Source organism: Brachypodium distachyon, chromosome 2, assembly GCF_000005505.3.
Source record: "Brachypodium distachyon strain Bd21 chromosome 2, Brachypodium_distachyon_v3.0, whole genome shotgun sequence".
Taxonomy (NCBI): Eukaryota; Viridiplantae; Streptophyta; class Magnoliopsida; order Poales; family Poaceae; genus Brachypodium; species Brachypodium distachyon.
Genome location: NC_016132.3, coordinates 36,868,337 through 36,929,284, shown reverse-complemented (window position 1 = coordinate 36,929,284; position 60,948 = coordinate 36,868,337). Strand labels below are relative to the sequence as shown.

General features: G+C 47.5%; 4 protein-coding genes across 4 annotated transcripts; 2 read left to right on the top strand and 2 right to left on the bottom strand.

The window, feature by feature from the left end:
* Positions 1–8,256: 8,256 nt before the first annotated feature.
* LOC104583239 (agamous-like MADS-box protein AGL80) lies at positions 8,257–9,075 on the bottom strand. Its single transcript, XM_010235054.1, has one exon. The coding sequence runs from the start codon at positions 9,073–9,075 to the stop codon at positions 8,257–8,259; it is 819 nt and encodes a 272-aa protein (XP_010233356.1).
* An 11,619-nt stretch (positions 9,076–20,694) lies between these two features.
* LOC100824794 (chitinase 10) lies at positions 20,695–21,986 on the bottom strand. The gene has a single exon (XM_003566547.2). The coding sequence runs from the start codon at positions 21,858–21,860 to the stop codon at positions 20,979–20,981; it is 882 nt and encodes a 293-aa protein (XP_003566595.1). The 5' UTR covers positions 21,861–21,986; the 3' UTR covers positions 20,695–20,978.
* A 7,068-nt stretch (positions 21,987–29,054) lies between these two features.
* On the top strand, positions 29,055–29,825 carry LOC104583238 (agamous-like MADS-box protein AGL80). Its single transcript, XM_010235053.1, has one exon. It carries the CDS (start codon positions 29,055–29,057, stop codon positions 29,823–29,825), a length of 771 nt encoding a protein of 256 aa, XP_010233355.1.
* Positions 29,826–59,172: 29,347 nt separating this feature from the next.
* On the top strand, positions 59,173–60,066 carry LOC104583237 (agamous-like MADS-box protein AGL80). The gene has a single exon (XM_010235052.1). It carries the CDS (start codon positions 59,173–59,175, stop codon positions 60,064–60,066), a length of 894 nt encoding a protein of 297 aa, XP_010233354.1.
* The last annotated feature ends 882 nt before the right edge of the window (positions 60,067–60,948 follow it).

Genomic DNA, 60,948 nt, shown 5'->3' with positions numbered 1-60,948 from the left:
CTCTTTTCGGTTATAAATGTGTGTTCTTTTTGTAAACAGCGAACATTGGGTGGTGGTGGCCTTCTCTTTCGAAGAAGAGTCGGTGACGTATCTTGATCCACTCCGACGGAAGAAAGGCTATGAGCAGCGCGACTTCAAAGCCGTCGGAACACTCTTCGAAGAGGCGTGGAAAAAGGCGGTGACTGAATATGAGTTGCCTAGCTACGGCAGGAGGAAAATAACCCATCATAGAAACTTCCCATGCATACAACAGCCGCAAGGTACGGTCTTTTGTGGATACTACTGCGCGTACATCATCCGTAATTGGATCACCAATTTCCAGCCCAAGACGAAGATGACCTACCAGCAGATGGTGGATTACTTCAAGAGGGAATCAGAATATGGACACAACCCAGCTATTCTTGTGTTCGATATTCAGAGGGAGATAGCCACCATTCTCAATAAAGAGGTCCTGAAGGAAAACGGTGATTTTTATGAAGGCGGGGTTGTGCCGATGTATTGAAACTTTGATGTACAATGTTAAATATTGAATATCTGTGTTTTTGTAATAAGTTTTGTGAACGGATGCTGTTATCTATCATGTATGTGTGATTTTCTCATATCTATTGTTGTGCTGTGATATATTGATGTTACAGGAATATTCTAATATAAAAAAATATTTTTTTAAACTGGAAAAGAACAGTGGCGGTTCCTGTTCACCGCCAACTGGTAGAGTATAGTGGCGGTTGCGTCCCACCGCCACTGGTGCAGTACCAGTGGCGGTGACAGAGAACCGCCACTGGTAGCCACTGGTGTAATGTACCAGTGGCTACCAGTGGCCATGATGCCTCCCCGCCACAGTATGTAACAGTGGCTGTCCTTCCCACGGCCACCGGTGCACTTTCTGAAACTTCCTACGGATTACCAGCAGCGGTTGTGCAAACCGCCACCACCGGTGCTCGTTAGCACCAGTGGCGCAGGCTTAGTGGCAGTCCGAGTTACCGCCACCAGTGTGTAATTCGGACCGCCGCTGCTAACCTTTTCCTGAGCAGTGAAACACCACAAGGCAGACACGAACATTGTAGAGAACTGCAAGCTCGCTGAGCTTCCTACGCAGAACTCTAAGGCGCCTCTTCAGCGTCGTCTATCTCTTGTTCTTGTTCATGATCCATTGGATCCTCAACCTACCATAGTAAATGGCATGTATATGAATAAAAACATTCCAACGATCTCAGGATATTTTCAACCAGGCAGATGCATAGAATCGCTATGTTTGCTTTACTTCGCTGGCTTATTCTTGTATCCACGATCGCTGATCGGTGAATTTGATGATTTGTTTCTTTTAAACTTTGCAATAAAAATGGCTGTGTGCATCTATTGATGCAAAGGCCGGGCATTTCTCTCCCCTTTTCGAAAAAAATATATATGTGAAAATGAGCTCATCAAATTGCATGTGCCAGAATTTAAACCACTTCGGACATCTGGTAAAAAATGGTCTTTCTCATGTGACGAGGAAATCTTGGAAAGGCACACAATATGAGACAACGTTTCCAGCTGGACATTAGGAACAAGAACGTACAGCTTCACCTAGCTAGCTATCGATCACAAATTAAGCAGATGAATCATCCAATAAGTAAATTTATTGGGTTGGTGCAATTATGGTCGGTCGATCTTCGCAATAATCCCACTTGTCAAACTATCTGAATGCATACAAATTCGGATGTAATTTGCTTTGTTTATTTTCCCGATTATGTCAAATTATGAGGTATTACCATCTAAATCTGCAGTAGCCAGCAAATAATTACTCCCTCCATTCCTTAAAAAGAGTCATGTTAGCAATAAGAACCCATACGGAGTACCAAGAAAAAAAGTCTGGACGTTTTTACCCCTAGTACAATTAAATTCTTAAGCACTAATCTAATCATTCTACCGCATCCACCGGCCTGGAGCTAATGCTCCATCGCATGCACAGGGTAAACCGCTGCCTGGGGACTCCGTCGCATGCGCTGGCAGCTGACTGCTGGCCTCCCGTGCGGCCGCGCATCGTTCCAAGAACGCCTCTAATTAATTTGTGTGACCTCTGCAGGGGCAATTGAAGTCAAATTAGAGCCAAAACATGACCAGCGCCACATAAAGTGAAACAACGAAGAAAAACTAAAATGCCCTGTTTAAAGGAACGGATGGAGTATCAATGTTTATGAATAAATTAGGTACCAACAACAGCCAATTAAGAAGCTTGAATTTGAACTAAAGAAATCATTCGTTAATATTGCATATAGGTATATACTCTTTTTTTTACAAACTAGCACTGCGGCCATCGCAAATGCGAGGGCTTCACCTGAAAGTGTTTGGAAAATAAATCTGTTTTTATACATATACATATTATATATGTGTTAGAAATATTGTTTCGTAACAAATTGTATAGCTAGACATTGCCTAGGTGGAAACATCTTTAATCATTATTAATTTTTGGGCAAACAATAAAAGGCCATACCTATCAGATTGTACTTGGTGATACTAAATCGGTACACATGATTGAAGATGTAAAGCTATATCAGTACTGAAGATGTCTAAATTCATATTAATTATTGGTCTATATAATAGTAAAAGGGATTCCAAACAATCAAGAAAATTCAGTTTTCTTCACCAAAGTGGATGCAAATAATCCTTTGTGCTATGGTTTATGTATCTATACGGACTATTGTTTGTCATATAAGAATAGGATATAGCGAACATGTGGTTATCATATTGTGAAATTAAAGACACTAACACATTGTATTTGGTCCAATGTAGATCAATCTAATATCAGATCAAAATCTTTTAGCTATAATTTTTGTCATAAAAGAAAAGGATATAGCGAACATGAATTTTGATGTTTTTGTCTGCATCAGTTGACCTTTTTCTTTCCGAAAAGGAGGGCATTCCCCCAGCCTCACAGCAGCAATTTTTCTGGCCCATATCCTTAATAGAACATGTGTTTTCGTCTCTGCATATACAAAGTGTTGATCTTGTTCCAACATGAGATTTGTAACATATCTTTATTTAAAGGTGTTACTCCTTCTGATCCTAAATTCTTGACTCAAATTTGTCTAAATATGGATGTATCTATTTTTAAAAAGAGTCTAGATACATGTAATATTTCGACAACAATTTAGAATCGGAGGGAGTAGCATGCTACAGAAACTTGTAACTCAAATCTGTAGTTCTATATATGACAATAAACAGTTATGAGAACACAACTAGCTGGGCATAGTGGTTATCATCGATATTATAAGCAAAACAGAATGGTGGCAAAGGTTTACAGCCGCCAACAAATTGTCACATTGTACCTAATGTTGAATAGCAGATATTGGGAAACTTAATTAAGAAGACAACGTCTGACATATATCTTCAGTTGCCGACTTAGAGTCGGGCGGTGGAACGAAGGAACTCCTGGACTCCTGGTGCTCATTTAATTCCGCGGCTGCAGCTTCTGAATGAGCTTTGATCAGCAAAACTTTCACGTGGGTGGGTTTCGCCCGGGTGGCGAGCTCCGTTCATGGATCTGCACCCTGCAGGTTAATTAGGAGAATAGGAGATCACGTTGCCATTGTGTGGAGAGGCGGCTCGTCAACATGCCGTCGGCGGGGGCGCACGATCTGACAGTTGGATCAATGTGTATTGGAGTGGCATAGCACAGTGGCGCATCACGCATGAGTATATCTTGATGGCTTGAAGGATGGCCATCGGTGACTTGCTGGCTTGGAACATAGCCATGACGTACGCAGTACCTCACCAGAACACGAAGAGGAAGCACGAAGGAAGGTCCAAAAAGGATCGGAGTTGTCGGGGCACAGTCGAGCAGTTGGAGTCTTTGGCGGCGTGGATGGATAGCTGGACACTCCGAGAGGACGTTTTGGAGGAGACGGGAGGCGGCTAGGTTAAGGCCTCAAGGGCCAAGGGCTAGATGGAGGCTGCGAATCTGCGAGTCCGCACGGGAGGATCGAGAGGCTGCGAGTCAGATGGGGCAGATTGGGCCATAGGGGATTTTACGTGGGAAAAGCATCGGACGGCCGTGGTTGTTAGTTTTACGAATCCACTAAGAAATCAAAGGTCAGATGTTTTGCTTTTTTGTGTGATTTTCTAGCAAGTCTATTTTTTTTAATTGCTCCGTGATGTACTTTTAGTATATAATACACAAACCGATTTCCCATGGAGTACCTGCCTATTTGAAGTTTGTTGAACTATATTAACTGCTTTGAAGTTGTTCTACACCTATTTTGCCTGGAGGCTTTCCCTATCGATCTACTTCAGATGTGCCTCCCCCCTAAGATTGTTGAAAACCCGGTTTGTTTTCTTTATATTGCTTTCTTTTTTACAATAGTGATCCAATGATTAGAATAACACGAGACGTGTTTAACTTTATGCTATGGTGCGATCGAGTGGCTTCATTTGTGACTGAGCATAGTGGCCTAGAGAGTAGGTACCCACTACTAATATCTGAATGAATGAATTTATGATATGATACTCCAATGCCCGTATTTCTTCGTTATCAATCTTGACTTCATAATTAAATTTAAGGTCATGTGTGTCAAACTCAGTTTTTGCTTGGGGACAACCAAAGGTCCAAGCATGTGGCACCTGATACATGCATTTTGCGTCATAATAATGATATGGGGATTCTTGCCAAGAAATTAAAATCTCCTTCAGGTGAATGTAAAAAATGTTCTTAAGAGGAGTATAGCTCAATCCGGTTTGCAGCTGCCAGATCTCGCCAAATTTCTTGAACATTAGGGCCACATTCAGCCTCCATTGAGCATAGTACGTAGCACGCCAAGAAACGCCATCGAGGAGCCTGTTCTTTAATATCAAACATCAGATAAATCGATTGCCGAAAGCATCGATCCTCCTCCATGTCTACATCTTCACCGATTTTTGCTTCTGGAACAACAATCCCTCCGCGCCGCCACATCGCCTTCCCAATTGCCGTCTTCTCCAATCAGCAGGGTGAAAGAGACTTGCATTGCCAATCATTCGCCCTTCACTTGCTCCACTCCGACGGCAACACACCACGTCGTTGCTGTCAGCAAAGTCCTGCATGGCTTTGTAGTGTTCCCAGGAGTGGGATACCTCGGCCTCATATTTTTCGGGCATTCTAACCATGCAAGGAAGTGCTCCCTAATGAGGGCCCCAATGACAGGAGGCCTGTGGGACCACACAGGTAATTAAACTCTGTCTGTTGTAGAGCTGGAGAGGTAACCCCTTCGAGGCTCCGCCGGAGTGAGCCCGTTGTGATCAAACGGTTGTCATACACTATTTCTCCCACCTAACGACATATGTAGCTACAGCCCGGTTGTCGAGCTGTAGCTACACATGGAACACACGTTTGAGTCAAAAGTAGGGATTAATTAAAATGGATGACAGAAATGAATTTACTAGCTGGACATTGTATTGTTCTCCATTAATGACATTGCAAGATTCATAGAACCATTCTGGCATACAATGGACACATTTATAAGAAAAGAAACAGACCAAATAACAATTTATTCCTGAAATTATTTGCTAGCTCATGTAGAGAAAGTAACAGGTGTACACCAGCTCGACACGAGGAACACAGAATCAACCTAAGACTCCAATAGAAAAACAAAGTAAACACCGAACGACCGCCGTGCATATGCAGCAGCGTCTAGACATGACACTGTTGATCTACTAGGGATCGGAGGGTGGCTGCGGCTGCAGGACAAGTATCCCAGCCTTGATGAAAACTTCACGAAGTTCTGATGGAGTAGGAAGACCGCTACTGTCACCGGCAACGTCCATCGCCTCAACCACTTCGAAGAGGAAACTTCCATATCGGAGCTCGCCATCCAAGGTCATGGGCGGAGGAGCTTGTGGTTGCTGCACTTCCACCACAGGAAGAGCTTCAGGCACCGGAGGTCGCTCTACCATCACTGGAGGAGCAACCGTTAGCAAAGGAACAACTTCATGTGGCGTCTTAGACAAGTGCCCCGTTGAGGCTTCTAGCCCTCTCCCCTTAAGTTTCTTCATAGTGAGAGTGAATTACACATGACCTCTTTGGAGGATTTATATAGACTTGCGGTACATGACAAAAGACCATGGCAACCGTTAAGGAAGAGAGAAAGTGAGGGCAAAATGGTAACTATTAGTCTATGATTATGTTGGACTAGGTCATGAGGGGATGGTACATGGTCCATGGTGGACCATATGACTTATTCTCACATGCCTTGGGTTCTTGCTCCTAGCCCCTCCTCATTATGTTTATCTTATTTACGTCCTTCCACCAATTTGAATATGGCATGAAGGTTTCATTAAGTTGACTTCCTTTCACCGATGTCATGTGTACACGTGTGCAATCTTTGTTGGCATGTTGAGCGAAGTCCACAAATGTTTACTTGATTTTCGCCACGCAGGATTCGTGCCCTAGCCCATATCAGGGATTTTAATTTACTACTCCCTCCTACCCATATTACTTGTTGAAATAGTACATGTATCGAAACGCTTTTTAAACATAGATACATCCATATTTTGGCAAATTTGGAAGTACAACAAGTTTGAACTTGAAATTTTCCATATATATAAAACATCGATAGCAAGTCTATCAAATGATGGCGATTGAGCCACCGCGATTTTTGTGTCCCGTAACTTTATTATTTATTGAATTAATAATACTCGGCTACCTCATTATGGAATCACATGCTCGTGGTTATATGACGCATGGAATGTATACTTGTTGGAAGGACTTAAATACACTTATGTCTTTTAAGAAAGCTGGTGCTTATCAATGAAATACAATATATCTTGTATGAATATTGGAATGACTGCTCAGGCACATTGATAATCGGAAGGAGCTAGGTCATTGATTAGATTACAGCCCTAATGTCGACCTACATGATTATTGGAATTTAAACATGATTATGACACATTGCTCACAAGTGCGTGTTCCAGGGACCCACAGTTAGAGTACCTAACGGATGAACTACATTGTTGTTAGTAGTTTAATCTGGACCCTATCTGAAAACTAGTTGAAATCCAAGGAATATTAAAAATTAGGACTCTTATTTGTAGATGCAGTATAAGAAGGTCCTTACCCATTAGCCTCAGATTGCGTAATTGTGAACTACACCACAGAAAAAAGCACAGAGGAATAGGGAGTAAAGCACCAAAATTTCCAACACGCAATGGCTGATTAAGCGAATTGATATATGGTCTTTTCTCTGGGCTGCTGCCGATCAAACAGCAGGAGGTAAATGCCTAGTCCGCTGGACCGACGTTAGCAAGGCGAAGACCTATGGCATCCCCTGCTTGTTGCGGCAGGGTATAGAGCGCCGAGGGCTCGATAGCTGTGGCTGACGCTGGACTGATCACTCAAAGGCATGGCGAACGCTTCCGCTGCCGGCTGACCTCTTCAACGCGGCAACAAACTCTGGTGCTAGGAGATGGAAGCACTGCCTTATTCTGGGATTCAGCCTGAACAACAACCAGCCAATGGCTCCGATCTGTCACGTACCTGGTCCTAGCTAAATGTACCCATGACGTCCTGTGTGACCTATAGGCCAGATGACCCATGAGTACTTACTTGTCACGTGGTTATAGGATATTTCCTTATGTCTTCTCTTGGATTGACACGATTCTGATTTTTCTTTAGATGGTACTTAATTCTGAAGATCTAAGGGTCGATCGTATATATTTTGGATACAATTATATATGGAAATCTAGCTAACGGTTGTGGTATACACTAAAAAAAAGTGGGTCCAGCAATTTTTTTAGAAATACAGGATCCAGGAAATTAATGGAGAAGTATTTTGCTTACTGTGAGATTTCTTTAGCTGTCTATCTTTTTTCTGGTTGACTCACTTTTAGAATGTAATAAGTTCATGCCTATTTCTCCTGCCTACACACGGAACAGGTACACGATTGAATCAAAAGTAGGAAGTTAATTAAAATGGTCGACAGCACTGAAATTACCAGGTGGACAACAATATGTATTATTCTCCGGGATTCTCCACTAATAACACATAGCAAGATTCATAGAACCATTCTGGCGTACATTAGTGGACACACATATATGGAAAGAAACACACCAAATAACAATTTATTATTGAAATCTTATGCTAGCTCACGTAGAGAAAGCACACCAACTCGACTCGATCGACCAACACAGAATCAACCTAAGACGACTCTGATAGAAACAAAATGTCTGACGATTAAACGGCGAAAACAAAATAAACTAAAGCATGTAATAACTGATAACTTGATGCCAAGCCGTTGATGTAGCTACTAGGCATCGGAGGGTGGCGGCTGCGGGGCAAGTAACCCGGCCCTGGCGAAAACTTCACGAAGTTCCTCTGGAGTAGGAAGACCGCCACCGTCGCCGGCAACGTCCATCGCATCGAACATTTCGAAGAGGAAGCTTCCATGGCGGGGCTGGCCATCCAAGGTCATGGGTGGAGGAGCTTCAAGATCATGTGGCTGTTGCGGTTCCACCACAGGAACAGCTGTAGGAGGTGGCTCCAACATCAGTGGAGGAGCAACCATTGTCAGGGGAGCAGCAGCTGGAGGAGCTTGCACCACCTCCTCAGGGACATCAGCAATCGCAGGAGGAGCTGCGGAACGCTTCTCCTCTATGCGTTTGCCCACATCCTTGAGGATCCCCTCCATCAACCGGCCGAGCTCGCTCCGAACTCCCGGCGTTAGGTCCTCGGCGCTCCTTGGCCGGCCGACGAACAAGTCGTTCAGCTTGCGTCTCAGAATGGCCTTGAGTTCACGCTCGCCGTTAGCCCGGCTACCGTTAAACACCTTCACCTTGTGCTTCTCAACTTGCTTCGTCCAGATGGTCAGGATGTCGATCTCCTTCACCTTGCCCAACGCCGACAGCTCCTTGTACTTCTCCACGAGAGCAGGAGCCTCCTCCGGCGACGGCCACACCACCGGCTGCTCCTCGCCGGGGACGTGCGAAACGAGGAAGGCCTTCACGTCGCAGAGGACGGTTAGCTCGAACACCATTTTAATAAGACTAGCAAGGCGCTTCTTGAGGGTTCTCTTCCTCTGGAGATCTTTCACGATCCATTTGAGCTTCAGAGCCCCACGAGTAGCCATTGGGCTCAATGGATGTGTGGAGGACAGTGGAGATGGGAGAAAGCAGGTGTGAGGAGAAGGGGAGGGGCAAGGCACACATTTATAGAGAAAAATTATGCTTCCTTGGGAAAGTCATAAATGCGCCAGAAATTAGTTGTGTTTAATGCCTTTCCTTCTATACGTGTATAGCGGAAAGATTTTGTTTGAATTTCATATAATGTGCGCGCGCCCTCCAATAAGGACGTGAAATTAACAACATATATTTTGTTCCCAAAATTTCAGAATCAATTAATTAATAACTTATATTTTCTTCCCAGGAGATCACATCTATCGGAATCAAAAAAGGTTCTTCACATCCATGTGTATATATGTAGATAAACATATATAGGTCATCACATGTATGTAAATAAATAATTGATGGGTCTCATTTTTGTAAGTAAATAGTAAAATACCGGTGCGTTGCCACGGGCTCTTAACGTATGCACCAAAAATTCATGTTTATAAAAAACAACAACATAATTTGACATTCAATTGAAATAAACGAAACAATATTCATCATTGATCCGTCAACACACCAAGCTCTATTATAAATACTTGTTGTTGTATCAAGCCGCTACATTCAAAGGAGGACCGATCCAAAGGGGTTCGTGCGGTTGCTCGAGATATGGGAAAACGAACGGTTGAGCTTGTCACTCTTCGCTCTTCTTCTTACTCCTTAGGATTTAAGCTTGAAGCTTTTTGGAGGTTGAGAAAAGAAAAGAAATGGAGAAAGGAAGCAAACGGTCCACCCAACCCACGAACGAGATGCCCCGATTTCCATAGCCGGCCACGGCGGTGGCAAACTGATCCTGTTGCTCCAGGCCTGGCCCTGATCTCTGCCCAGCTCCGCCTGCGCGATCTCCTGGCGCTCTCTACCGCCTCGCACCGTCGACAAGCCATGGCTGGCGCAGTGCCACCGCCTCCTCCCCTCGGCGCTCCTCCCTTTCTGTCTGCTGCTTCGTCTGCTCCGCGGCCCCGCTTGGCAGCCTCTGGGTGCTCCAGAACTCGGAGCTCGGCAATCTCATGGCCGCGCTCTCGTGGTTCATCTGATCTCCCTCGTCGCCGTCCGCACCGCCATCCAGGCGAGGACTTAGGACGTTGTGTTTCGTGTGTACCCGGATTTAGGCATGTGTTGTACATGCAAAGTCCATGCACTGGTGCGGCTCATCCAGGCGTACGAGGACGCCAAACCCCTGTGTGACGCTCCAGCTGCTGGGCAGCTCGACCCGCCCGTCGTCGCCTTCGTCCGCGCTGCTCCTACCGGGTCTGCGCTTGCCTCCACAGTGGGCCGCCGCTCCTTCTGTGGGCAGCTGTGCCGTGTCTGCCTGGACCTCCGCATGCCATCGATCCGGTTCGGGAGAAATTGCGGCTGGAGTCGGGTTGGGGAACGTCCTAGGGGCTAATTTGTCTCGCAGGGAACTCGCCGGAGGAGGAGACAACGGTGGAGGGGGTGCTCGACGCAGCGGCTCCGGGGCAGAAGGGGCGGCCGCTGAGTACCGAGGAGAGCCGTGACGGCGGCTGCGGGCGAGAGAGTTGGTGTTTGCGCTGGAGGGATGGGGGAATTGCGGACAGGGCCGCGGGGGCGGTGGTGTTGGGAGGGGGCAAGCGCACGACGGCTGTGTTCTGTGGAGATGAAAAATCGGGGAATGGGGGAAATCGAGTAGGGAGGGAAGGGAGGCAGGCTTGCCCAACATACAAAGGCGCCCATACTAAACCGCGTTCCGTTACTCCTCGCCAGATGTATTGGCGATTGAATTAACGAAAACCTAAAGGGGTAAATTGCAAAATTCATGAACGGACGACGATGAAGGAAGTGTTCATCCCTTTATTATTTGGGTACATGAGCAACGTACCTGATCACATTACATTACATGTATGAAATCAAAACTAATTTTCCACATCTAGTTAAAAAAAAAGTCAAGTTTTTCATCCATCTTTCAAGATCTGCCAGCTCAATCTCTCGGAGGTGTTCATAAGAGAAGGTTGTGCATGTGTGCATTCATAATTAAGAGTTAGCGCACGCGTGTGTTTGTGAGCGTCCGCGTTTGTGTTGTGTTTCTCCAAAGTATTATCAAGTCATGAAGAAATCTTCGAAATATATATAAACGCACATGAATATACCGATGTAAATCACAAAAAACTTTTGCCCCTTGTAGGAAGGCACCAGCGGCGAGCAACCAACCCACCCAAAGTCACCAGGCGGTAGTGGCATGGCAACTTTGCGCTCGTCACGGCGCTTACCGGAGGGGACAGCAATTGGGAAGGCGCTGCGGCAGAGAGGAGAAATGTTGGTTCAGAAGCGCAAATCAGTGAAGATGTAGACATGGAGCTGGAGGAGGGTCGATGCTTTCGGCGAGCTTTATCCCATGTTTGATATGAAAGAACAGGCTCCTCGATGGCGCTTGTTTTGCGTGCTACGTACTATGCTCATTGGAAGCCGAATGTGGCCCTCATGGTCAAGAAATTTGGCAGCTGCGAACCGGATTGAGTTTGCTGGAGCTGAATCGTCTAGATCCCTTCTTTCCCCTAGCTTGGTTGCTTCACGCACATAGAAGAACACAGGGAACACACAAGCTTTGGCAATGTCTGCCTCGATCGCATAGCCCTCTCCATTTTCAATTCCTCTTCTCACCAACTCATCTCGATTACAAGGCTTAAATAGCCAGCTAGTAGCACACATGTAGGCAACGACCTGCCCGCGGCTCCTGCGTGCGCACACACAAGCTAACGACATGACTAATTCTAATGCATGCATGCACCGGATCTGTCCACAAAGCCTCGGCCAAGCAGCTACATACCTACAACTAACTACCGGCCAGATCACATGCCACACATGCGCACACTCTACATGCAGCTAATAACCTCAGCAAATCACCTGGCTTGCTAACTCTCATGCGGAAGCCCGTTGTGTTCAGCAGCTTCACGCGGTCGGCCGCATCGCACGGCACGACGGCATCTCGCCTCGGTTCGCACACCTCCTCTCGGCATCTCATCTTCACGTTCTTCTAGCTGAAACTTCGCCGGATTCGTACTCATCGCACACACCCTCGCCGGACGCCTAACTACACGCTAACAAAAACTAAACATCTAGATATACAAGAATCAAGATTAAGCTAACAGAGCTATATATACTCCATCTGAAGAACTTTTTTTACATTCACCTGAAGGAGATTTTAATTTCTTGGGAAGAATCCACATATTATTATTATGACGCAAAATGCATTTATCATATCCTGCATGCTTGGACCTTTACTTGTCCCCAAGCAAAAACTGAGTTTGACAAACATGACCTTTAAATTTAGAAGTGAAGATCGATAACGAAGAAATACAGGGCATTCGAGTATCATATCATAGATCATTCATTGACGTATTAGCAGTGGCCACTCTATAGACCACTAAGCTCAGTCAAATGAAGACACTCACACACTCTATTGAAGCCGTAGGTGTGCACATTGGCCAACATATTTGTGGTGTCACTGCAATTCGGTTGCTTTTAGTAATAATCCTGCTTGTAAAACTATGTATGTCTGTATTCAAAGTCAGATGAAAACAAGTTAAATTTTGATGATTAGAACAAACTATAAGCAAGTAAGATGTAAATTCTGCGAACAGTTTATGCCTCGATTATAAAATATCATATTACCCAACAGCTAAGAAGAACCGTGTTGATGAACTATTATGCTAGCTACTAGCAACACAGAGTGGAAAAGAAAATACAAATGTAATCACTATGAGTTTGTTTCACCATGCTATGAATAAATTATGACAGCTTTAAAAATACACAAGCCTATACCGTTTTGATAAAATAAGGCGATTTACCATGCATGCAGCTGCACTCCAATTTTGAGTTGGTTGAACTATACCATACGACATGATTGTTGAGAAAACTAGGCCTGATTTTGTTTTTCTGAAACGAGCTTGTGCATGGCTTCCATATTAAGTAGAACGATTTCTTATTAATGATTGTCCAAGTGTACCGACACATCCGCCCCTAGCATGTGGCTATATTTTTTATACGTTCGTGTGTGATATCACTGTATCGTCACGTGCTAACGTTAAGTTACTAACATTTGATGATCAGTATATACACTCTTCTTTTTCAGTGGTTAATTACTTCTATGCCCAACTTTACAATCTGTAATCATATAATTATATGTACGTGTAGATCAAATTGTAAGCTCGCACATCGAACTCTAATTAAAATGAATTTATGTCTACATATGTTTTGTACATGGTTTGTTTTCTTTACATTGCCTTTTTACAATAATAGTGATCCGAATGCTTATAATAACAAGAGAGGTGCTTAACTTTATGCTACGGTGCGAGTGGCTTCATTTGTGACTGAGCTTAGTGGCCTAGAGAGTACGTACCCACTCGTAATACGTGAATAAATGAATTACGATACGATAGATGCCTGTATTTCCTTGTTATCGATCTTCACTTCATAAAATTAAGGTCATGTGTGTCAAACTCAGTTTTTGCTTGCGGACAAGCAAAGGTCCAAGCACGCAGGACCTGATATGTATGCACTTTGTGTCATAATAATAATATGGGCATTCTTTCCAAGAAATTAAAATCGCCATCAGGTGAATGTAAAAAATGTTTTTCAAATGAGTATAGCTTGAGCTCAACCCGGTTCGCACCTGCCAGATCTCGCCAAATTTCTTGAACATGAGGGCCACATTCAGCCTCCATTGAGCATAGTACGTAGCTCGCCAAGAAGCGCCATCGAGGAGCCTGTTCTTTGATATCAAACATCAGATAAATCGATTGCCGAAAGCATCGATCCTCCTCCATGTCTACATCTTCACCGATTTTTGCTTCTGGACCAACAATCCCTCCGCTCCGCCACATCGCCTTCCCAATTGCCGTCTTCTCCAATCAGCGGGGTGAAAGAGACTTGCATTGCCAATCATTCGCCCTTCACTTGCTCCACTCCGATGGCAAACACCACGTCGGTGCTGTCAGCAAAGTTCTGCACTGCTTTGTAGTGTTCCCAGGAGTGGGATACCTCGGCCTCATATTTTTTGGGTATTCCAACCATGCAAGGAAGTGCTCCCTAACGAAGGCCCCAATGACAGGAGGGCCTACAGGCCCAACAGATAATTAAACTCTGCCTGTTGTAGAGCTGGAGGTAACCCTTTCGAGGCTCCACCAGAGCGAGCCTGGTTGTGATCAAACGGCTGTCATACACTATTTCTCCCACCTATCATGACAAGTGTAGCTACAGCCCGGTTGTCGAGCTGTAGCTACACACGGAACACACGTTTGAGTCAAAAGTAGGGAGTTAATTAAAATGGATGACAGAAATGAATTTACTAGCTGGACATTGTATTGTTCTCCATTAATGACATTTCAAGATTCATAGAACCATTCTGGCATACAATGGACACATTTATAAGAAAAGAAACAGACCAAATAACAATTTATTGCTGAAATTATTTGCTAGCTCATGTAGAGAAAGTAACAGGTGTACACCAACTCGACACGAGGAACACCGAATCAACCAAAAACTCCAATAGAAAAAAAGTAAACCAAAGCATGTAATAACTCGATCGACCGCCGTGCATATGCAGCAGCGTCTAGACATGACACTGTGGATCTACTAGGGATCGGAGGGTGGCTGCGGCTGCGGGACAGCTATCCCAGCCTTGACGAAAACTTCACGAAGTTCCGCTGGAGTAGGAAGGCCGCTACTGTCGCCGGCAACGTCCATCACATCAACCACTTCGAGAGGAAACTTCCATAGCGGGGCTCGTCATCCAAGGTCATGAGCGGAGGAGCTTGTGGTTGCTGCACTTCCACCACAGGAAGAGCTTCAGGCACCGGAGGTCGCTCTACCATCACTGGAGGAGCAACCGTTAGCAAAGGAACAACTTCATGTGGCGTCTTAGACAAGTGCCCCGTTGAGGCTTCTAGCCCTCTCCCCTTAAGTTTCTTCATAGTGAGAGTGAATTACACATGACCTCTTTGGAGGATTTATATAGACTTGCGGTACATGACAAAAGACCATGGCAACCGTTAAGGAAGAGAGAAAGTGAGGGCAAAATGGTAACTATTAGTCTATGATTATGTTGGACTAGGTCATGAGGGGATGGTACATGGTCCACGGTGGACAATATGACTTATCCTCACATGCTTTGGGTTCTTGCTCCCAGCCCCCTCTCATTATGTTTATCTTATTTACGTCCTTCCAACAATTTGACTATGGCATGAAGGTTTCATTTGTTGACTTCCTTTGACGGATGTCATGTGTACATGTGTGCAAACTTTGTTGGCATGTTGAGCAAAGTTGACATATGTTTACTTGATCTTTGCCACGCATGATTCGTGCCGTGGCCCTTATCAGGGATTTTAATTTACTACTCCCTCGGACCCATATTACTTGTCGAAATAGTACATGTATCGAAATGCTTTTTAAACATAGATACATCCATATTTGGGAAAATTAGTTATGAAAGAACGGGTAATTTATTATGAAAAAACGGTCGAAAAGAATTTGACCGCGGAAGAAGTGGCCCCGTTTATACGGAAAACTGGAGGCCCTCCGCCTTTGCTCCTCTCATCCAGAAATTTGACGAATACCTCTCAGGGTGGCGCGCCCTCCTCCTCTCTTCCGGGGGCCGCCTTGTCCTCACCAACACGGTGCTCAACAGTCTCCCTACCTACTTCGCTCTTGACAAGAGAAGACGAGCTTTTTTTTGGACGGGTGCGGACACTTGCTCCGGTGCCCGCTGTCTAATGTCGCGGGTTCGGGCTATTGTGTCTAAACACGATGGCGGCTTCGGCATTAAAGATCTTTGGCGGCAAAACGCATGCCTCCTCCCGGCGTTCATACACAAGCTTCACCAGCGGGACGCTTTGCCCTAGAAGACTTGGTATGCGAGACAAAGAAGAGGCGACTTCGGTGACACCCAGTCGGCCCCTTCCTTCCTTGACAAAATTCTTGCGGATGGACAGTCTCTCTATCGGAAGATCACCAAAGTCGCCCAGGGTGACGGCGAATTCACCTCTCTTTCTGGTTCGACGAATGGCAACAAGACGGCTTGAGACTGTGCAACTCGAAGATGGCGCTCTTTACCCACTGCACTCGACCAAACATCTCGGTGGCGGACAAGCCAAGATCCAAGCACGCAGGACCTGATACGTATCCATTTTGCGTCATAATGGTTGTCATACACTATTTCTCCTGCTTACACATGGAACACAAGTTTGAATCAAAAGTAGGGAGAGTTAATTAAAATGGACGACAACAATAAATTTACTAGCTGAACATTGTATTGTTCTCCATTAATGACATTGCAAGATTCATAGAACCATTCTGGCATACAATGGACACATTTATAAGGAAAGAAACAGACCAAATAACAATTTATTGCTGAAATTATTTGCTAGCTCATGTAGAGAAAGCAACAGATGTACACCAACTCGACACGAGGAACGCAGAATCAACCTAAGACTCCCATAGTAACAAATGTTTGATTAAAGGGAAAGAAAATAAACTAAAGCATGTAATAACTCGATCGACCGCCGTGCATATGCAGCAGCATCTAGACATGACGCCGTTGATCTACTAGGGATTGGAGGGTGGCTGCGGCGTCGGGGCAAGTATCCTAGCCTTGACGAAAACTTCACGAAGTTCCGCTGGAGTAGGAAGACCGCTACGGTCACCGGCAACGTCCACCGTGTCCAGCACTTCGAAGAGGAAACTTCCATTGCAGGGCTCGCTATGCAAGGTCATGGGCGGAGCTCCAACAGCTTTTGGCTGTTGCACCTCCACCACAGGAAGAGCTTCATGCACAGGAGGTCGCTGTGCCATCACTGGAGGAGCAACCTTTAGCAAAGGAACAACTTCATGTGGCTTCTTAGAAAAGAGCCCCTTCAAGGCTTCTAGTCCTCTTCCCTCGAGTTTCTTCATATTGAGAGTGAATTATATATTACCCCTTCGGAGGGTTTATATAGGCTAAGAGTACATGACAAAAGACCACGACGAAGGAGAGAGAAAGTGAGGGCAAAATGGTAAATTATTAGTCTATGATCATGTTGGACTAGGGCATGAGCGATGGTCCATGGTCCATGGTGGACCATATATATGACTTATCCTCACATGCCTTGGGTTCTTGCTCCTAGCCCCCTCTTCTTCTTTTTTAGGTCCTTTCACCAATTTGATTATAAAATTAAGGTTTCACTTCTTCACTTCCTTTGACCGATGTCATGTATAGACTTGAGCCAACTTTCTTGGCATGTTGAGTGAAGTAGAAAAAATGTTTACTTAATCTTCGCCACACAAGATTCGTGGCCTGGCCCATATAAGGAATTTAATTTTACTAAAACAAATTTGAACTTGAAATTTTCCACATATATAAACATCGATCGCTTATAATTTTTCTTGTTCAGTATTTATTAAAATTTTAATAATGGTTTTTATTGAGTTTTCACTATAAGGTGGTTTTCACTACATATTCCACCAAAGTTTTTTTTTCATGTGTGTATTTTTACTAGTATATGAACTAAGGAACGATATAAGTTTTGGTGTGACCGCCGCCTCAAGATGCTGCCTGTATTGCATAGTAGTACAATGCTCTGCTTGAGTTGGAGAAGATGACCAATCTAGACTTAAAGGGCGGCTTCCCTCAACAGAGGCATTTGTGCACTGAAAATCTTCTGTTTCCTTCTTCTTCTACCTCCGTCCGTGCACGAGAGAGAGAGATAGCTAGCAAGGGTCTGCTCCATCATCGATCCCTTGGATGAAAAAAAGGGGCTACCTGAATCAAAACGTTGCGAGAAAGAGGTTTACAAAATACATAGCACAAGTTCTTCTTCCAATTCCTAGCTATTGAGGAACCATAATTTTGTCAATAAGATTTTAAAGCACCAAAGTGTTCACGAATTATTGGGGTCCTTTTTGAACTTTTCCTAGACCTTTAGGGTTTTTCTGCAGATATATGTTTTGAACTGCGCAGGCAGAGCCACGTAATTTTGCGAACTGCCGGGGGCTTTTTTGTAGTTCCTGCAAAATCAACGGGCAAAAAACATTGACCCGGTGAGCGCAGTCCCAGTCGGGCCGAGTAATCCCATCTTCATTTTCTTGTTTTTTTTCTGTCTGAATTTTACTCCCGAGCAGGCCCCTTGGGCCGCTACTTTTTGTATTGAGCGTTGAGTTGGCATTTAATTAATAAATCATCAAAATTATGCTAAAAAACCATCGGAATTCCATTAACCCAAAACCAAAAATACTGCTGGTAACCAAAGTTGCAAGAAAAAGGTTTACACAATTCATAGAGAGGAGGCAAAAGATTTGAAAGAGGCATGAGCATGATGTTCACATCGCTGGCATGCGTGCATCATACATGCCCTGTTTAGCACTAGTACAAATAGCAAAGAGCGATTATCAATTACATTACGAATAGGGCAGCTGGTGAGCGCATTCCAAGTTGGGCCCGAGGTCGCGGACGCCGAGGATCTGCCTGTAGCGGCGGTAGAAGCCGATCCTGCCGTCCGCACGCGTGTCGCCGCCGTTGCACTCGATCCCGCAGTTGATGATGTTGGTGGTGAGCCCGAACCCAGCCGTCCAGTTCGCCCCCACGTCACGCTCGTCCGGCACATACAGCCCCACCATGACATCATGTTAAAATGGGAAATAAAATAAAACCTAAGACGGAGTTTAAAATGGGAAGGTGGGAGTACGAAAAAAACTTTGTCGAAACATGTGCAAGTAGGATCAGTTGTGAAGCCCTCCCAATTAAAAAGTCAACGGTGAAAACGGATTATGAATCGGACTGACGATTTGAGGTATAGACCATTCTAAATTTCGAGAATCAACTAGAGATATTTTTCTTGTGCGCACGTTGCAATCCTATTTTCACGTTCAGATATGCTCTAACCAATTAGCAAAACGTAAAGAAAAGCTAACCACTAGCTAGCACAGCTAGCAGCACCAGCAACAGCAGACTGCATGCAAACAACGCTTGAGCGCGTCGCGCAGCAACGCGCGCTGGCTATAATTTCCGTTTATTGTTTGAGGGAAAATTAGTTCTGTTGATTAAGAAAAAATGACAGCTCGTTTGGCACCCCTCCATTCATTTCATTTGGTAGAAATGAAATAAAACCTAATTTTCTATAGGATTTTAGTTGGTTGAATTTGAATTCCGGGTTCAAAAATCATGTTTGGCTACCACATGGATTTGTAGAATAGAGACAATTCCAGTGAAATGATGTCTTTTAGAGAGAATTGAGGTTGGTTGTAGTGTGATTCCATGAAATTGCAAATCGAATCCATGTACTTCATGTGTCCAACAAAGGATGTCTCAACTTTTACTAAATTTGAATGCATCTATACACTAAGTCATATCTATGTACATCTAAATTTTGACAAACTTGAGACATCTTTTGTTGGACGGGGGTAGTAGTCAAGTTAGTTTCTAGAATTCAAAATAAATTCCACAATTCTAGCCCCAAATGATGGATGCCAACGAGCTGTGAAGGTATTTGAAGCGTTGCCGCGTTGGGCCTTCTTGTTAATTTGCATCTTGGGTCGCTTGGGGCTGAGGTCACTGTGTGGGCTTTGGAGGCTTGGATCGAGCGTGGGAATCGCGAGCTTTTTATCCTGTCACCTTCCTGTAAAAAAAAAATTGTATCCTGTCGCCTCAACCCCTCGCCTCTGGAGCCTGGCGGCGCCGCTGGGGATTAGGGAAGAGGGAGCCAGGGAGGCTGGGGCCTGGGAGGAGGAGGACAGCGTGCACCTGAGGTGCAACACGGTGATCCTCAGAGTACCCATTGATTCTCCTTAGTTCAAACAAATGAACTAGTTTTTCAAAAAGTTGTTCCATTTTAAAACTTTAGTTTATTTGCTTGATCTAAGTAGGGTCAAAGGGTATGATGAGGGTCACAAAGTTGCAGCTCTGTGCACCAGGGCCCGCGACCACGGCTCAGGCCGCTGCTCAACAGCTGAAGAACGGCAGCAGCTGGGGCCGGGAGGGCGGCTGTTTCTATTTGCCGCTTTTCTCCCACGCTGCCTCGGGCCTCGTTCGGCTGACCTGTTCTTTGGTGATGCCCTTTTTGGAAGGTCTAATGCGAGTTAAAGATGAGTTCTTTAATAGAGGTGTTTTCATTTTAGAAGATGGTCGTGGTACTCGGTTTTAGGAAGATACTTGGCTGGGGGATAGCGCTCTAGCGTCTCAATACCCATCATTATTTAACATAGTGCAACGGAAAGATGTTTTTGTTGCCGATGTTTTATCGACGGTACCCCTGAATATTGGATTGAGGCGACTACTAACCGGCACTAAGTGGACAGCGTGGTTATACTTAGTACAGTGATTAATGGTGGTTAATCTTTAGACCTAGCCGGATAGATTGTCTTGGATCGAAGCTAACTATTTCTAGGGGGTTTCTCGGTTAAATCCATGTACAGAGATATTATGGATAGCCCATGGGTTTTTCGCGTAAATTGTTGCATCTGGGTAAAATAAGTGGGTATCCATTGATGAATTTTTCGATATGTTTCTACTGTGATTGTACTTACATACTGAGAATCGTATAAAATTCATGTGCACCTTTCAAAAAAATACAATCATGTGGGCGGTGCGGACAATTTTGATATTTTTTGCATCAACCTTTTATACTTTATAATTCGTCCAAATTTGAGTTTCTGCCGTCCTTTGCCATGGTTGGTACTTGGAAGAGGGGTCCATAGGATCGATCGAGTAGTCAAAAAATGAGGACACTTTCAAGACGAAAAAAAAATTAACGTGCTAGAACCAAAAAGTTGGGAGGAATCAGGACAATGGACGGAGCTCCCGATGGGGCGAGGCAGGACGTCCTCCTACCTTGATTTCGGCAAAAAAATACATGCACTAACTAGCTAGCAGGTACTCATATTACGATCAGTATGGCAGTTGGTGAGCACAGTCCAAGTTGGGCCCGAGATCGCGGACGCCGAGGATCCGCCCGTAGCGGCGGTAGAAGCCGACCCTGCCGTCCGCCCGCGCGTCGCCGCCGTTGCACTCGATCCCGCCGTTGATGATGTTGGTGGTGAGCCCGAACCCGGCCGTCCGGTTCGCCGCCGCGTCACGCTCGTCTGGCACGTACAGCCCCGCCATGACGTCGTGGCAGGACGGCTTGGGCGGCCTGGGCGTCATCCAGAACCACAGCGCCGTCTCGAACGCCACCACAGGGTCCTCCGCCACTGTCTCCGGCGACCCCAGCCCGTCGAAGCCCAGCGCCTCCCCGGCCGGCCCGTAGTTGTAGTTCCAGGAGAGCTGCATGGGCCCGCGGCCGTGGTAGGATTTGTTGGCGGCGCAGGCCCATTGGGTGTTTGTGGCGGCGGCGGCGTCGCAGTAGCTGCTGGGCGGGTTCAGCTCCTCCTTGAAGCAGAGGCCCCAGGAGTACGGCCCGTCGGGGGCCGTGGCCCAGCCGCCGGTGGTCTCCTGGGAGATCTGGGCCAGGAACGCGGCCACCTCACGCCGGCGCGTGTCGGCGTCGTCGTGGCCGGCCGAGGCGCCGAAGCCCGGGAAGCGGGCGGCGGCGCGGAGGAAGGCGGCGTAGGAGTAGAAGCCCTTGGCGGGGCACGCGGCGTCGTCCTTGTGCAGGAACATGGCCCCGTAGAGCTTCTCCGTCAGGATTGACGAGAGCTGCGGCGGCGCGCGGCGGTAGCGGCCGCGGAACACGTGGCGCCAGCCGTGCCAGTCCCACCACGCCGCCTCTGCGAGGCCGGCGTTTGACGCGATGATGGCTAGTAATACGAGAGGAAGAAAGGGGCGTGCCATCGTCGTTCTGGCCGGATAGCTAGATATATACGAGCTTACGAGACTAGATATGATATGAACAATTGGAAATACTCTTGCCCCTTGCACATATATATGTAGTGTTACTGTGTTGTTAGCTAACTTAGCTTGCTGGCTGGACTAACACGCGTGCGGCGAGGCATCTTCGCTGCTAGCTGCCGGGCTGCCTGAGACGAGATTGCTTTTGACTTGATCTGATATATAGTCAACTGTATTCTGACCATTGGAACACGAGCTAGGTCAATGGCTTCGACATCTCTCGATCCCGGCGTAGGGGACCGGCCGGCAAGGAAGCGTGCATGTGCATGCACGTGCCCGATGCATGGATATATATATATATCGATGGATCTAACACTTGACCAAACTACTTGAAAAGGTGCAAACCGTGAAAACTTTATCGAAAAAAGTTCAAAAAATTCTCAAAAAAATTAAATACGTTAGAAAAGTGATGTTTTATACATGTGTAAATTTCAAGTCCAAACTCAATGGCGTTTGGTAGCAGCGAAAAAACAAATTCTGCATGAATAGTGATATTTCAATGTTTGACACTATTCATTGTAAATTTCTCTTTTTAATTCCTTCCAAATGATTTTGACTTTGAACTTGAAATTTTGCAGGTGTGTAGAACACCACATTCCCAACATATGGTATTTTGGTAGAATTTTTTTGAAACTTTTAAACATGGTTTTTATGAAGTTTGTGTTGGAAATCTGCCCTAGAGGCAATAATAAATTTGTTATTATTCATATTTCCTTGTTCTTAATAAAGGTTTATTATCCATGCTATAATTGTATTAACAAGAAACTAAATACCTTTGTGGATAAATAAACAAATACCGTGTCCTTAATACGCTTCTACTAGATTAGCTCGTTGATTAAAAGATGGTTAAGTTTTCCTAACCATAGACATGTGTTGTCATTTAATAACGAGGTCAGATCATTAGGAGAATGATGTGATGGACAAACCCAAACCTAAGCATAACTTTTGATCGTGTCACTTAAGTTTAAATTGCTAATGCTTTTATTATGTCAAGTATCATTTCCTTAGACCATGAGATCATGCCACTCACTAGTACCGGAAGAATACTTTGTGTACATCAACCGTCATCTCGTAACTGGGTGATCATAAAGGTGTTCTTCAGGTATCTCGGAAGGTGCTTGTTGGGTTGTATGGATCAAAACTGGGATTTGTCACTCCATGTGACGGAGAGATATCTTTGGGCCCTCTCGGTAATATAACATCCTAATGAGCTTGCAATCATGTGACTAATGTGTTTAGTCACAGGATATTATATTGCAGTACGAGTAAAGAGAACTTGTCGGTAACAAGATTGAACTAGGTATGGTGATACCAACGATCAAATCTCGGGCAAGTAATATATCGCGAGACAAAAGGAATTGAATACCGGATTAATTGAATTCTCGACATCGTGGTTCAACCGATGAGAGCTTCGTGGAATATGTGGGAACCATTATGGACATCCAGGTCCCGCTATTGGTTATTGTTCGGAGAAGTGTCTCGGTCATGTCCACATGTTCTTGAACCCGTAGGGTCACACACTTAAACGCTTAATGTCGCTAGGGTTCTATGAAATAATAGATGGTGATATCGAATATTGATTCAGAGTCTCGGATGGGATCCAGGACATCACGACGAGCTTCAGAATGGTCCGGAGATAAAGATTTATATATGGAAAAGCTGTTTCAGGGTTCCGAAAAAGTTCGGGGTATTTTCGGTATTGACCGGGAATATTCTAGAAGGTTCCGGAAGTTCTCAAAAGGTTCTGAAATGTTTCGGAACATTTCTGAGAATTTAATTGAGCCTTTATACGAATTAATTGGAGCAATCTAATTACCCTAGGCCCATTAGGGGAGAGGGAACCATTGGGGACTCCACCACGAGGTGGAAACCACGTACTTGGGGAGCCCTCACGTGGGAAGGAGTCCCGGGACTCCTTTCCCTCCCCTTGCCAGCCCTAGCTCCTTCTTGGAGGAGGGGGAAACCCTGGCCACCACCCCCTATTGAAATAGAGGTGAGGGGCAGAGGGAGAGGACATACCAAGCCCTCAGCTGGATCTCTCTTCTGAGCCCCCCTCCTCCTTCTCTCTCGCGCGCAGCAAAGCCCTACCTGCGGAGCTCTCCACCATAGCCACCACCACGCCGTCGTGCTGCTGGAATCTCATCGACCTCTTCCCCTCGCTTGCTGGATCAAGAAGGAGGAGATGACGTGAAGCTGAACGTGTGGATACCAAGGAGGTGCCGTCGGTTCTGCACTGAGATTGATCTCATCGAAAGTTCCACTACGCCAACAACGATCCCGTGATCGTAACGCTTTGTGATCTACGAGGGTATGATCCTCATAATCCCTCTCGTTACTTACATTTAGTAGATATGTTCTTGGGTTTCTTTTGCACTTCTCGTAGGAAAAATTTTGTTTTCCATGCAACGAACCCATCAGTTTGCACGGTTTGCACCGAATGAAGGTTTTCACTTAATACACCACCTTTATGTAAATTGTTAAACATGCCTGCAAATGCCCGCGCCTCCGATCTCTTCTGGCTCTTTGCTATTCCTCCGGTCCCGAATTATCTGGCGTGGATTTGTATAAGAATATATACAGAGCCACGTCACTTAATTTGGGATGACAGAGGGAGTATTACATATGACAAACTCAACACAAGAGGGACATCTGCAAAGAGGATGGTTCGTCCATCTCTGTGATTACAAATGTGGACTAGCCGGTGGTCACCACGTGCACTTCAGGCCGGCCGGAAGACACCAAGCTGTCAGATAGCACTCCGCCCCTCACCATGCTCCTCTCCAATATCCAAACAGATCCACACCTTTCTACAAAATCTGCAGGAAGTTTCAAAAATTAAGAGATTAACCTCCAGAAATTTTGTGGTGAGCTTTCAGCAAAAAAAACTTCCTGGCGGTTTGGGACAACTTCCAAAAAATTGGATGAACTTTAAAAAAATCAGGACAAAGTTTCAGCAAAATTTATAAAAAATGGATGAACATACCAAAATTCATGACACAGTTTAAACATATCTTTGGTGAGCTACCAAAAAAAAATCCTTTTTATAATGACATCTGATGAGGAAGATATTTGGAATTCATGACGCTATTGGATGCAAGAGTATATGGCAGTATCATTCAGCACAATCCTGCTCCTGTGCCTTTTCAGTGGATCTGTATATCTATATGTCTCACGAAACAAAAGTTTTTCTTTTGGCGAGAAAGAATTTATATGTTGAACCCAAGGATTGTGTGCTCTGTGATGATCATGCCATTGAAAATGGTTGATCACCTTTTCTTCTCTTGTCCATTTAGTCAGAGCTTTTGGTGGAAACTTGGTTTTGATTGTGGAACACCGATATCCATCTTATTGACATGCTCATATCAACTAGTCAGAATCAGCTGCATAATCCTTGTTTTAAGGAGGCTCTTATTCTGGGATGTTGGAGCTAGCTTATGGAATCACAGCAACAACATCATTTTCCATGCTGCATTTTTTATGTTCCAGAACTACTTCACTGATGTGAGGCATAGAGCTAAACCTAGTCTGAAGGAGGGCATGCAAGTTTGTCTTGACACCATTGATTCCTTTTTTTTTGCAGTTTTTGTACAGCTACACCGCTTTGTACATATATCCATCCTTTATTATAATATAAAATTGCACAGTAGGGACCTTCCCTACTGTTTTGTGTCAAAAAAAAGGTACCAAAAAAATATGAATCTAGATCTGGATCACCACTAAAGAAATTAGGAACATGCACTAATGGATTTTCATGTTAGAAGCGGATCCAACGGAAAATGGGGATTTATCGGGATATTGTCCGTCCCCATCCTGGGGTCCTCATCCAGGGTTGTTGCATTTGTGCACAGGCTTTATGCAGGTGTGTCATGATAAAATTAGTATAGATAATTAAATTTGTAATGGATATAGAAAGCAAGAATGCGCTTCTGACAAACAAAATTACCACTTCCGTATCAAAAGTCATATACAATACTGCAAAAATGCTTGGTATATATAGTACAACCAATTCCAAATTGGTGCCCGATCGAATAGGAAATCACACTAGGTTATATATAAGGATGGCAAGGATGACTTCCCGGTAAAACAATTAGGGCTTCCAAACCGGTGTCCGATTGACTGTGCGCATGGGAAAGCACACACTAGGTTATAAGGATGGCAAGGATGCCTTCCACACAAAAAAATATTTCAGGGCTTCCTCAACAATCATACATAATTCTACGATCAAAATCACTAGTATTTATAGTTCAACCAACTCTTAATTGGTGCACGCCTGCATAGGAAATATTCTTGTGTTTTCTAAAACAAGCTATGCTCAATGAAAATTAATTGCCGATTACTTTGTTTATAATTAAACTTGACTCATTTCAACTCTATTGGTCTCGAAGGGTCAAAAGTTTGATAAGTTACACATTTCAATCATAACTCGACGTTAATGCATCTCTAGCAATTTTTATACAAAATTAATATTATAACGGATATTAGGTTATTGCGCTAGTTTGTAAAGAAGGAAACAATGCGCTAGTTCATAAATGAGGCCTTGCATCAATTGCTGCCAAAATTTGCACCGCAATCCCTTATAGTTTGACCTAGCCCTTAAGAATCAGTGGGCTTAGATTAGACTTGAGATAAATGCATGTACATAGTTCGACAACCGGGTTATTATCAACAAGAGATCACACACAATTATAGCAACACCACAAGTGTGAGCCACTACACACTCCTTATGGGTTACGTAGATATGTTTGAAACTTCATTTGGTATATGCGGGGAAATTATTTTACTTTGAAACGTGTATGATTCAACGGATTTCAACATAATTTACATCTAGTCCCGTTGTAATATGTAACATGTTATTGAACGGTTAAAAAGTTACCCATAGGCTCCAAATACAACACGATCTTAATGTGTGCTATAGCTATTAGCAGCAAATTAAATTAGTAGCAGTTGTAGGTTACCGTACTATAACAAACGGAATTACGGACATAAAAAATGTGTTTTGGACAAAAAAAATTATATATTTATAAACAATCATACATAGTATGACTTGAAAGCGCTTATTGTAGTTCAACCTACTCCAATTTGGTGTGAGGTGGCATGGAAAATTCATTGTTTTGTAAAACGAGGATATTGTGCTGTTAATTCAGTCTAAGTGATGTTTTCTCTTTCATCACAATATCGTCACATGTTACACTTTATGAAAATATGTGGTGATAGTCCAGTACGAGAACATATATTATGACATGTATTTGTAGATTTTTTGTCGTGCCCACCGCCGGTGAAATCACTACAATGTTTCACCATTGAACTTTAACCCATTCATGATTGTCTCAAGACAAGCTAGCACAAAAGGGGTATTAGAACGAAACATTAATTGCATGCAATGAAAGTTTATGTCGTTTAGAAATATGCACCACATTAATTTGGTTGTGGCACTTTGGCACCATGATACAAACTTTGCATCTTCCCGAACTTAGGTAGCAGTGTTAATGTGCATCGTCCATAATACTATCACATATCCAAAAAAAGCAAACATGTTTTTGTTGAATGAAATTGTATTTTAATTCACATATTATCTTTTTCTTATTCTCTTACTATCTTACCTTAGCTTTGGGCCATGGTCCTACAAACTATCTCTAGTTGCTAGTCTTTTTGATGCGAAATTTCGTATGGTATTTCAGACGGAACCATTATCGCCTCATACTATTTGATGTGAATTTGTGTATGCTTGCGTCTGTATGTTGCATTCTTCATTTCTTAATTTCTCGCTTTCAACGTCGCCGTGTCAACATGGTAGTTTGAACATGCCGCTGCCAGTACATTGCTTTCGTCTGACGACCTCTCTGGTAGAGGGATATAATAAAGTGCCAATAACATGTGCACTGGTTCATTCTAGCGGGGTACGTGCGATATATTTAAGAATCTTTCTACATTATTGGAATGCATCATTAACATTTAATCTGCATATTTGTTGTTGTGAAATTGTCAAATCGTATTTGTATTAACTATACCAAAGTGCTACCATCTTTCTGTCAAACTAAAATGAGGTGACCACAAAACCTACATTAACAAAAAGCTCTTCCCAAAAAACTCTTCCCATGATATAATGTGTAGAGTTGATCCGTGCAATCAAATTACTTTCAAAGTGACTATGTTTCTGCAGATCATCACTTATTTTTTACATACATAGATTTCACACTACATCGTCTCTTTATATTTGTTTTCCAACTAAAAATGCATATTGTTTCATGGCACTCCATACATGTTTGAGTCGTAAATTGTTGTCACTCGCATTGGGCTTTTGGACATTCACTATGTTGTTCATAAGTTAGTTACAAATATGTGAGACAACTAAAATATTGCCCACACAAGTGTGTACGGTCCAGTACGGCACAGTACAGACGCAAGCACTCACACACACGCACGTACACTCACCCCTATGAACGCACGCACGCACACCCTACCCCTATGAGCACCTCCGAGAAACTGAGCCACCGGCCGAGCATCTTGAGATTGACGAAGTCGTCGCAGGCGCCTCGTAGTTGACGGGTACGCCACTCCCACTAAAAGCACAATGCCAGTTAAATCCTGGAATAAATTCAGGAAATGCAAACACCCAAACCAAATGTGGGACTTGAACCTGGGTGTGCTGGTTCCACCACAAGGAACCAACCACCTGACCTAGGCTCAGTTCACGGATGTGAGGAAATATTGTTGTTAAGATAAGTGAGATGAAATATTTTTATTGAGATACACTCATGTGATGAAATGTTTTTTATTTACATAAATTTAAGGATAAAATATATTTTTATTAGATATCAAGATCAAATTTTTTTTATAAGATATACATCTCCAGAGCATATCTTTTGTAATTCTTTAGAAGCAGAGGGCCCAAAATTAATTGACGTGATAAATATTTCCAACAGGATATGTGTGTATAATATATTTTTGAAATGACATAATTAATTCATATATATATTTTTGTAAAGCCATTATGTAGTTTCCAAAGAATTATTGGCTATATAATGTGCCCCTGAGTCCCTCCGTCTCCTCACACCAAACAGATCGAAGCTGCCTATACACAACCCTTCTTCCTCCATCCACATCTCTGAGTGTGTAGGTACGTAGCCCTTGAGCGCAATGGCTCGTGGTAAGGTGAAGCTCCAATACATCGAGAACAACGCCAGGAGGAAGACAACCCTGAAAAGGCGCCTCAAGTGTCTAATCTCGAAGGTAAATGAGCTCAGCATCCTCTGCCACGTTGTGGCCCTCCTCGTGGTGTACCGCAACGCTGACGTGCAGCAGCCAGAGGTGGTGTGGCCGTCGATGGAGCAGGCCGTCGCGGTCGCTGAGGAGTACATGGCCGTGAACACCGAGAAGCTGAAGAAAGATCTCGACGGGCTGGGCCTTACCCAGGAGCTAGTGGCCAAGGAGAGAGCCAAGGTTCAGAACTTGCAGCAGACTATCCAGACGAAGCAAATCATCCACAACCTCTTCATCCGCCGGCAGACCTTGAACGCTCAGGGCCTCACGCTGACACCAGAAGTTGACCACGAGCTCAGGAGCCTGAATCTACAGGTAACCACCGACATCCAGTGTCAGTTGCAGAGCACCCTCAGGGCTGTGAACGACCAACTCAAGGAGAAACGCTCCGGGAGCACCTCGGCGCCTCCTGCTGCTGAGCTTGAAGCTCCTGTGGCGCCGGATGATGTTCCAGCTGTGGCGCCGATGGAGATGGATCCGTCCCATGCCGCTGATGCTCCCATGGCTGCTGGCCTGGGAGGCTTCTTCATTGACGAGGAAGACGACTTCACCTTTGACGAGGAAGACGACTTCGACATTGACGGCGACGGCAGCGACCTTCTAACCCCGGAGCAACTTCGTGATATCCTCGCGAGGATCGGGATATAGTCGCCCCACCGCCGCCCAATGACACGACTGATCCTCCAGCTGCATTCATGGGGTCGTTATCGGGCATTTGCTCTAGGTTGTCTTCCTTAAAACAAACAATAATTGTCGGTGCTCTCAGAGCCATGGGTTAGTCCAATAAAGTTCGTTCCATGTTGCATTTTTTTTACAGTGAGTCACGTGTTATTTGCTCTACAAGAGCTGCTAGCATGAATTTCAACGCTTAAATATTATTTGGTGTGTTTCTTTCCTTATATATGTCCATTAATTGTAATCCACAGCGATTCTATGTATGGATCTTGCCTCTTATGAATTAATGGAAAATATTTTTGTCCACCTACTAATTTATTAGGATTTTACTGTCGTCCATTTTAATTAATTGTTCCCTATTTTGTTTTGTGTGTGACGACTGAAGGATTTTACTGTCGTCCATTTTAATTAATTGTTCCCTATTTCGTTTTGTGTAGATGGCATGTCAACTTTTTTTTTTTTTTGAGAATGCATGTCGACTTCTATCCATCAGGATTCTGTGAGGCTTTGAGATGAAATGAGAGGCCCAGCCCATGTACCATCTAAACGGTGCGGCCGTAGCACGAGGGGCCCTGCCGATGCACCGTACTAGTAAACGTGTATGCAGATTTATGGAAATGCAGCCGTGCAGGTAATTTAACTTGATTAGTGCTTCAACGGCAGCTATAAAAAAAGAGACTTTTTCGATGGCTCAATAGTAAATCGTTTGAAGTCTCAACACCAGCACGTCTCTCCCTCCTGGTAAATGTTATTCGCATCGGCTGCCATACAAGAAAACTATTCACGGTGGGGGAAAGAACGAATACACACAGGGGTTGTGTTTCTTTTATCTTTTGAAGACAGTCAATCACTTCAAGCTACTGTTATAGGCTTAGGTAGCTTATATAACTTTATATCCACAGATATATAGCTCTGCTTGTTTGCAACATGTGTCGTATTCAAGGGCGAAGTATCTTTTCTGATATGGTCACATGGTTTGTTAATTTTGAGCATCATTGTGTAGTTAGTTTTATTTTTTTACTGTCACTGTTAATCTCTTCAGGAAAATTGATCAAAAGAGAGCTAAGACACTGGATCAACCACACAAATTATCATACTCATAATAGTAAAAACATGTCTTGGACTAACCATATTGTATCATTGCATAGGACCATATCACCTATAACTATTATCAAGAAAACAGATCGATCCATAACAACCTGTATTGTACTCTAACAACTTGTCTCAGATACAATTGTATTTAAGTTAGAGATAATTAAGGAAATGGAGATAGGAAGATTTAAACCTGTAACAACTTGTATTGTACTCTATATATAACCATATCAGGGTCGGATCAAAACACTGAACATCGTGGAATGCAATTTAGGATTCCAATACCTTTCTATGTACAGCTCTTTTTCACAACGAGCTAAAAAATATATTTTATATATTTGTAGACCGGCCATCTTTCTACAGCTCTTTTAGACCCAGCATCATACCTTTTCCCGGCCATCTTATATATTCGTAGACCGACCCTGCTTGGACTCGCAAACTTGTTGTCACCACTCACCATCATGCAGGGCTGTGACTATGCGTCTGTGAAGCAACCTTTGGTGTGTGTTTTTTCTTTAGGAAACGTGACATTTTCATTAACTTATAGGCAACGAACAAGTGGCTCGCCATGCGAGACTAGTTACAACGTCGGAAGGAATCAAGCCATACCAAAAGTTATGTATGGTAATATGAGAATGAATGAATTATGATATGATACTCGGATGCCTATATTTCTTTGTTATCGATCTTCACTGCACAAATTTAAGGTCATGTACTATGTGCTCATGTGTGTCAAACTCAGTTTTTGCTTGGGGACAAGAAAAGGTCCACATTCTTGGGAAGAAATTAAAATCTCCTTCTGGAGAATGTAAAATATGTTCTTCAGAGGAGTATAGCTCAACCCGGTTAGCCTAGTTTTGAAAACCGGAACCGGACCGGCGGTCCGACCGGAAAAATCCGGAACCAGAGCCCTGTGCGGTCTGTTAAGCGCACTGGACCGGACGGGCCACCGGACAGGGAAAACCGGGTGAACCGGGCGGTTTTGACGAAAACTGCTGAACCTGACGGTTTGGCCCGAACCGGCCGGTTCAGTTGCCGTTCCAAAATCGCTCGCCTCCTGGCCGCACTCCGCTCGATTCAGCGGCCGCTCGCCGCCGGCGCCGCTCCCTTCCCGCCTCGCCGGCCTCCTGGACGCACTCCGCCGGGCTGCCGCTCGATTCCACGGCCGCCCGCCCCCCGGCGCCGCTCCTTTCCCGCCTAGCCAGTCTCCTGGCCGAGCTCCGCCGGTGCTCGTTTGATCCCGCGGCGGCCTCCCGCCGCCGGCGCCGGGCACGGCTCCCTTCCCGCCTCGCCCGCCTCCTGCTCCATTCCCGCCTCGCCCGATCTAGCGTTGCGCCCGTTAAAAAAGAGGAAGGAGATGGGGACGAGCACAGATCACTGGCGGCTAGGTTTGGAAGACGAACGAGGAACGACCAAACGATGCAGCAGGAGGAGGATCGTGGTCTTGCCTGGGCCTATTGGATTTTTAACATAATGGGCTTGGCCACGTGGGCCTTCAACTTAGAGAGAGTCTCACGTAATGGGCTTGGCAGACGTGGGCCTCCAACTTAGAGACAGTCTCACGTAATGGGCTTGGCCGACCTGGGCCGACTTAGGCCATTTTATTGCAGCATTTACGAATTAAAATATTTAATTATTTTGTATCTTACAAAACTAAACTTGTTCAACTGGTGAAACGGTGGTTCGACCAGAAAAACCTGAACCGAGAGCCTCACCAGTTCGATCACCGGTCCGGTTTTCAAAACTAGGTCAGCTTCCAGATCTTGCCAAGTTTCTTGAACATGAGGGACACATTCAGCCTCCATTGAGCATAGTACGTGGCACGCCAAGAAGCGCCATCGAGGAGCATGTTCTTTCGTACTCCCTCCATCCAACAAAGGATGTCTCAACTTTGACTAAATTTGAATGTATTTATACACTGAGTCATGTCTAGATACATCCAAATTTTGACAAACTTGAGACATTTTTTGTTGGACGGAGGGAGTATAAAACATCAGATAAAGCTTGGCGAAAGCATAGATCCTCCTCCATGTCTACACATCTTCACTAATTTGCGCTTCTGGACCAACAATCCAACATCTCTCACCTCCGCCGCATCGCCTTCCCAATTGTCGTCTTCTCCAATCAGCGGGGCGAAAGAGACTCACCAATTGTTCGCCCCCTTCACTTGCTCTGCTCCGTTGGCAAATACAACGCCATTGGTATCAGCAAAGTCATGCACGGCTTTGTAGTGTTCCCAGGAGTAGAATACCTCGGCCTCATATTTTTCGGGCATTGTAACAAAGGAAGTGCTCCCTAACGATGGGCCCCAAGGAAGGGAGGCCTGCATGACCGGACAAGTAATTAAACTCTGCCTGTTGTAGAGCTGGAGGTAACCCCTCGGAGGCTCCGCGGGAGTGATCCCGGTCGTGATCAAATGGTTGTCATACACTATTTCTCCTGCCTACACATGGAACACACGTTTGAATCAAAAGTGGGGAGTTAATTAAAATGGACGAGAGCAATGAATTTACTAGCTGGGATTGTATTGTTCTCCATTAATGACATTGCAAGGTTCATAGAACCATTCTGGCATACAATGGACACATTTATAAGGAAAGAAATAGATGAAATAACAATTTATTGCTGAAATTATTTGCTAGCTCATGTAGAGAAATTAAGTAACAGATGTACACCAACTCGACACGAGACAGCAGAATCAACCTAAGAATCCTGTAGTAACAAATGTTTGATTAAAGGGAAAGAAAATAAACTAAAGCATGTAATAACTCGATCGACCACCGTGCCTATGCAACAGCATCTAAACATGACGTTGATCTACTAGGGATCGGAGGGTGGCTGCGGCGGCGGTGCAAGTATCCCAGTCTTGACGAAAACTTCTCGAAGTTCCGCTGGAGTAGGAAGACCACTACCGTCGCCGGCAACGTCCACCGCGTCGAGCACTTTGAAAAGGAAACTTCCATTGCGGGGCTCGCTATCCAAGGTCATGGGCGGAGCTTCAGCAGCTTGTTGTTGTTGCACTTCCACCACAGGAAGAGCTTCATGCACAGGAAGTCGCTCTGCCATCACTGGAGGAGCAACCTTTAGCAAAGGAACAACTTCCTGTGGCTTCTTGGACAAGAGCCCCTTCGACGCTTCTAGTCCTCTTCCCTCGAGTTTCTTCATATTGAGAGTAAATTATACATTATCACTTTGGAGGGTTTATATAGGCTAGGGATACATGACAAAGACCACGATGTCTCTTGGGGGAGAGAGAAAGTGAGGACAAAATGGTAAACTATTAGTCTATGCTTATGGTGGATTAGGGCATGAGGGGATGGTCCACGGTGGACCATATGACTTATCCTCACATGCCTTGGGTTCTTGCTCCTAGCCCCCTCTTCTTATATTTATCTTCTTTAGGTTCTTTCACCAATTTGACTATAGATTTAAGGTTTCATTTTCCATTGACCCATGTCATGGATAGACTTGAGCAAACTATCTTGGCATGTTGAGTGAAGTAGAAAAAATGTTTACTTGATCTTAGCGACACAAGATTCGTGGCCGGCCATATAAGGAATTTTATTTTACTAAAACAAATTTGAAATTGAAATTTTCCGCATATATCTTTTTCAGTATTTATTTAAATTTTGATAATGGCACTCATGGAGTTTTCACTATAAGTTGGTTTTCACGACATATTCCACCAATTTTTTTTTCATATATGCATTTTTAGTAGTATATGAACTAAAGAACAATATAAGTTTTGGTGTGACCGCCGCCTGCAGAGGCTGCGTGTATATTGCACAGTAGTAGTACAATGCTCTGCTTGAGAGAAAAAAACTGTAGGGGATAATCCCTAAAGTACATTATGAGGGTGGAGTCATGCACACATAAGTCCATCACACACCAAGAGGTGCTTCTCGAATGATCTGTACTTCAAGGACGGCTTCCCTTATATGGGCCATGTCGACAGCTGGGGCCATGCAGAAGCCTGCTAGGACTCCAGAGCTTATGTCCCGGAGCTCGTACGTGCGGCGTTCAGCGCCATGGCCGTCCCGGTCGTGTCATCGCTAGCAGAGTCAGCTACTCCCTGCAGGAGTAAGACGTCGGCATGCTCGGATGATTTCTTCTTCTTCGATCAGCTTCTTCCTCTCGATCGATCGTTCTCGGTTATGCTAAACGTTGCGTGCTCATCACGGATAGCTATATAACGTGACTTCTGTTTCTTCTTCTTCTGGAACATGAAACTGTGAACTCTACGCACTCTTCTGCTGTTCAAAATTTATTACTCCGTATTATAAGAACTCTTTTCTTAAAGAAACTATATTACGGAGTACTATGAAAACTCTGTGTTTTCCGTTTTTTTAGAAAAATAGCCTGGCCCGTTAATTCGCCCAGTTTTGCCCACTGCGATATATATTTTTTTCGAAATTGTGAGGAAAAAATATATTCCTTATTGCTTGGTTTAGTTCGGCCCATAATCAGAAGCTGTGTTGAATCATCGGAATTTTACCACACCAGTATGTTTTGCAGTACTGTGAGTGGTTAATGGGCTGAAAAAAATCCAACAACCTTTCACTATCACATAAAGAAGGCCTCGATGAATGGATCGTAGGCCATAAGAAGCCCATTGACTAAGTTGAACACAGTTAGACAAGCTTATTCAGGGCCCTTATTCCGATGACATTGCTTCCCATTTTCGGCTTACAAAATTCATTGTGCAGAGTTGAGGCTAAAAGAAGACATTATTGCAGTAACTCCACGATACTGTAACCTGCAGCGGACGAAAATGCCTCGTTTCCTGGAAAAAAATAAATCAGGTACCGCTATTAGTTCAGTTTGTTTTTTAAATCATCCGTAACTTTATTCAAATTCGAAAACCATTACACGTACAATGCTTCGGATCATAAACACAAGAAATTACAAAGTAACCCATATGACTGAGAATTACAATGAAAATATTTTGAAAACATATATATTCTCTATGGTCTCAATTTTTGCAACACGAAATACTGTGAAGGCTTTAGTAAAAGAAACTGTAATTAGACTGGAACGACAACATTGTCACTCATACCCCTGCATGAAGTTGATTACCTTCAAAGGTTTCAAAAATCGCCTTCAATCGCCCATCTAAAAAGATGAGAAGCAGTCAGCGTTGCACGTATTTGGGCCGAGAATGATCCCCTAAAGGTGCAGGTTGTCAAAACACATGATCTTTGTCAGAATGCTAGAGAAGGACTTCAAATCACAAAAAGTAAGACCAACAATAGCACCATGACACACAGACAAAAACTCATCAAATCCATATAAATAGATCTGCGAGGACAAGAACTCAAAATCCGCAAGATTGGACATGTCGAATCTGCGATGAGTAAACGCTCTAGCCCCCTCGCACTACCCAATAAGGCACCATCATATTAGAGGAAGAACCGAAGTACATTTATTCTTGACGACAAAACAGCCTCCACCATAGCGTTGCCGATGAAGAACACGAGACTCATCTATACCTATCTAAAAAATACGGACCGTTCCCTTCACCGTCGTCTATCAAACTTCCCAAAAAAATTGTGGGCCCCCAAGATTGCATGTATATTAGGCCTACTAAGCCGACTGGCCCGTTACCTGCACCGAATTGGACTGGAACTCCGCGAGGGATCGCCAGCGGGATCGTTACGAGAGTCGAGCAACAACTCCAAATCTGACGAGAAAAAGATCGCTCTGCCGAAACATTACGGGAGTCGGAAGATGAGACCCGATCGGGCACCCATCGGGCAAGGAATAGAAGCAACGGCCGTCCCCTCTGTCTCCCAGGCGCGGCCACGGCTAGTCCCTCTTCCGTTTCCCAGCCACAACCGTCTCCTCCTAGGGCTAAATTACACGAGGAGATGGCGAATTGTTAGAAGAAGCTGATGAGACAGGCTGCAAGAGAGAATGGTGGCGGCGCCTAGGGCTTAGTAGACAGAACGAGAGACGATGGCCGAGTGTAGAATTGGAGATGGGAGAAGGCGCCTCGATACCTTTCTTCTGTGAGCCTGACGGAGCGAGAGAGATGGACAAACAGGCCAAGTTGATGGGTCATCGAGTCAGGGCTACTGGACCAATTTTGCTTTTGGTCTTTATTTATTTTTTTACAACGGGATTCATCCGTTAATCCTTATTGATCAAAGAGTCCACATTTCGCTAAAAAAAATCAAAGAGTCCACATATTATATAATAAAAATAATATTTATTTAATTAAATATTAATGGGGCGACCCATCGGGTATCCATGGGTATAAACCTATACCCATACCCTATCAATGAGTAATCGGGCGATCCATCGGGTATACCCATGGGCATAAGCGTCGACCCATATCCTACCCATTTGGGTCAGATATCCGCGGGCGAGTTGCCACATTTAATACTTGCTAGCCATATAAAACGGACTCCGGCCGTCACGCAGAGACAGGACTACAAGCAGACAGATAGCCGAGAAGCCAACGACATCAAGTCGTCTGAACTGCCCACAAGTCAGATCCGCTGAACAACTCGAGCAAATAATTGGAAAAGAAATACATGTGCACTGCCAGTTTATTAAATAGGCTTGATTTAATATAATATTAATAAGCTCCTTCAGAAAACCAGGAAAATCAGAATAGTCATACTCAACAAAATAATCAAATGTCTATACTCATAAACGAACATCCAGCTGCCAAAACATAAATTTGCTGGTCCTTCTAACTCTTTGTTTTAACGGCTAAAGTGAGATAGCGGAGAGAACTAAAAAATTAAGTGATTCCGTCTCAAAACTTCTTTGACCGGGTGATGTTATATAATTTTTAGAAGGAAGTGTATTGTTCTATTTTGAAAGACTAGAGCATAAAGACACAATCTTCGGAAGAAATCTTTTTAAAGGGATATTTGGTAATCGTTAAAGAAGAGCAAAGGGAGGTTTTGATGCATATTTTTCAATGTATCATTTTATTTTGTTGTCCCGTTGCAACGCACGGGCATTTCAGCTATCTATCTAAAAAATACGGACTGTTCCCTTCACCACGCGGTTTCGTCACCTCTCAAACTTCCCTACCCCAGTCCCCAATGCTTCCGAACGAAAAAGAGGAAAACCCCTCTGCTTCCGAACGAAAAAGAAGGAAAACCCCTCCCGACGAAGATGTCTGGGCCCGCCGGTCCCTACCCCTCCGTCGTCGCGGCCCAGGTCCAGCAGCCGCACGACCTCTGCCCAGCCGCCGCTCTTGTGCACTGCCGCCTACGCTGCACCGCCTATGCCGCCGTCGCCCTGCTTCTGCCGCTGCCGCACGCCTGCGCCACGCGGTTTCGGCCACCACCGCTCCTGCTGGTCGCCAAATCAAGGTCGGGCCACCACATGGGGAGGTGTCGGCGCACTGGGAAGATGAGATCGTGTCGCCGCCGATGGGACATTCGGACGAGGGAACGGCTGCTGCTGCTTGTGCTAAGAAACAACGGGATGGTGCAGAGCTGCTTCTGCTCGTGCGGAGACAGGAGGATGGGCACGGCAGCTGCTCATGCTGAGGAAAAGGGGAATGGGGGCTGCTGCTTGTGTAGGGCAAGAATTAGGTTGTTCATTACCGTGTTAAGATTGGAGATAATATATCTAAAGGTCATTATGGCAATGTTAAACATGTGCCGTGTTTTATTGATGTAGTAATGCATGGGCGAAAAACTATATGTTCAAACATGTGAAAATTGCTAAAAATATGAGTGGAGCGGCGCAATGGAGCCTCAGTTTAGGATTTCACGATTTTGTTTCTAGATGATTTATGGAGAATTTTGTACTCGATCCGTAACAATGGGCGTATCTATATACTAAAATACGTCTAGACAAATGTAATATTTCGATACTTAATATGAGACTGAGGGAGTACATAATTTTCAGAATGGAAGTTACTGTTGTCTTCTAAGAGATCAGAATATAGACAAAATCTTCGAAAAACCTATTAAAAATGGATGTTTGGTGGACGTCAAAAAAAGCAAATAATTTTTTTAATGCATGTCTTCAAGTGTCTAATTTTATTTTGTTGTTCCGTAGCAACGCACGGGCATTTCAGCTAGTAACAAAAAAAAGCTGCAAACGTCTAGGAGAACCCGAGGTTCCCCCACGTCGCAGCGCCAAGATGACGGCAGGAGGCGAGGGGAACCGACGAATCCCGACTGACGGAGCTGTGATCTATCTTGGAACCCTAATTTCCTCCGTGAGAGCTGCGGCGGCAGGTAAATGGTATTTCAGTTGATTAAGGAAGAAAAACTGAACGTATTTGGGGTCGTTGTCGCGTTGGGCCTTCGGGTTAATTTATATCTTGGGCCGCCTGGGGCTGAGGTCGCTGCATGGGCCTTGGAGGCTTGGCCGATGGGAATCGTGAGCTCTGTATTCGGTATTCCCCTCGCCTCGACGGCCCATCCAGATGACCAGAACACATCGCCTCTGTTCTGAAAAAAAACAGAGTGGACTCTTTTGTTGTTAGAATTTATGAAAAGTATCAGGTTGTAGAAGGTGGAAGGCCCAGGCTTAGGGGGTTGGAGGAAGCGGGAACCCACATGGGTCTGGGTCCCACATGTCAGCCACCACCACGGCACCTTGGGTATGTCAGAGGAGCTGAGTCGGCGGTTGGAAGGGGATCCGTATGATTAGGGCATAGAACGAAGGTCAACAAACAGGTGCACTTTCAATATGAAAATTTAATGTGCTACCAGGACCAAAAAGCTGTGAGAAATTAGGTTACACAACTCATAGCGAGGAGCCAAAAGATTTGAGAACAGCAAGATGTTCGCCGCTACTACCAAAAATACAAAGAAAGTTGCATGTGTGCATCATAGGGACGGTGTGCGGCAGGGCCGGCGACCCTGTTTTCGCGTCGATATGCAAGTCGGCTCCATTGCGGGTGCACTCGATCCAACATTGATGATATTGGTGGTGAGTCCAAATTCGGCTTTCCGGTTCGCCGCCACGTCACGCTCGTCCGGCACATACAGTCCCACCATGCCACCACTTGGGCGGCATGTGAAGATCTCATTTGTTCACATAAATGTTCGATCGATGGAATGATTTTGTATATATAATTATGACAATTTTTTTATTAATATATACATGAACTTTAGGAAATATTTTGATTAAGATACATGAGATGAAATATTCTGGATTTAGATAAATCTAACGATCTAACAAAATAATTTTATGTTTAGTTAATATATTGTGCAATAGTGTAGTACTTGGGTTATGCTTAATTGGTGAAGCTGCTGAGTAGAGGCAAATCTTTACAAAAAAAAGAAAAGAAAAAATAAGAGTAGAAGCATAGAATAAAGTGTTGGTAACATGTCCATTGGTTCATTCTACCAGGTTGCGCTCCCATAGGTTGGTAACATGTTCGATGTTGATGTGAACATTGTCCATTCCTTTTTGTAATAACGGTACCATGTGTCATATTTTTCCATTCAAACTAGTTAAAACGAGGTGACGACAAAGGCACAAAACCTACATTACCAAAGAGCTCTTCCGCTAATTTGGAGTGGCTAAATGAAATAAATTTACTTCACAATGACTACCTCTTTGTTTCTGCAGATCGTCGCTCACTTATTTTGTATATACATAATTGTCGCACTACATCATCATTTCAAAAATTTCAGAGCAAATAATGCATATTGTTTGTTGGCACACATGACTCTCAATCCGAAAAGGGAAGGATTTCTCGCCCTCATAGCGCGCCATCATGTATTTTGCGTTTCCTCAACAGTGCACGTGTTTTGGGATGGCCCGCTGTCAGCGTCCTTGCCCGGGAAGGCCCTCCGATTCTTGGTTAGACTTCCTATTTTCTGCTAGCAGGATAAATAGTTTGAGTAATTTTTTCTCACAAACAAAAATCATTGGCGTAGGAGTAGTATATTAATACTACTATGGTTTTTCGCTATACTAGTACGCACGGCCTGTTAAATAAATGCACATGAAAATTCATGTTTATAAAAAAAAACATAATTTGACATCAATCGGAATGAACGAAACAACGAGTACAATCGAGTATGACATGTGTGTTGTTTGCGCAGACGGTGTTCTATTCCCTATTGTATTTAACATAATTAGACTGTCTAATGGCGTAATTTCATGTCGTGTGCCTAGTGCCACTGTCTATCATGGCCATCCGATCGATGAAAGTCTTGCCTATGTCCCTGATCAATCTGCTGGGTCCGAGTCTGGTAATGCACGACCCGTACCCAGTTCAGCACAGAGCAAAGAATTGCACATGCAGCCCAAAAACTTAAGGCCTGTCACAACCCCTGCGGGCCTGCTATAGCAATCCAACCCCCTATTCCTCTGTCTAACCCAAATCCTAAGCGAGAACCCCCACTATAGCTAGCCAAAGGCCGGGCTTTTTGAAAAAGCTCGTTTTGGGCCCCGCACGATTATAAACGGACCGTGCCAGCCCCGCAACCCTTGTCGGGCCGTGCCTAGGCCTCAGTCTCGATCCCACGGTCCGGCACGGCCCGTTTGGTAAAATTTTTTACTATTTTATATTTCTCAGCATATCTTTTTCCTCAGTTTGGCCCAGTCCTGCACCGGCCCATCCTCTATTTTCTCTTTTTCTCCTGGCCCAGCCCCTGCTGACCTCCTCTAACCTCTATTTCTTATCCGGATGGAGAGGATTCCCATCCCATCGATCCCCAATCCCCCACGAGGCCACGACCTCGACTGCCTCTCACTCGACTCCTTCTCCGCCGCCAGCCAAGCCCCTCGTCTCCGGCCTCTCCGCTTCCAGGCATGTCCTAGAGTGCCTCTCCCTCTCTGTCTTCGGCCGTCCAACAGTCTGGCTTCTCCGCCTCCAGCTCCGCCCTGACCCCTTCTCTCTGCCACGGTCCTCTCAGCACAGCAAGCAGGCGGCAGCGTCCCCGACCTCTCTCCGGCACGGCGGCACCGGCTGCAGCGATGAGCCGGGCTTATTTAGTTTTTTTAGCCCACCGGGCTAGACGGGCGGAGGGAAGCAAAGGTGACGCGACGGGCGGAGGGGAAGGCAAGAGGAGGAGGTGGGGGACGGCGACCACGGGAGAACGGGAGGAGGAGGAGTGTAGGGCTGGAGGCGAAGTGGTGGAGGGTTTTCCTTTGTTCCGTGGCTACGATGGTGGGGTTGCTTTTCGTGGTATGTACCAGTTTGGACCGCGGGTTGAAGGGGCAAATTGCAAAATTCTCGGACGGATGACGACGAAGGAAGCGTTTCTCCCTTTATTATTTGGGTATGTAGATAGATTTATTCGGGGGTGTATGTCGGACCCAGAAATTGACCCATACGAGTATTAAGATGTGTTAGATGATAAGCTAGGACTTCAACCCAAAAAGCGATCATAGCCATAGGCCATGCGGAGTGATATGGTCATAGAGAGCCCGGAGCGTCAACCCAAAGCGATCACAGTCGAGGACTGTGCGGGGTGATATAGCTCCCTCTTCCTTCTCGCCAAGCAGAGCGTCAACCCAAAGCAATCACAGTCGAGGACTGTGCGGGGTGATATAGCTCCCAACTCCTTGACAAGTAGGATCGCTTGCACATCATCAAATCACAGCTTAACAAAGTATGAACCAACCTCTATGACCCTACATACACCGTGCGCATTATAAACATACACGCAGCACGCACGACGTATGTCACCACAATAGGTACCACAACATTCCTCTATGACACAAGAGCAATAATATACAATACTCCTCTGAGTATTAAGATAGCAGAGTTTATTACAAACCATGGTCTCTCGACCAAGTGCAAAGCACACGCGGAAGTAAGTTAAGCCTTAGGAAGGCTGAGTTTAACAAAAGGCCTAAGAGGCCGGAATATAAACAACGGGGGCTTCTACCACCCTACCAGATCATGCCGTCTGGTTGTTCTCACCTTAGGCGTCGTTGTTGATCTCTATGAAGATGCCACCCTCAGAAGAAGGGGTCTCCTCTGAACCAATAGAAAGCGAAATGAGTACGGGAGTACTCAGACAAGACTTACATCAACTTAATAATAGATGCACAGGTGTCAAAGAGGCTTTATGTGGACTTACTTTGCAGAAAGCAAACTTTTACTTTGCAATACTAAATACTTTTGTAAAGAGACTACTCAGAAGTTTATAAACAAGGTACGGAGGCGTACTTGAGTACTCTCTACACTTATCTCCACTCAAACCCCACTATGAGCACCCCCTTGTATCCAATCCCCAAGGAAGCACATCATAGCACTCACACCTATGTTGACAATTTTAGTTGAAGGTTCTAGTTGTCTAATTCAAGACAAGATCACCTAGTCGTCCATCACCGAGGACGCGGCTGTTCGAATAGATTTAACCCTGCAGGGGTGTACAACTTTACCCACACACGCCAACCGTCTGCCAATGTCTGGCCGGGCAACACACTCAGGGTGTGTCGACAGAAGAAGGTTGTCCACGACCGTTACGATGCATCCACCTAATCCATGAGCCACCCTAAAGGGCCGTTCCATGATCACGAGTCTGACAGTCCCCCGGACATGGTCCCAAAAGTTGTGTCTGGGTCAAGTTACCATTCTCCTGAGAGAAGCCTTGCCGAGCCACCCTTACTCGCTCCCTTACTCTTTTACTCTCATCAAGAAAAGCGAACTAACGCAGCTTATGGACCAAGTCTAGACACCTTACTAAGTCGATGCGTGCCCCATAACCCGATGTGTGGTAGTACGCTCGTCTTGGATCAATGTGACCAGAAACCGGTCCTTAAACGGGAAAGATGAGACAACCCACCACGCTCTCCAACGTGGCCTCTCATCGAAACCTTTAGTTGTTCATGCTTAAAAGGCCCCGCCTTCCGACTGCCCTGTTACCCATCCTAGCTAGGATTCTCCAATACTTAACCACAACATCAATCCATTTGATGTGACAGACTAGACAGTCTAAGCATGGCTAAGCAAGTTACAATAAGTAAGGCTATCTATGCTAAACAAGCGACTCTAGTCATGCGGGGTGTGGAGGGGATACATGGCATTGAGGCGACAATGTGATAGCTCATGCATAGGATAGGCTTAACTACCAGCTGAGGCAAAATAGTAGTTGAATCGAATGCATGTATTGACATTTGAAAACAAATAGATAATTTGCAAATGCTGGAGTTCAGCATGAACAAAGGGGTTTTGCTTGCCTTGCTGATCGAACTCTTGAACGTCGGCGGTGTCTTGCTCAAGTTCCGCCTCGTAACTTGGATCTACCGATGAAGAACCAAAACACCGGCAAAAAGAAACAAGCTACGATTACGTTTATTCTCAAGACCAGCATGTAATGCTTGCAATGATATGACATGGCAATCTACAACTCATAAACAAGCCTAATATATCATGCACACAAGTTAAAGGATTCCTAAAGCCACTTATAGAGCTTTAACAATGAATTCCTTAATTAAGAAATAAGCCTAACACTCTTCTTTTACTAAGAACAGTGAGCTACGTTGTCCAAACATTCATGAACATGGCACCAGCAGGTAGATAATATTTGTCTGATCAATTTGATGTACTCACTTGTATTTTTCTGAGCTCGGATGAATTTTCTAGGAATTTTACAAGTTTGGAAGCCAAATAAGCTATTTATCCAAACAAGGAAAATACCTAGCTTTTTATAGCCAACTTTTGTCACTTAGTGCCGGGCAAGCTACAGAGATTGACAAGTGGGTCCAGAGTCCACTGTGCTGCCACGCGGGTTGACCAGTCAACTGACGAGTGGGCCCCGCTGTCAGGATTTTCACCTTTTACCATAAAAGCTAAACTTCCCTGGCAAGCGGGCCCGAGCACTGGCAACCGGACCAAGTGGGCAGCAGCGGCCGGCGGTGACCAAAACACGGCGGTGAGGCTTGAGCTCGCCGGAGTCTCGCCGAAAACGCGCTACAGTGCACGGAATGACGCGCGGTTTGGTTCTGGACGACGAGCACGACAACGCGAATCCAACCATGGCGGCGGCTTGACCAAAAGGTCACCGGAACTTCGCCGATGACAAGCAATAGCAGCGGCCACGGGCGGCGCTAGTCGATGCCGGGGCTACAGTGCCATAAACGACACAGGACGAAGGGGGAAATGCTCAGTGGCTCACCGCGAGTCTACCAGCGTTGATGGAGAGGCTCGAGGAGGCGCGGGAAGGCGACAGTGACGGAGCGGCGGCCAGAGTTGGGGAAGACGACGTCGATCTCGCGGTAGACGGCGTCTTGGGGTCCACGAGTTCTTCGGGAGGCTCAGTCCGGGGCGGAGGTGCTTCCTGACATGACGGCGGAGTCGATGGACGTGGCGCTCGGCAGCGGCGGCGGTGGACGTCGGTTACGTTCGGTGTGAGGGGAGCGATCTAGGGAAAATGGAGGGCACTGGGAGATGCAGCACGATGCGGGGATCATTTATGTGCAAGCGGCTTCGAAGATGGGCCACCTCATCAACCGGAATCATCCGCACGGCGGACGATCGAGTTGAAGCGGGGGCGTGCTCGTGGCGGCCGTAGAGCGCGAATCGCGGCGCTAGCAGGGGTCAGTGGATAAGCGCGATGCGAGCAAGCTAACGCGTGCTCGGGCGCTGCGAACGGTTCAGCCAGTCGACGGCGAAGCAGGAGGTAGCGCCGGCAGTGGCAAGGCTACCACGCAGCTGCTTGGAGAAGAAAGAAATGACGGGTGCGTCCCGTCCGTCAGTGGTTGCGGTGCTAGCTGGGCCAAACTGGGCTGCGCGCAGAAAAGAGAAGGAGAGGGAAGAACTGGGTCGGTTGTGCCCAAGGTAAGTGAGGGTTCCTGTCGGAGCACGGTCTCCGGCATCGGGATGCCGAGCACCCCCTTTTTGGTTCGGTGGAGGGCGAGGTGATCGCTCTTGCGATGGCCGGCGTGGCGATAGACACGAAGTGTAGACACACGAGTTTTTACCCAGGCTCGGGCCACCCGGAGGTGTAATACCCTACGTCCTGCTTCGGAGTTGTATTTCTTAAGTTTGAGTGGGTACAAAATCACTCGGGGAGTTCCGGGGTTGGCTACTTAGTGTGATCGTTGTGCTACGTTCTACTCACCCAGGTTCCAAATGAGCTCTCCCGAACCCTTTGACCGGTGACATTGGTCCTCCTTTTATAGACAAGGGGATACCACAGGTGCCTATGCATGCAGCGTGACATGTTTCCTAAACGCGTATCACGGCCACACGAAATACAATTTTACTCATCCGTGCCGGACGCCATGCAGCGCCCAGTACACTGTACACGGTAGAAAAAATAGTTCGTAGGGTAGTCGCCCTAGCCTTGCTCAGCAAGCTAGGCATGCCGATAAGACTCATGTCGGTGCATTAAATGCACTGCGTCCACCGTCTTGTCCTGTCTTCACTGTTCTGCGGATCCCGCCTGCATGGCCGAACGCGGGTTGTTGGGGTGCACCTTCCCGGCTAGTGCACCGGCTAGTTGCCGGGAGGCCTTCCTTCGGCTTCCCGGGACCGGAGTTGCCGGGAGCATCTTGTGCTCGGCACTTAGCTTTAGCTTCGCAAGGGGTCGTCTCCTCGAGGCAGGCTTCTCGAGCTCGTCGCTTCCCGGGAGTCCTTCCTGATGGGGCTCCGTTGCTGGCGATCCACGCGTCCCGTATCAGTGGACCCCGTGGGCCACTAGTATGACAGTAGCCCCCGGGCGTGGGCCGACAGCCTTGAAGCTTCCAGCGATGCTATCCTCGGTCGATTGCCGGGCTACGCCCTACCCGATGCGTGGTTCCAAGGGGGAAACCCCCTGGTACCCAGCCTCGTGGGCCGCATTTATAGTTCCACTTCTCCGAACGAAACGGTCAGGCGCACGATTTCATGCCTTATCTCCCTTAATCACCAGAGAGTTAAGGCCATGTCGCGCACCCCCCTCTTAATCTCCGATTCTTTAGGTCTCTTTATTGCCGATCGTGGGGGTGCCCGTTGCAGTCCGCCAGCCCCAATAAATACCCAAGGCCGGCGGCGGGGCACTCCCCATTGTCTCTCGCTCTTGCCATCATCTCCTCCCAAGCTCCCCGCTCCCCAACTCTAACCAAACCACCTCCCCAACTCCGCCGATGTCTTCCAAGGGCCATAATCGTCCCATGGGGAGCCCCGGCAAAGGGGATAAGGCCGGCAAGAAGGAGCTGTCGGACAGGGCCCAGAAGGAGGAGGAAATGCGAGCCAAATTCGCCTTCTTCCCCCCCCCCCCCCCAAGGTACAACGGCGAGGGGGTCGACAAGCTGGAGTTGGCGCTGGCCACCAAGCACAATGAGCACGGGCCGACGCAGGTCCTTCCCATCGGAGCGGAGCGTGACGGGCACTACTTCCGGATCTTCAGGAGGTTCATCCTTGCCAGGTTCGTGCCGCCGCACTCTTACTTCCTCAGCCATCATGGAGTCCTATTGGCTCCTCATGGCGCAGCTTCGTCGTTCTTCACATTGGCTATTTTCCAACACCTCTGTGAAGCGTTCGTGGGGGTGATGCCGTCGACTGGACGCTCCACGACCTGAAGGACGAGGAGCTGGCCCCGATCTGTGCGAAGATCAAGGCACTCCGTGAGGCCGGGCTCACGGACATGGATGTGGCACGCCACTTCATCGGGAGGCGCGTGGCCTCCCTGCAACGGCGCTCGCATCCAGCGTGGATGTACACCGAGGCCGGCGACCGGACCCGGCTGCAGCGCACGGACCTCCTCCCGGAGGAAGTGCAGTTCTGGGTGAAGGGTATCACCGGCGAGGACAAACCCTACCGGCTGCTCCTGCCTAGAGCGCACTCGCTCCACGCCGGGATCCCGAAATCGGGAGCCCGGGATCTCCCACTCCGTGACGAGTGGGGGATCGGGGAGGACCCCTTGGTGCAACCCTCACCCCCGCAGCCCCGGTCCCAGAAGAGCAAGGGGCCAGCTGCCGACTCGGGGAAAGGGGGCCAAGGCCAGGCCTCCGCCAAGGCAGAGGGCTCGGACTCCGACGACTCCTCGTTGGGCGTCGGAGGAGACCTCAGCGACGATGACGGCGACGACGACATTCCCCCGGCAAACGAGGCAGTCATACCAGAGGAGGACGAGGAGGAGGATGACATCCCGTTGGTGAGCCGGTCCGTTGGAGGAGGATGACATCCCGTTGATGACAGCCCGCAGCTCCAGGGGCCTCCGGCGGCAGTTGCGCGGCTGCAGCAGCAGCCCCGACCACCCCGACAACTCCGACAGCTCCCCCCGCGCGAAGCGGCCCTCCGGCGAGGAGCATCATGGCAGACAGGGTGCTCAAGCTCAAGCCGGCGGGGTAAATCCAATGTCGTTCAGAACATCTTTGCGTTTTACAGTTCGTCGAGGAAGAGGGGGCAGACCAGCGTGTCGCCGGCAGCCCCAACCAAGGCGGCGGCCAAGATGCTGCTAACGCAGCGGTTGCAGCGGCAGCAGCGGCCACGGGGGACCCAAGGATCCCCAACTCGAGTTTGCAGGGTACCGGCCCGGTGGCAGGTACGCGCAAGTTCGAACTCTTCCCTTACTATTCGTGCCAATCCCCCCGCTTGACGCAGGAGCCGTTCATGCAGTTGCTGGAGGGCTTCCAACTGCGCCCGTGCCTACAGAGGTGCGGGTCATCGACCTTACCGGCGAGGCGACGACGATGCTCCGGCGGAGGTTGCCTCCGCCGGAGCCCTTCAGCAATCGGTCACGGCGTCTGTCGGGGCCGCGGCTGCTGCCATTGATGACGCCACGCAGGGGGCGTCATCTGAGGCACGCGACACAGAGCAGTCTCCGCCAGCCGGGGCGGGCAGTGGTGCCCTGGAGAAGCCCCCGAGCCCCCAGCTCGCACCTCCGGACGAGCAAGGAGCAGCGGGGCTCAGCCATGCCGGGGGGCGCGCCATCAAATCCCGATGCGCCCTTGGGGTCGCAGACTGTCACGGCGCGGTCCTCCTCCTCCGCCGAAGCCGCCTTCAGCCTAGGAGCAGGGGAGCTCGCCAGGCGGACTTGGGGTCGGATCACCTTCGACCCCAACGTGTTCCAGCAGGGACACCAAGTGATCGACAACATCCAGCAGCAGTAATGGATGTTCGTCGATTTCTTCAACAACGCACAGGAGAACTACGCCCGCGTAGTGGCGGAACTGGGCGCAGTGCGACATGAGGCGGAGGAGCAGCGCACCCGGGTGCCAGAGGTGCAGGTCCTCCAACAGCTGTGGGATCTCCAGTAAGAGCACCAGCGGGAGCTAGAGCTGGTGAAGGCCACACACGCCAAGAGCGAGGAGGAGCACCAGGCGGCTCTGGACTCGTTCGAAGGGCATCTCCGGGAGAAGACGAACTTACTGTCCGGCTACTTCCTAGAGATCCAGCGCCTCCGCCGCGAGGTCGGAGAGCTGGGGACGGCGGCCGCAACAGCCGCCGAAGCCTCGGCGCGCCGGGAGAAGGAGCTGCAGGATCAGGCCCGCTACCAGGAGCGCGAGCTTGCGGGGCAGCTTAAGGCTGCCCAAGATGCCAGCTCGTCCCTTCAAGCCGAGATTGACATGGCGCGGCAGGAACTCAGGCTGATCGACGACGACAACACCAAACAGGCGTCGGAGATTGGTAGGCTAAAGTCTGAGTGCCGCGAGCACAAGCTGCAGACCCAGGAGGCTCGCGGCGCGTGCACAGAGTTGCGGGCCTGTAGGACAGGGGAGGTGGCCAGGCTGAAGAAGCTGGCCTACTCGGCGGTGGAGGCGCTGCAGGGGTTCGACATCCCTGTGGCTTCCTTCAATGGGGCTGACATGGGGAGCTTCACTTCGTTCTTCGCAGACTTCGTTGGCCGGCTGAGTGGCCTGCAGAGCTGTGTCACGGCCTTCGGGGACCGACAAGTCGGCCTTGCGGCCGAGCAGGTCACCGGGCAGATTCTAACCCAGGTCCACTCTGCCCACCCCGACTTCCCGTTCGAGTCGGTCTTCAATGCCTGGTCGGACGAGGAAGAGGCCAAGACTCAACGGGAGGCGGTGTAGGGCGTCATGGATGAGATGGTGGCGCGAATGCAGGGCAAGGTCGACGAAGACGAAGCCGCTGCTGAGGAGGTTGCCGGAGAAGCCCCCAATGCCGAGGACGCCCCTGACACCGAAGCAGCCGCCCCGGGAGCACCTCCCGCGTAGTTTCCCTTCTCTCTTCTTCTTATTTTCCTGCAAGTGGCGCGTGGCGTCTTAGAACTTTTTTATGTTAGCTTTTCCTTGTCATTATTAGTGTTATTCGTCAACTTGTTTTGCCCAAGCTTTAATATATATCCGATGCTATTTTTACTTGCTTCTTTGCCTAAAGCTAGCTTGCCGGGGAGGGGCTCCGTCCTTCCCGTGTTTTAGCCTTGCGTACCCGAGGACTCACCAACCACATGTTTGGCCAGACTAGGGACCCGGGACGGACCCGCGCTGCCGACCTAGGACCAAACAGCAGCGGCTAGTCACTCCGACTGCGGGTTAACTACCCCAGCACGCACGCCTCCGGGACGGACCCGCGAGCCACGTGTGGGGGGCGTTATCACCCCGCAAGCGTCCTTCCTACTCTCCGGCTACACGGGGACCGAGCTTACCCCAGCAAACCAGTGTTACTAAAGGGGAACAAACAAAGGACCTAGAATGAGATACTTAGCTTCCCATTCTTTTTAGACTCGTTGTGCCTTGTTGAGAGCCGTGGCAAGGACGCGGTGGCAGTGCACCCTCCAGCAGCACCCTCGGAGCCCCGGAGGCATGCACCACCACCGTGTCTTTATGACTCCTCTCGCTTGTCTCATCGCCATTTCTAGTGGCGCTTCGTAAGAGATGTGGCAGGGCCGCAATGGTGGGAACACCCTCAGCGACAAGCGCAGAGGGATGCACCACCATCGCCTCTGTGCGACATCTCTTGTTTTCTTCCCCGCTGTTGGTGTTGCACTTGCCCTGGTCTCCTTAAATAGCTAAAGTGCTGCTCCTACCTCCACACGCCCGGGACCACCAGTCACCGCGTGGAGGCACTGGCCCTGTCTCAATTTCCTGCATTTAGGCTCGAAGTAATTGCCATATATGTACAACTTACTCGCAAGATGACGACACCTGTGACCACCCCACGAGCATCACAGTGTGCCTTCGCCTTATATCTATCCTGCATGTCAGATTCCTGTAGTGCCCAAGGTACATAGCAAAAAAAATTCGAAATGTACGAAAAACAATATCAACTGGATAACCTCCTGCCTCCCAGCCCCCGGGCACAGAAGAGTAGACCTCAAACCTGGTTGTGAGCATCTTTACATTCCCACGGTGCCTCGCTGGCACGTAGCACGTTGTGGACGGGTTGGGCAACTGCTAGGCCTCATTCAGGGGCGTCCCGGCAACGAGCTTGGTTTTCGGGGTTCCAACAGCCCCCTGCTCATAGCCAAGGATGATGAGACAATTCTGTGCACCTAGAGAAGGAGACAGAAGCATTCACAGAACCAGTTGGCACTGACCTTGTCGTCGGTGCCAATGGCATGCATGCCCAACGTATAAGTCAGGAGAAAATCCTTGGGGTTCACGGTCCCGTCGTACGTCCCGAGTGTCGGCGCTCGGAACTTGCGGGGCCACGTCACCCGGCGCAGCTCGCAAGTAAACGCGGCGCAGCCATCCTCGGTGCCCATGGGAGCATCCTCTTGCTCCTCTGGGCGCTGGCGTTCTGCCTCATGCCAGCGCCGGCGCTCCAAGCGTTGGCAGAGGTCTTCCTGCTGGCGGGCATTCAGGACACCTCGCGCGTCACCCCATGTAACGGTCAGTGACAAATCCGAGAACCCCACGGGATCCTCGCCTCCTTGCCCTCCCAGCAGGGGAGGGTGTTCTCCTTGCCCCGAGACCCGGGGCGCGTCTCCGCGTCCCGGGTTCTGCCCCCAGCCTGAACCAACCGGGACGCCCTCACCTTGCGGCTGCTGGGCGGCAAGTGCAAGGAGCGCGTCTAGCTCCGCACTCCATGCTTCATGCGCCAGCGTGCCTTGTGGTGGCTCGTAGCGCACCATGACACGCGCGGCTATGATGGCTTCCGCCAAGGTTTGGGCGGGAGGCTGCCGATTCTCCGACCGGCTGCCCTCCGCCCTGTCACCCGGTGCCCTCGGGTGAGTGGGGCGAGACTCCGTCGGTGTCCCACGTGACGCGATGTGCTCATGGCGCAGCTGCTGCTGCGCGTCTTCGGCCCGCGAGTGGACTCGCTGGCCGGCGCGTGCGCCATTGTGGCCGCTCGCGCGGCTGGCTCCAGTGCTGGAAGCCGCAGGCCCCCTCGGCCGGTTGTCTACCGACGGCCGAGGAGGTGGAGGTGGCAGTTGCGACTGCTGCTGCTGCCGTGGAGGGGACCCCTGGTTCCCTTGTACTTGTGACACGCGCGCGCAGCATCATGGGACCGAGTGCGCAAGGCGAGAGTGTCGCGCAAGTTGGCCCGGGGCTCGTCTACCTTCTTGGGCGGCATGGCAAGCTAGTCATTGAAGATGTCGTAGGTGAAGAAGCCGGTGTGGACGACAAGGACGCCGGCGGTCACCCGAAGCTCTCTGCACGCCCCCCTACCTGGCGCGCCAGATGTCGGAGCACGGTCTCCGGCACCGGGAATGCCGAGCACCCCCTTTTTGGTTCGGTGGAGGGTGAGGTGATCGCTCCGGCGTGCCGATAGACACGAAGTGTAGACACACGAGTTTTTACCCAGGTTTGGGCCATCCGGAGGTGTAATACCCTACATCCTACTTCGGAGTTGTATTTCTTAAGTTTGAGTGGGTACAAAATCACTCGGGGAGTTCCCGGGTTGGCTACTTAGTGTGATCGCTGTGCTTTGTTCTACTCACGCAGGTGCAACTGCGCTCTCCCGAACCCTTTGACCGGTGGCATTGGTCCTTTTTTTATAGACAAGGGGATACCACAGGTGTCTATGCATGCAGCGTGACACGTTTCCTAGACGCGTGTCACGGCCACACGAAATACAATTTTACTCATCCGTGCTGGACGCCATGCAACGCCCAGTCCACTGTACACGGTAGAAAAGATAGTTCGTAGGGTAGTCGCCCTAGCCTTGCTCAGCAAGACTAAGCTTGCCGATAAGACTCCTGTCGGTGCATTAAATGCACTGTGTCCGCCGTACGTCTTGTCCTGTCTTCACTGTTCGGTGGGTCCCGCTTGCATGCCCGAGTGCGGGTTGCTGGGGTGCACCTTCCCGGCTAGCGCACCGGCTAGTTGCCGGGAGGCATTATTTCGGCTTCCCGGGACCGGGGTTCCGGGAGCATCTTGTACTTGGCCCTTAGTTTTAGCTTCGCTAGGGGTCGTCTCCTCGAGGCAGGCTTCCCGGGCTCGTCGCTTTCCGGGAGTCCTTCCTGATGGGGCTCCGTTGCTGGCGACCCACGCGTCCCGTATCAGTGGGACCCCGTGGGCCACTGGTACGACAGTTCCCTTTTCTTTTTTTTCTTTTTCTGTTTCCTTTAGAATTCAAACAACCTTAAATTGTTTGAATGCCCAAACTTGCTTCAAAAATTCTGAAACTTTGCAGCTAACTTTGCAGCAGAGAAACAAAGCTTCCATAAAATTCCAGAGCCTTTGAAGGACACTCATCTTGAGTTGCAAGTGTGGCTTTGCTTTCAAGCGTTTTAAACCGAGGTTTTAAGTTCCCCTCAATTTCAGATTTAAGGAATGGAAACAATGCTCATGAGATGCACATGATGCACAACAAGTCACTTTACTTATCTTACAAAACTAGGGCTGTTACAGTATATTGTTCCACAAATTGTTGTATCGTCATAACAAACCTGTACAAAAAGTACCGTACCTTTTTTCCTCCTTAACAAATTCATTGTGGTGCAGGGTTTGAGTCTAAAATAAGATACGCCACGAAACCCTAGACGTCTTCCTCTCCCCTCCTCCGCAGCCCACAGCCGCCACCACACACCGTCAGAAGAAGTTCCGCACGCGAGAGAAACTCAACCGGAGAGGAGCGATGGCCGGCGAACGCCGCCCCCTTGGCATGATTATCGGTCATGTCGACCGCTGGGATTATACAAGGTCCGTCGTGCTGGCTCGGATCCACGGTCACTACAAGGAGGCGCTCGCCCGGCTGCCGGCCGGTCTGACCCCGAGCCTCCTCGACGCGGGCTTCGGCTTCGGCTTCCTCGACCCCGTCTCCAACATCATCGCCAACACCGTCTCCCAATACCACGACAGGAGAAAGAGAGAGAGGGATCGGAGCGGGATTCGGATGAAGAAGAGATCACGCGCCTTCGCCACGCCCCCCACCAGGTTTCTGTTTCTGGGTCGCCGGATTAATAATCTTCGTGTAGCTCCACCACCAACTAGCTCTGCCGCCGCCGCCATGATCAGGAGCAAACGCAAAGCGCAGCGGCGGAGGAAGGCTGCCATCTCCAAGATCGTCCAAGAGCACTCTAGCAGCATCTTGCCCAGCGTCGCTTGGCGGTCTTTCTGTGGCCTCGTCACATTCCTCATATCCTACTTCCGCTACCTCACCATTCAGGATGCCCTGTTCTACCTCTGCTTGTCCAATGCAGACCTTCTCGTCGCCGTGCGGATCATCGACTCGGATCGCGCTTGTCCAATGCTCGCCATCCAAAACACTAGGACCAAGATAGCTCTCGGGTGCGCTGCCATCTCTGTGGTTCATCCCAGGGCTACCACATTTGTGTCTAGATCCTTCTCGCTGGCATCGGAGCTGGACAAGGTCTCCAACCTTCTAATGGCGACACGGGGCGCCACGTCAGCCATTCCACTGCAGACAGACTTTCTGAGCTACTATTCACCAAGGTTACTGCAGCGGCAGATCTACGGAAGCCAATGCAGCATGCCATCTCGAGGATGCAGCGCTACAGCTGGAAGCCGGAAATTGTGCCGGCTTGGCACGGGCATGGGCTACAGCAATCTCTCAAGAGGCTACTCCTGGACAAAATCCATGTGCTGTATCTCAAGGCAATCTCCCGCATGCCCAAGCATGACCTCTGCTCGCGCCACCACCGTGGCCTCCTCAAGGCCGGACACTGCTTTGGTCCTTTTGATCCTGTCAACAACATCATCCTCAACACCATTTGGTAAGACACCATGTTTCCTGCAAGCTCAGGATTTGAGGTTCAATTGGTCTGCACAAAGAGCCTCGCGCGCATCGAGCGTCTCTCTCTCTATGGGCTTGTTGCCTTCACCCGTATCGTCTTCCCGTCCTTTTCTGAATACGAAGCAACAGTTTACCTGCTTACCAACATTGCCCAACTGGATAGGTTTGCCATTGTGGCACAACAAAAAGCTTTTTCTGAATCTGTTGCCTATGGTGCTGCGGCTCGCACAGCATTCCATCCCTGTCCTGCTGCGCTAGTAGAATTTGTGACGACATTGAGGCCAGATGTGCGGAAAACATTGCGGTCGATGCTCGGGAGAAAATGGATGCTCTCCTCCACTGATGTTTGTACCATCTCTCAAACTTTGTCACACAAGTGCCCGCTCAGCAACTCTTTGCCAAAGTCGAGCACCGACACTTTGGAGATAATCTCAGCCAAGTGTGGGGAATTTGATTATCGTCAGAGTGTCATTGTCAAACGGGTTGAAGCTGCCTTACATCGATACGGACTAGAAGGGGAACAGGAATACGAGCTTCATGTTATCTGTGATGTGAATGATGATATACCTGATGATAGTAACTGCAACTACATGATGGACACCACCAGATTTTCTCACATCAACGTCTGGGCGAGACGCAAAGCCTCACAGTATGCTGATCCCACACTCTTTTTCATTGAGTGTAGCAATAATATTGAAGACATGAAGGACATGAAATCTTCATGCTTCCCTGTATTAATGCCATCATCAGAAGATTCTGGCCGCTGCTTTCATTGTGAATACGAAGGGACCAGGATCATCCATCCAGCTTCAGAAATATACCTTGGGCGACGCACGGACTTTGAGGATATGGCTAGGAAGAAACATCCAATGTGCAACGAGGAGCTCGTTATGCATGGGGACAACCAAACATTTTTTGAGGAAATTTATGATTCCATCTATTTTGGTCCTGCTTGAACGAATGAGGATGATATTGGGATCGATGGCGCAAGAAGAGTGGATGGAGCAACAGGATCTTCTATCTTGGCTAGCGAAATGTAAACGCGAGGTCATAACCCGGCTTGGTGAAAAGTATCCGGTAATTAAAGTTTATTTAGTGATTACTTCTGATATGGTTGTTAGCGAAATGTAGAAGGAGCCTGAATATTTTTGCAAAAAAAAAGAAGAAGACACGCCACAGGTTTTGAAGTAACTCCTCAATACGGTAACCTGCAGCGGGAGAAAATGTCTTGATTTCCTGGAGAAAAATTAGGTACCGGTATTAGTTCAGTTTTTTTTTCGAGGGAACGGTATTAGTTCAGTGGATTAAGAAACAAAAAATAAAACGTATTTGGGGGCGTTGTCGCGTTGGGCCTTCTGTTAATTTGTATCTTGGGCCCCCTGGGGCTGGGATCGCTGCATGGGCCTTGAAGGCTCGGCCGAGCTCTGGATTCCCGTCGGCCCGACAGCCCGTCCAGATGACCAGAACGCCTCGCCCCTTCAGGCAGCCTGGCGGCGCCGCTAGGAATTAAGGAAGCCCGGGAGGCAGGAAGAAGGAGGTGTGGGCCAGGGCCCGTGACCGCGGCTCAAGCAGGGCCGGGTGGGCGGCGCGGCCTGCGTGCCTGCTCGGCTGCTTCTACTTGCGGCTGGCCTCCCACGCTGCCTCAGGCCTAGGCCCAGGTTCTCCTCATTTGTTCTTAGGTGATCCATGGAAGGAAGGGGGAAGGCAGAGGGCAATGGTACAATTTGCTCCTAAATTTCTGCGTTTGGCTAAAATAATTGTGTGTTCGTCGATGATTTCTTAAATACTCCGTATGTTTCTACGGTTGTACAAAGTGATCATGTTAAGATCATGGCGAAGTATCCCCGTGAAAATGGCTATTCAGTGTAAATGTGCAAATTTTCGTCCAGGGCCATTGGATCCAGCATATACGGCACGGATCAAGTTTGGTGGAACTAACCATCCACTTTAACACAGTTTTGCCCTTAACCCCCTGATAGAACCACCGGATGGGCAATTTCTCTGGCAATTCGTCTTCGAAGCGAACACAAAGATTCTCCAATTCTCCATTGATGTCCGCCGGCTGCCCGCAATGGACCAGCGAAGGCCAACCACCTTGAACAGAGCCTTCTGCCCTCCCAGGACCGGCGGCCTCGATCAACGCCGGCTGCTTGCCCTCGACCAGCCGGTTGCCTGGTCTGGATCTCCGTTGCGCGTGTGCCCTGGCCCTCCGCCCAGCGACCTCTGCGAGGAGACCTGGCGTTTCCCTCAGGTAATGGCGATCTGGATCGTCCCCAAGCGACGACGGCCTGGCTGTTTTCCTTTACCTGAAGAACAGAATGTTCTCTGCATTTTTGCTATTCTGTACTTGAATGCTGGATGTACATGCAAATAAAATCCCCAGGCAAATTGCTTCTCTGTTGGTGTTAGTACATACTGAAATTCTGGAGATTGAAGTAGTTTTGTGCAGACAAATTCCTTGTGCAAAAAATTTGGAGATTGAAGTTGTTTTGTACATATTGAATTCAGTGTATGTGTGGAAACGGAAAGTTCAACCAAGATCGCTAAGGTCACTTATGATGTTTGTGCATACTGCATGTTTCAGTTTGGCATAGAATAAAGTGTTGGTAACATGTCCATTTGCTTCATTCTATCAGGTTGCGCTCCCATAGGTTGGTAATGTGTACTTAACATTTGAAATGCATATATGTTGATGTGAACATTGTCCGTTCCTTTTTGATGGTACCAAGTGTCATCCTTTCCCCGTCAAACTAGTTAAAACGAGCTGACCACAAAGGCACAAAACCTACATTACCAAAGAGCTCTTCCGCTAATTTGGAGTGGCTAAATGAAATAAATTTACTTCACAATGAATACCTCTTTGTTTCTGCAGATCGTCAATCACTTATTTTCTATATACATAATTGTCGCACTACATCATCTTTTCAAAATTTTCAGAGAAAATAATGCATACTGTTTGTTGGCACCCATACAAGTTTAAGTCGTAACTTGTTGTCACTCGCATTTCGGCTCTCTTGGACATTTGTTATGTTCATAAGTTAGTTACAAATACATGAGACAACTAAAATGTTTCTCACACAGGTGTTCGGGCAACTGGGCTAGTTTATATAATTGTGATGAACTATATTCACTACTACAGAGAACCCCTTCCGTGGATCCCCTCCAGTGGCGGTTGAAACGGGCCCAAAAATGACCGACATTGGAGGCCGTTCAGGGCATCCCCGCGAATCACCAGACACCACCACTAGTGCTCGTCCACAAGTGGCGGTCATTCACGATCCAAAATAATCACCGCAACTGGTGGTCGATCAGCACTGGTGCTTTTAGGGAATACCGTAAGATCTACCAATGGCGGGTTAGGTAAAGAACTACCACTATTATGCCGTCCATATAAAACTAACTGCTAGCTAATCAAGTGTTCTTCCCTTTACCGCTGAAGCAGTAAACTGATCGCGCAATCAGTTTAGTACTCCAGCAGAAGGGAAAGAACTGATGATTCTGTAGCATGCTGACAAGTGGGGCGGCCAAACCTTTTTTATGCTGGGCATGCTTTTTTCACTAGAAAAACGAACCCGTGGCGGTTCAAAACCACCGCCACTGGTACAAACCTCGTAACCAGTGGCGAGGTCTACAGCCCTGCCACCGGTGTCCTCTACGCACCTTTTAGAAGGTGGCGAAGGCATCGCCAATGGCGAGAATTTGGACCGCCATTGGTGTCCTCTCACCACCAATGGCGATTATTTTGACCGCCACTAGAGGTCAACTCACCAGTGGCGCAGAGTTAGTGGCGGGCGTGACCACCGCCACTAACCCTGTTTTTGAACCGCCACCGGTCGGTTTTTTTGCAGTAGTGATTTCATATACGCAGATGTGAGGAAGTATTTTTGTTGAGATACATAAAATGAAATATACATACTGAGATATATACATGTGATGAAATATTCTGGATTGACATAAATTTAAGGATCGAACAAAATATATTTTTTAGATATCGAGATCAAATATTTATTATTAGATATACATCTCGGGAGCATATCCTGGTAATTGTTTAGAAGCCGAGGGCCCAGAATTAATCCGCGCGCGTGATAAATATTTCCAACGCGATAAGTGCGTAAAATATATTTTATATATATTTGTCAAGCCATTATGTCTTTTCCAAATAATTGGCTATATAAGGTGCCCCTGAGTCCCTCCCTCTACTCACACCAGCTTCTTCCTTCCTCACATCTCTTGAGGGTTTAGCCGTTGATTGAAATGGCTCGTGGTGTGGTGAGGATGGAATATATCGAGAATGAGAGCAAGAGGAAGACAACCATGAAAAGGCGCCTCAAGAGCCTAGTCAAGAAGGTAAGCGAGATATCCATCCTCTGCGACGTTATGGCCCTCCTCGTGGTGTACCGCCCCGGCGAGCAGCAGCCGGCGGCGGTGTGGCCGCCGACAGCGGCAGAGGCCATCGCCGTCGCTGGGGAGTACAAGTCGCTGAATTCAGAGAAGCTGAAGAAGCCTCTGGACAGGGTGGGCTTCGCCCGTCAGCAAGTGGAGAAGGAGAGGACGAGGCTCCTCAACTTCCATCGGGCTAGCGAGACAAGGAGCATCATCTTCGGCCTCTTCTTCCGCTACATCGACGGCTTAAATCTCCAGGGCCTGACTGAGACACCAGAGCTTGAGGGCCAGCTCGGGAACCTGACAGCACATGGTGCCGTCGACGTCCAGTGTCAGTTGCAGAGCACCCTCAGGGCTGTGAGCGACCGCCTCCGGTGGAAACGCTCCGGGAGCACGTCAGCGCCGCCGCCGCAGCAGCAAGGTATGCTCCCTCCTGCTGAGCTTGAAGCTCCTGTGGCTCCTCAACCTCAGCAAGTGGGAATGGTTGATAATTTCATCGTGGCGCCACCCGCTGGGCCGGATGCTGTTCCAGTGGTGCCTCTTCCTCCTGCTGCTGCTCCAATGGCGCCGATGGAGATGGATCCGCCCCATAATGGTGCTGATGATGCTTCCATGGGCATGATCCTTGACGTGCTCAAAGACTACGACGGTGCCGGCAACGGCAGCGTCCTTCCAAACCCGGAGGAAGTTCATGATGCCTTGGTGAGGACCGGGATACTCGCCGCCCCACCGCCGCCCAATGGCGACTCAGCCTCCAATCCCTAGAAGATATATCGACGGATAATTCACTTTGCTGCTGCATCCATGGGGATCAAGTTATCAGGGATATGCTTTTAGTTTATTTTTCCTATATCAAACATGTATCGTTGCTCTCAGAGCCAGCCATTAGGGTGTTCGAGTCAAGTCGAGTCGAGTCGAGTCGTCGTGTGTTACTTCCACTACAAGAGTTAGCACGAATTTTAAAGATTATTTGGTGTGTTTCTTTCCTTATATGTGTCCATTGTAATCCACAACGATTCTATACATGGATTTTGCATGTGCTATAAATGGAGAATATTTTTGCCTACCTAGTAATTATTTTATTTGCTGCCATCAATTTTAATTAATTGTTGCCTATTTTGTTTTTGTGTGACGACTGACGAGGGACGACATGCATGTGAGGGAGGAAGAAGGATTGGCTTTTTTTTAGCGAAAGCACGGTCTTTATTAATCAATTGAAATAGGTAAAACTGATGAACTGACTCATCCCATGGTTTAGTTAGCTACGAAAATCGACCATGCTCAAGAGAAAGAGCACTCTTAGCTAAACAGTGGGTATCAACGTTGGAAGAAGTGTTGGCTATTAGGTAGGCCAGGGCAGCTGAGAGAGCCCAGCCCATGTACCAGCTAAAGAAAATGGGCGGAAAGCTTGAAGAGGCGGCCCAACAACACTCGTTGACTGAATTTACCCCCGACAGTCAGCTCGTGGTAGTAGTGCACCACGGGCCATGTTGTCGTCCTACGCCAACATCACCCTTGTTATGTGTTTTTTCTTTAGGAAACGCATACATTTTTATTAACTTGTAGCCACGAACAAGTCGCTGGGCAACGAAACTAATTACAGCGTCTACGAAGGAATCAAGCCATACGGACTGTTTTGTGTGGTCG

Bases quoted from the DNA above. Each gene is read 5' to 3' on its own strand.
- LOC104583239 (XM_010235054.1), bottom strand. From the start codon at position 9,075: ATGGCTACTCGTGGGGCTCTGAAGCTCAAATGGATCGTGAAAGATCTC.
- LOC104583238 (XM_010235053.1), top strand. From the start codon at position 29,055: ATGGCTCGTGGTAAGGTGAAGCTCCAATACATCGAGAACAACGCCAGG.
- LOC100824794 (XM_003566547.2), bottom strand. From the start codon at position 21,860: ATGGCACGCCCCTTTCTTCCTCTCGTATTACTAGCCATCATCGCGTCA.
- LOC104583237 (XM_010235052.1), top strand. From the start codon at position 59,173: ATGGCTCGTGGTGTGGTGAGGATGGAATATATCGAGAATGAGAGCAAG.